Source organism: Schistosoma mansoni, chromosome 7, assembly GCF_000237925.1.
Source record: "Schistosoma mansoni strain Puerto Rico chromosome 7, complete genome".
NCBI classification, from domain to species: domain Eukaryota; kingdom Metazoa; phylum Platyhelminthes; class Trematoda; order Strigeidida; family Schistosomatidae; genus Schistosoma; species Schistosoma mansoni.
In genome coordinates, this window is record NC_031501.1 from 4,600,359 (window position 1) to 4,672,447 (window position 72,089).

At 31.5% G+C, this 72,089-nt stretch overlaps 1 protein-coding gene and 1 non-coding gene across 2 annotated transcripts; one reads left to right on the plus strand and one right to left on the minus strand.

The window, feature by feature from the left end:
* Positions 1 to 13,108: 13,108 nt before the first annotated feature.
* On the minus strand, positions 13,109 to 54,917 carry Smp_057530 (subfamily S9B unassigned peptidase (S09 family); the record flags this gene model as incomplete). The annotated part of the gene is made up of 23 exons (XM_018798667.1): positions 13,109 to 13,410; positions 13,865 to 13,938; positions 15,757 to 15,826; positions 17,373 to 17,431; positions 19,517 to 19,619; positions 20,646 to 20,703; positions 21,404 to 21,598; positions 24,081 to 24,291; positions 25,200 to 25,372; positions 26,694 to 26,839; positions 28,413 to 28,526; positions 29,258 to 29,296; positions 29,914 to 30,037; positions 30,692 to 30,795; positions 34,724 to 34,884; positions 36,751 to 36,883; positions 40,222 to 40,333; positions 41,462 to 41,511; positions 42,972 to 43,046; positions 45,683 to 45,798; positions 47,063 to 47,158; positions 49,585 to 49,699; positions 54,678 to 54,917. 23 exons carry the CDS (start codon positions 54,915 to 54,917, stop codon positions 13,270 to 13,272), a joined length of 2,709 nt encoding a protein of 902 aa, XP_018653586.1. The 3' UTR covers positions 13,109 to 13,269.
* A 1,236-nt stretch (positions 54,918 to 56,153) lies between these two features.
* Positions 56,154 to 56,220, plus strand: Smp_tRNA_02412_Pseudo_TTG.1.1. The gene has a single exon. It is a non-coding gene (tRNA).
* Positions 56,221 to 72,089: the final 15,869 nt, after the last annotated feature.

The following is a 72,089-nucleotide window of genomic DNA, read 5'->3' on the forward strand; positions in this document are numbered from 1 at the left end:
GGAAGAAAAGAGCGTTCAGTGCTTCCAGGTTTTCCATGGTGGTCTAGCTTCAATTGACTCATGATTTCAACTATAAAACATTTTAGTTATATTATAGATAGAAAATAAAATCTTATCATATTTTCTTCTTTTCCTAATGTTTCTTTATGACACTATGATAAAGGATTTGTGCCACAACGTTTTGGTAAAAGATTATACGGTAAGCATAACACTGAAACATTTGAAATTTATCATTATATATATATATATATATATATATATATATATATATATATATATATAGCAATAACATTAAATTTATGTTTATTGAAATGTTTAAAGTTAAAAACTTGTGTTTTGAAGCTTTTTTAGGTATCATTTTGTAGATTTTAATCAGATCATTTACCTAAAAAGTCAAACAAGGAAATTGACCTTTATAAGCTCTTGTGTTACTTAAACGTCACAATTGAACGTAGTTTATTTTCTTTGATGTTTAAAATTTCCATAAAGCCATAATATAATATAAAACCAATTTGAATACAGCATTTTAAACTAATTATGAGGTTGTAGTTAGTTTGGTATTGATACCAGCAATTTATACATACCGCTTTCCTAATAAATAATAATATCATCATTTAATGAAATTATCGACAAACTATTTGGATACGAAAGAAAATATTATGAAAATTTATGCTTGAGTAAGATGGCCAGTGCTGAATTTGAATTAGATTACTTCGTAGCTCAAAGAAAACATGGTTGAAGGCCGCTGTATGGTTTCAGATACCGATGGACGTGACGATGAGTTTATTCATCAGAATATGAATAAATCATAATCATATTCAACTCTTAATTGGTTAGACGAAATGCTATTATCAGTCTAAAGTGGACTTGAAAAATAAGCCACCGTTGATCCATATAGTTTTATTGATACAATTAAAAAAATATTGAGAATGTTGATGATATTTTATGTGATACCCAAACAAATTACTGAATGTCTACTGATTTTAAAGACAGTTTATGTCCATTTACACAGACATTTATTCAGTTTACAGAATACTTATCAATTTTTTTCAACGTGATTAAATATTAAAGGGGGTTTACACTATTTGATCTTTCTGACTACATTTACGAACAATGGAGCTACTGAGTTGGGTGACAAAGTATAGAATCAGTTAGTTCATGTTAACATCAACGTGGTGTAAGAAGCTAACATTTAAGTTCAATGCAGGTTATATCCAACTAATCAGAATACTTACCATTGATCGACTTGAATTATTCTAAAAACCCACACAGATTTCTTTTAGTACTACAGGTATTCATCAGCTGAAATTTCGTCTTTACATTGCTAATAAAAAGAACTATTATTGAACCTAAAAGGTCATCTATATCGAAGTGATTCAATTTGCAACATGATGTGAATACTGTTTATAGCTGTCGGTAGTATCTATGTGGTTGACTTTCATTGATTGAACACTCTTAAAGCATTCTGCTCGCCACATAAACTGAAGTTAATAAACTTGATTTCTGTTGAAGGGATAGGTGTACTATGATACAAACTTTAAAACTAGCAAATAGTTCTCCATAATTTACAAGGACCTTTCAGTCCATTTTAGTTCATTATAAAAACTAACTTCCGAAATGAACTATACTCAGCCTAAAAAAAAATGAATATTTGAATATTACAAAAATTATCTATTGGAAAGCTTAGAAGTCACAAGTGATTGTGATAGACCATTTATACTGTAATAGGAAACTAGCTAATTATTAATTATAGTTTATGCATATAAAATTTCTAGAACACTCAATATTCATCTTTGTGTTAAAACAACATTAATCAATGAGATTTCATTTTAAATTGGAGATAACTAATTGTAATTTAAACATTTCATTCTCTTTAGTTCATTATATCAAAAAAGGAAACGATAGTTGAATGTCCTTAAACTTTTTAATTTAATCGAATTAAAATCAAACGGTCTATTGAATTGTTAGCTACCGTGGTGGGAATAAAAATACGTGACCTATATACATATATATTAAGTGATCATATATGAACAATTATGTTACCATATTCAGAAATGAAGTAGATTAGTCAGTGTCCGTTAATTATATTTGATGGAGACATTCATTATAAATCAGAAAATAACTAATAGAAATGATTGAAAATGACATATTAAAATGTGCAATTTATGCTTCTGTAGGTAAATCAGATAGAAATTTCATAAATTAGACAATCAGATCAAGGTTGATATTCACAGTTATGACCTCAGATTAACATGACTTGATAGTTGAAAGGACGATTAATTTTAAAGAAATTAGACATTACGATATCAAGTGTATCAATCAAATAATTTGCAAAATGGAAGGTTAATTCTTTGCAAACATTTCACCTATAATTAATTTTTTTTCGATTATATATATATATATAAGAGAACCACTATGTAGGCATAAAAATATTAATGCAAATTTTTATGTCAACTGAGGAATATTCCTGAACCGTGCAGAACTGAACAGCTGTTTGGTATAATTTTGAGACTATTTTGGCGCGCACCACACATCCAGACATGCAGTGTATGTGTATACCGATTGTGAATGCATTAAAGTTATCCTAAAATATGGCGACTGGAAAAAATCATCAATGTAGCGTATTGAAAAGAAATAACTTTAAATAGAGAGCATCACACCATAAAATAGAAAATAATATTTGTACAGATTCAAGCCAAATGTGGCTGTGAACATGGCAGACAGTAATCAATAAACTGAATATAATTTACGGACAGTGAATCGTGTAATAATAATAATCCATAGGTCAAAACGAAGCTTGAAATAAGATGAATATAGATATACACAATCTACTTACTTAGTTAAACAGTAAGAATATATATAGAATAATAGTCCATTAATAGATCCTGGAAGTTACCTGTACTTACGCCTTCACTAGGATTTAATAATATACAGTTAACATTCATCCTTTTCATGTATGCCTCCGATTCCAGACGTAGTGTGTTCTTCGGCATCCCACTTTTCCATTTCCCTTCAGAATTACAAGTTACCGCTTGCCTCGTAATGCAGTTTGGTGATTTCATCAAAGTATGTCCTATCCACTTCAAACGACTTTTCCTAATTTCCTCTTCAGTTCGAAGCTGATTTGCACCCTCCCACAGTAGGCTACTGCTGATGGTATCTGGCTCAAGGATATTGAGTATCTTATGTAGACAACTGTTTATAAATGCTCGTATATTCTTGATGGTGGTTGTAGTAGTTCGCCACGTTTCACATCTGTACAGTAGAACTGTCTTGATGCTCGTGTTGAAGATTGTTACTTCGATATTGGTGGAAAGTTATTTTGAGTTCCATATGTTCTTCAACTGTAAGAATGCTGTCCTTGCTTTGCCAATCCTCGCCTTTACGTCTGCATCAGATCCTCCATGTTCACTGATGATGCTACACAGACACGTGAAACATTCCACATCTCCCAGAGTTCCTCCATCAAGTGTGGTTGTGTTGATGTTGTCCGTGTTGTATTTGAAGATCTTGCATTTTCCCTTCTATGTGTGTTGAGACCTACTGATGCAGAGGCTTTTGCTACACTGGTTGTCTTGACCAGTATTTGTTGGTGTGTATGGGATAGAAAAGCTAGGCTATCTGCAACGTTCAGATCATCTAGTTGCATCCAAGCTATCCATTGTATTCCGTGTTTACCCTCAGATGAGGAGGTCTTCATAATTCGGTCAATCAGCAGAAGAAGGAGAAAGGGGTAGAGTAAAGAGTCTCGTCTGACTCCAGCCTTTATTTGGAATGTATCTGTCTGCCATCCTCCTTGCACGACATTGCATTGTGGTCCGTCGTATTAATTACGGATGTTGTTGACATATTTTTAAGTAGCTGAACATGAATTAGTAATAATTAAAAATACCATGAATTGAGATCATTCTGTCAAATATATAAACAAATAATAAGGTTATGACTTCAAAGTAAGTCATCCAATTAAATCAGAAAAGAGCGAAGGAAATTACAGAAAATCGGTGTGATAAAATGACTACAAAATCACCATGGTAAGGATAGAGTCGCAGCTGTGTCCTTTTGGATGAATAAGTCCGAATTTAGTGGTTTAACGGCCACGGATCCACTGGGTTTAGATAGAAGAACATTATTCAACTGTTGATTGATGTTGAATTACTTAAGTCTTTCAACTTGATGCCCTGTGACACAGAGATATTTTGCACAAGCACTGCTAAAATCCTTGAATATAAGTGACGCGAGACTTTTTTGAACATGTTGTTGCAATGGAACGTGGATCCTAATGAGTGTTCTACTAATGTAACAACTGCTAAAGCACTTTACATCAATGTTGATTTTAAATAATGTAGGTTGTAAGCAAATGATGAGAATCTAGCGAAGTAAAATGGATTCATGTTATTGTGTTAAATTCTTTGTTCTTGTTCTAGTGATCACAATAAAGGGAACTAAATGTGAGAAATAACTTTCCTCCATTATCTTCAGGCAGACATGCTGGGGATGTGAACTATTTTGATGTTGATTCAGCTATTTTACAGCTGGGTGCTTATTTCTAGTACTGATGGTCATTGATGTGAAATCGAATGAGCTAATGAGCTGACATTACTTTGGAGTTCCAACCTAAGATGAAATATACTTTCATCACTTTATGATTTTTAGTGGTTCTTAAAGTGACATCAACATGTGATATAAATTTTCGTCAAGACGAACAAATCTTAAAAAAACCTTCTAACCAAATAATACGAAAGTTCTATAACGTACTGAGAAGCTTCATAACATTTTAAATATTATTAACAAAGTATTGGAACAAGAATTTCAATATTGAACATTTAATATAGATGTGAATAATGCGGAACTCCTTTAAGTTTGTCCACTGTGTGTCTCTGAGGATTAGCCTGTTGCCCGTTTTCCGACGTCAGTTGACTCCAACTTACAATGTTTTTAGATGATGTATAAAACAGTTTAACGACCTAGAGTTCATTTTCATGAATTTAAACTGTAGCCACTGAATATCTGGTCTGTTTATTTCTATCAAGAAATTAGTAGTAGTAATACATTTTGCGATGATGGAAAAACGATACTGTTGAAGAATGGGATTTCGATGATATTTGATTTTATAGAAACAAACTTTTGGATAGATATAACATGTAAATGCCCACATAAGTTTTGGAAACTAAGCATTCAAATTATTCAAACAACCACTTCTGTTCGTGTGTATGTTAATACAGTCACTTTTTAATCCAATCAGTACGTTTTGTTGATGCAACTATACACATTAGAATTAAAAAGTGAACTTATGGAACAAAATGAATTTAAAGTGTGATATTCTAGAGTTAATTATTGAAAGAAGATTACACTTGTGATGCTTCACTTTACCGACTAAAAATATGCTACGAGCAACTACATTTTAAGTTCAATAGAGCAATGAGACGACAGAGTTGATCATTTCATTGCCCTATCGTAATTTATAAAAAGGACTAATTGCTGTAAACTACATTTTCATAATTCTCAACTGGATTGTATTGAAAACAAAATTTTTAATTGAAAGTTAGATGTAAAGTAAATTTTTACTTAATATTGACGTGTAATCCAGAATAGAATTCTTACAAATGAAGTAAAGAGTTTTGTAGAACTGTATGGTTTATAGTTAATTATCACTGATTATAGGTATCATCTGAAAAAATATTGGAAGCTGAAAATCCTTTAACAGTTGTTTTATGGGAGTCCTCAAAGTTAGAAAACTAAAAATGATTAAAAGTTCTAAAACAAATCTGTTTATATTCATTGATTCACACTAGTTGCCTGGGTTAATCAAGTCCCTAAATAATTTCCTATAATCCTTCTGTACAAACAAAATTACTTCGTAAGCTAGCTCATTACGTGAATTTATGTATAATCAGGTAGCTTGCAAACGCTTTTAGTGAAATGAAGGTTTCTTGAATCAGAAACATATGTTTCGGAAAAATTGAATAAGAAACTAAATCGGAATGTTATTACAAACTAGAGTACAGCTAGGTTTATTTACATTACATCAATTTTAAATCCGAACTGTTTTATTCATATGCAAATGATCATTACATTTTACCATTAATTATGTCGTAATATATTCCTTAGTGATTATGAAATAACTTATGTATTTGTACGAACTTGAAAAGTGGCTAAAATCAAGGATGCTGTGTTTGAAAATTGTTATTTTCTCGAGAATGTATACTCAAACCAAAAGTAGGTTTGCTATAACACTTGATAATTGATCTACTGACAAAATAGAACTAATGGATTTTAGTTTCTAAGCTTGAGAATATGTGTTACTGATATAAAATTAAGTAGCCAAAAGTTTTGAAAAAATGTTTTGAGTTCATGCTACTATTAGTTGAAGTTAAAATATGTCAGAAAAGTTAATGTTGATTGAACTTGTTTCATTACTTTCTTTTGTCTCCGTTTCCTTGTAGAAATGATGGATCGGTGAATTTTCTATACTGTGTTTAACGTGCGTTCAACTAACAGTTATTATAAACTGATAACAGACAATTGCATGTGATTCGGTTGAAATATATTTATATCTATGTATATCTTTAATTTTTATCATAATAAAAGGTTTCAGTTGAAAACCATAGAGAAATGCCTGCCAAAAATCCTTAAATTTACATCATTTTATTGGTTTCCTGACACTATCATAAATAATCATGACCATTATCATACATGTAATTTAAAGTAAAAGATTGCAGCTGATAATAATCAAAGTAAATCATTTATTTTATGGTATGATTGTTGTCTATATTCCTGATTCATTAAAAGTATCATAGTTGTGAGAACTTTGAACAATATTCGAGTATTAGTTTCTTCAGTATCATGAAGAGATAACCTAGGGTAGAAGTGTTACGAAATTTGTTATCGTTTTACAAAAATGCGTTTATTTGATACGAAAAAACTATTCTAAGAAATTTATAAAAGTAAAATAAACGGCTGAAGAAAAGAATTGATGTAGCTTCTCTAATTGAAATTTAACAAGGTGAGAAATGCGTTTGACTTAAAAGTTATAAATCCATAAATAAACTATCGCAAAAATAAAGCATAGCTTGAATGAGTAAATTATGTAATGCCATATGTTAAAATTGTGGACATTTACATTACTGAATTTAACTAATTTGCTGAATATTTTCATGTGCTATAAACCAACTTACTTCTTTACTAATTATTTTCATTTATATTAAACACTGACTTCATAGAGTCTCAATCTAACAATACTGTGTTCACAAGTTCTACTAAATTCATACAGTTTCATGCTAATTTTATCAAGTTAGAAGTTTACTAACTTTAGCACATAAGTAAAGATTACAATCAACATTACATAAAATAATCAGTTAGTCACTTATTTTCTTCCGTATTCATAAACACTATAGGACAACACTTATATCTAACAAGTGGTATGACAAGTTCAATAGGGATAAGCGCATCGATAAATACACATTTAAATAGTTAGATGAAAGAGCCCATCTTTTAGATTATCGTTCAACCCCAAACAGACTACAGAACGATACGGTTAGATATGATCTAAAGAGAGGTTTTTGACACTATTTGAAATCCTCCCATTTAAGTTGTTTGCAACTGTGTTAGGTTTGAGTTCGACCTTTAGGCAGTGAGTATTTTCGGCACAAACGTTATCGATTCTTTTAAAAATTGAAGTTTTATATTCGTATAGATGAATTTTGACGGAAAGCCATTTTAAAATGTTTTTCCTAGAACCGTTAATTCCTCATTTAAAACAGAATTCAAATCCGTGCGATTTATTTGACGAATAATACAACCGACTCCTTTCTGCTAACTGGAACACAGTTCTGGATGATTGAGTACTAACCAGATTACTCAACTCTTCTAGAAAATACGTATTAAAAATATATCCCTACTAAATTGTTTTTATTTAACTAATAAACAGAAGAGTATTATTATCATGTTGACTTGATTTTTTGACAACAAAGTACATTGTCTTATTTGTTAACTAATTGATTTCGTTTGTTGAACTTGTTATGCTCACTATTCTGATCCTAAATGTAGATAAGCGGTTGCATAAAAGTTCCGCATAACTCAAGTGAAATAAGTTATGCTGTTGGTAAGCTTAAGGTTTATTTCAATTTAGTTCTTTCGTCAATAGATCGAGGAAAACAAATGTAGCTTTTTAGTTAAGGCTCGTTTATTTGATGGATTCATTACATATTCTATACAAATCGAAGAATTTCTGTCGATTATTCCATAGAATAAAAAATCGCGTGATTCAAACACATTTACAGAAACGTAAGTAATGACATAAATGTAGTGTAATTGGAGGAGATAAATTTCAGTCAGTGCATAAACGTGTTCATAAAGTTGTTTGGCTCTCAATTAAGAAAATTAATTTGCTCAAAAGAAAGTTGATCAGTAAGAAGGAAGAGAGGGTTGGCAGAAACAAAAAATTCCCAACGTTTCACAATTCATATAACATATGAAGTCGTACTACGAAATTTCATCTTACACTATAAATAAGCTAGTTTCTTGACCAGATAAATCTTATCAACATCTACACAACTTGCTGGCAACATGACAACTAGGGATTTTACTGTGAGTTATGCATGAAGCTATATATTTCATCAAACTGCTCAGGTAAAAAATTTGATCAAGTTGAGTTACTTACAAATGTGTTATAGTAAGAGAAATTCACCTACTTACAAGTAGCTCAAACACATAATAAAATATATTAAGTAAAACTGTGAACCTTAGTCTGAAAAGTCTATGGTGTTTGCGTAAAATGTTAATTGTTTTATAAATATACAACTGAGCATTCCTGATTACAATAAAATAGGCTGATCCTAATTCATCCACAGTTATCAGAGTACGCAATGAATAACTCTAGAAATTAATACTTATCATATTACAATGTATACTACCAATCCTTCAAAATATTTTTCAAATACAGTGTAATTCTTGAATTTTTAAGGAAACACACTTTTTGATAAATACGTTCAGATAGAGTTTAGAGAGAGGCTGGCCAGTGTACGACTTCAGAGAAAATGATTTATGTATTATTACCAGATCAGTCAGGCGATAAGTTAGATGCTATATTTTTCTTTCTTACTTCATTGCTATGTAAAGGTTTATCAGTTTTGATTACTCGGTCAGTCATGAAAGTTCATGCTGTAAAGAGAGGGATTCACTTAATTTTTTTAAATCTAAGTTAACTAATGAGCGTAAAAATACTCAACATATTCCAATATCAGCTATTTGAAGAGTAATATTCAGTAGAGTTTTCGAGTAGTACATATAACAGTTAATTACCTCTTAGACGTTTCACAAAATAAAGGATGGTCAGGAACAGATAGCCAAAATGTAGAAAATATTGGATGCTAAATGCGTATGAAATGATGTTGCTGTAAGAATTTGATAATGAGCTGAATTTTTCCGGAGTTGTGGAACCCAGTGAATATAAACTGTAAAGAATATATTCAAATATTGTAGACAGAATATGTTGTATCTTATATGGTATTATTTATTTAGGTATTATGAAGTTGATGACAATAGGAGAATTCAAAAGAACGCACTTTATTTATAAGATATATCTGTTGCATTTAAATAAAGTAACTAAACAAAAGAAGGTATATGTTTGTTTACAGTGAAAAGAAAATCTCCCATACTCAACAGGACGTAGTTAAGTTCTCTTCATCTTCTATAGATAAAATTAGTTCTTTCACCAAACATTCATTTTGCATTATAGTTTTCAATATTATCAAAAATGTAAACCAAAACGATTGTAGACTTCACTTTGTAAAATCTGACTGTGTTCCAGGTTAAATAGGCATAAATAACTTATTCCGAAATAAGTATGGATTTTCTTGGTCGTGTAAATGGTAAAATAAGGCGATTTTTAACAAGTCAGATATTTAATACTTTGAATATCTGTTATCTGCCTAACTTTCACATGCCCATCCCTTAAATGAAATTCACAATCAAACCCTACTGCTAAACAATTACCGAAGTTGGAGTTGATAATTACAAATATACTGAACACTGGGTAGATTGTTAATAATCAAACGAATGATTTAATTGTAACATCCAAATGAGTTGAAAATCAAATTAAATGAACTATTTACTGAAAAAAGTACAACTGACTATTCGAAAACCTGGATGATCTAATAAGTTTTATAGTTCCAATCAAACCGCCAACTGTTATTTGCATTTTTATCGGAAGCGAACACCATTATTTGGATTCGTCGTTGACAAAGAAATACTAGACGATTTAAAAACAGAAATAGAACTCCAACAATAATATTAAGTCCTGACTATGTGAGAGTTATTGATAAACTCTAACACAAAAACCCAAGTACTCATGATATCACTCTTATTAGAGTAAGGACAATAGAAATTGTTCCGATTCTAGAATAATTAGTCGAACATCTATCGGAAAAAACAGTTATTTATATAAAGTTGAAAACATCCCATATTTCGACAAAACAAAAACTCCTTCAACATAGTACCTTTCAAGAAAAATTGAGATCTCTACATTCACTATAAAAAGACGTAAGAATTTGAATAGTCAGTGCTGACAAAAGTAATACAACAGCAGTCGTGAATAAAATGGGTTATGATGAAAAAGCTTCAGGACACCTATCCACGAGACTGCATAATAAGTTTGACGCCCGAAATATGTAGACGGTTTCAAACAAAATTAGCTGTAGGTAAACTATTTAAGGAATCAAGCTATTCATCGGTGTCTCCCTATGCTTATGTCAATCCCAAGTCAAGCACCACATAACCTTACCACAGTTTACCGGAAATTTATAAAACTTATATCCCACTAAGTTTTATAATGAGCTTCACAAACGCCCTTACTAATGCATTGTCCAAATAACTGGTCAGTATATTGTAGCCAAAACAACATAACTTACATAATATGATTATAACTTCTATGACTTTAAATCCGAAATATGGGAATCATCTAACGAAGAGAATGAAACAATGGTAAGTTGTGATGATGTAAATGTATACAATACTATTCCAGTTGACGGGGGTCTAAGGTTTATTTATTGGTCGCTAAAGAATGATCACAAGTTATAAAAATGTCTATTAGTGATCATTTAAATTACGAAATCCATAGAACTATGCTTGAACAAGCAATCATACTTGGGATGAGATTCTGCTTGTCTTCAATTAAAATCAACCTATTTCATATCATCGAGTCAAATATTTCCTCCAATGACACCAGACCACAAATTCTGTTGTGATAGTCGGGTGACACTTTTGTTATCATCAAAAAGACGTTCTTAAAAACTTTTTTCTAAATTTATTCTTAGTTCATACTAAATGTACTTTGTAAAGTGAAAATGAATAAGGTTAGTTGTCGTTTTTAGATTGTTGGGTTAAAAGTAATCCAAGGAGAACGCTAATTTTAACCAACTTTTGTGAATGGACACATACTAATCAATAATATTAACTTCAATTCATCACATTCATTCCGTGCAAAACTTTTCTGGGTTTAAATTTACCCAGAAAACCCACCGAGATTATTACGTCAAACGTGGATAAACAAGAGTAAAAGAAATACATAATAAATATATAACAATTTAGTTATTTTCCAGACTTGTTTTTGACTGAAGTAATTAATTTTGCATAGCTCGTTTGTGTTATTTGAAATTATGCTGATTTATTTCGTTTGTTTATTTGCTTTCTGAAGAAGTGGCGTACACCATGTAGAAAAACGCTAGGAATTTGATTTCCTAACCATTAGGATATTATAAATCTATTTTTACTTTCGTTATGAAATAAATGCAATACAGGTTTGAAAAATTGAAGGGAGTGAACAAGTGAATCACTAAAGCTAATAGTCAAACGTGAAACTTCCGTATGAAAATTTAAGATTTTTATTCAGAATGTTCATATGAATGGTTAACTATTATGTAGGATGATTGAATACAGAATCTTTATACATTTTAAATGAAATTTCCTCCAGTTTATGGTAATGTCAGCTGGACAAAACCAGAAAGTATTCAACAACTATTCGATCTAAATATATGACTCACTAGAAGTGTGCGTACTTGATCACATACAAACGTTACCTGAGATGTTCAGATACCAACCTGATTTATGATGAATGTTTATCGAACATTGGTTTATAGTGGAATTTGCTTGATAAATGGTTCTATCAGGCAATAAAACACGGTTAGAAATAAAAGCGTAACGTAATGCTACCAATTGTACTAGTGTTTTTCAAGTAACATTTTCACTGATGTACATTGGTTTCTATGTAGGTAAGTAATTGTTATAATATTATCAACAAATTCTTGTCTCAAAGTTTTTGCAGTAATAATAAATACAGTTGTTTTAAACGATATCAATAATCATATTCTGAATGATATGAAAATTAATTTAATCTATTTAATATTATCCATGCCTTTTTTATGAGACCAAATGACATCATTGTTGCAGCTAACAATAGCTTTATCAATGTTAATGAATGTGTGGCATTCATTTAAGATTTAAGTTGACAGATGCGTTTATTTATTCATTTTATCTGCGCATGTTTATTTATTACAAATATACTATAATTACGTACACAATACCTTTGAAAGTCATGCCGCACCGATCATTTTCAAACGAAAAATTACCGATTAGAACAAGATTATTTTTGAGAGAATGATAATCTTTTGAAAGAATGAGCGAAAGTAAACATGAAAATGTTACTTTATCTCAGTATTCTAAAAAGATATTAATTGTAATTGGCTTAAACAAAAGTATTGAAGAAAATCAGAGACAATAATTAAATGTTGAAAGAGTAGAAAATTAAAATACAAAAACAGGGATAAACTATTATATACGGGTTACATGAAATAATAGAGTCAATTTATTAGTAATTATTAGTAATCCTTCTAGATGAACTTTATCACAAAACATTTCTGGACAAATGAAAAGCACTTGAATTTAACTAGTTGATTTGAAGTAATAGGGAAAAAAAGGGCAAACATTTTGAAGAACATTCAAAAAATAGGAATTATACAACTTTCATTGAATTAATATTTTATTTACATATTTCATATTCGACTTTCAAGGATTATCACTGTAAAATGATTATTGCTATTACTAAGACTCAAGATTTTCTATGTTAACATGTGATTTATTTGGTAATGCAATAAAAAATAACAATAAGCGATCTTATATTTAAAAAAAAGATTTAGTTATGTTGTTTTGATGAGTGCATATCTATCCAACCGTTTGTTCCTTCGCATTAAATTCATTTGTTTTCTCTTTCTATTCTCAAAGATCTTTAACTGATAAATCCATTGAATACTTTACTGATGTTTTATTATAACAATCAAGCAGAAATATGGTCATTTTACGATACAAACTTTCTAGATTTCTACCTTTCGATAGAAAATGATCATCATCTGGATAAATCTAAGTAAAAATAAACAAAACCATTATTGAATAAAATTAGTATTATAGAAAATTTGCTAGACAGAAACTATAAAAAGGATATTCAAATTAACATTGTATCATATAGATAAAGAATCTACAAGAATTAAGATATTAGTCAGCATATCCCATAACCCGAAAATACTATTGAAGTAAAAAATACTGTTTGATGCTTCATCACATCACATATAATTCATGAGTAAAAAAACACTTACATTATCTAGTGAGAGGATAAAACCCATGCTTTCAAACACCTTATACACACTAGTGTCAAAACCAATAAGCCTTTTCTTCCATCTACATTTTTCCGTCCTCATTAGCTTTATTTTGTTAGCTTTATTCGTTTTTATTCAACCTATCAGTTACATTTAAGTGATATACTATACAGAAGAATGAAAGTGGAAACGAATATGTTCAATTATATAGGATTGCTTACCATTAAATCAAGATCTACACCCGCAGCTACCAACTCTTTGATCAGCTTCGCAGTATTGACAAGATGGACATTGTCTATTGTAAACATACAAAATAACGAAGAGAATATATATATATAATGTTCGGAAAATATAAGTAAAAGCTACACTATACGTAACTCAAGTTTATTAGAAAATTTTAGTTAAAGTGAGGCGTTTCAAATTTCCAAATTGTAGTTACTTCAGAAATATGTTTAAAAATTTTCAAACTAAATATATACATTGATTATTCAATAGTAATTATTGCAGTTATATAGTTTACATAAGAGATTGACTTTATTTAGACAACGATTGAAGAACAGTAAATATTGGATAGCTGTTTCGCAACAGTATGGGATTCCTTCTTTGGGAACATCTATGACCGCGGATCATAGCAAAGATATTCAGGTCTCTCAGCGAACCCCTAATCTTCAGATCATTTAGTCGGCATCCGATAATTCACATATTTAGCTTCAGCCAATTCGTAATATTATGCAACAATCTTTCGTTGTCAACTTTGAGTAACTGTCTTGCATCAAACACAGTTAAAGTACGCTGGTCGTGAATCAGAAACCATGAAATTTAATGACTTCCAAAAATCATTACCATTTAATTTATATAGTATTTGAGTACTTCTTTGTACTAAACGAATCCTATCAATCAAGTTACTATATTGTCATTAGTTTAGGCAAATCAACCTTAAATGCAATTTAACCTGACTTCCAATGGTTAGACGTATGGCGTTTAAACTGAGGTAATTTGATACATGTCAGAGAGGCATATCTAAAACCATGAGCAAATGGATGTTTTTCGTGAGATTTGAACCCTAATCACTTACTGACACATTCATAGGAGCTATCTATAGCTAATGATTGACTACTTATGTTGAAGGAATTTAGAAAATTTTTTTAAATGGTTCATATGGGAAAGGTAAATTTTCAAACATGAAAGTGTATTTACTGGTAAGGGTTTGTATTATCACATTGTTTTTATTCAGGACGGCATTTTTGCATTTTCTATTAGCATATGATCTTCCCGAGTGCATGGCTCCATATTACCTTCAGGTGTAGTCGCTTTATTCTCCCTGACTTTAGTGATAAGCTATTCATGATCAGCAGAGTGAACAGTGCTGAAAATGAGTTTCATGGTTTACACTCACATACCATCAAATTTCAGGGTAGTTTTTTAAATAGAAATCTAGGCCTGGATCTATCACTTGGGTCTCTATAATAATGATCATTGATAGTCTTAAATATCAAAAATTGTGATGTCATGAAACCACACAACAACATTCGCATGGTCTGAAATGTTGTTGACTGTTTGAACTCAGCAGCTAAGTGAATATTACGTAGATGCTTGAAAAGACTAGTAATGAATTTAATATTCAGAAAGGTTAAGTAGGTCAGTTTGAAATAATAAATGTTTAAAATCAGAGTCGATTAAGATGTAGAAAATGTTGACAAGTGGTGTGGAGTAACGTTGACTGTGCAAAACTTTAGTAATAAAAGGTGTATCAACGCTTCTACTGAACTTCAATGGCATAATGGAAAATTGAAATGACAGCTAGATTACAAACTCTATTTAAATATCCATAGTCACAGATAGATAAATACATTCGTATTAAAGTTTACAGAATTTACCTTTGTAAATACTTTTTACATTTTTAAATCTAAGTATACATATAACTGTAGAAAATCAGTTTTTGTTTGCCATGACACCAAGCTTCTAATCACATTCATAAGAATTAACACCTACTACCAATCTTGTTGTTATGTGCTCCTTGTAACAAATGTACTACCACACAGACGTGTACATTAAATAAGCAAATACATTAAATAACAAATCCAGAATAGAATATACATCTAGAAATGCTTACCATCGGCAGTTCCGTGAACTAATAAAAATCCTTTGGAAGCCATGTTCTTAGGATTTCTAATAGCCGTGCGCTGAAAGAGTGAAAATTGAAAAAGCTACGCTTTTATGAAGAAATATACAGAAAGAAATAACCAAGGAAACATATGAAGTATATCAAATTAAATCTTATCTAGTTTGATATCCGATTTAGTTTATCAGTTTATTTGTGATTAGAATACATTCGTACCCAAACTTTGTTTAATTATTGGGAAATAATCAAACAATTTTTATGACGTCAATAAAATCCTTGGCAAAAACTCTTTGTTCCTATGAAGTACCTGATTAGAAAAAGTAATTCCTGGAGCCAGAAGGGCTATGTAAATTATAGGTGTTTATTGACCGATATTTTTGATGAATGTTGGATGCGGTTGAATAAATAAGTTAATAATTTGGATATACGATGTAAGTGTTGGTGTTTGTTATTGTAAATGTAACTACGTGATCGCGTAGTTTCGAAGCAGTTACTATTCAAACTAATATCGTCTACATTTGATACGTAAAGTAATTTTCGGAGCTTTCACCGTAATTGAAATACCTATGGTCTACTAAAACATGGTAGACTTGTCAACTTTCCGTATTTTGAAATACAGGAGAGCTTCCGATATAAACAGACCTGGAAAGCCGGTGATCACAATTTCGCTACTTTAGCAAAACAACGTGAACTTCTGAACAACGAGTTTATAGGGTCTGTTAATGTTTCATTTAAGTTAACTATACTCCGAACACAAGATGATGGAAAATACCAACTAGTTAATTGACTTAAAGATGAAGACCATAAATTGGTCAATTTCTATCATTTAACCTGTATGCTGAATATTTAACTAGAAATCAGTACCAATTTTCCGGTCAAATACCACCAGTACTGACTAAATTCTGCTGATATATCAAATCTAAGTAGGGAATCATTTACCATTTACTTATTGCCTAAAGAAATGGTTAGTCAAAACTGAATTATATCAAGATCAATGTGTCTGACAAAGATATGGACAGTAAAATACAAACAGAACTACGGCTGAAAAAATAGCAGAAATTACAGAGACTATCATATTAAATATTTAGACCGCATTTTCAGTTACCTCTGTATACAAAATCAGCCATAATAATACCTAAACTGTTATTACCTTCATTTAAATTACAAGTGTATTGTTATTGTAGCCCAAGGAAACATGAGTTTCATCGAAATAACAAATAAGCCTTTCTGATAACTTATAGTAAACAAAGTACCCAGTCAGCTTAGTCCATAACAATTTTGAGATTAGCCGATAGATTAGATTTATTATTATTATTATCACTATGCTGTCGTCATAGACCTTCCTCACCTGAAAACCTGATATTCATCCAAGAACTGTGGATAACTGACTATGGTGACGGGAATGAAATATTCAGTACTGCGCTCAAATGCATGTCATCAGCAATACTATACTGTAAGAGTTTCTGGTCATTTTGGGAAATCCTGATATGACGTATCTTTCTTATTCATACTAACGAGTAACTAAGACAATAGAAAATAAATAAATACACATAATTCAATTTAAATAGGCAATGTGCATAATAAAACTAAAAAGTCAAGTGACTTACAGAATATGCATCTGGGTCATCTATAAATCTTCCTAAATATCGTTCAGAATATGCGGTAGCTAAACGAATAAACAATACAAGTATAAATGAGTATAAAGAAATCTTGTGAAACCGACGAATATAAATTGACATATGTTACGATAATTGTCATTAACAATAAGCATTGATAGGTTTACTTTCACAAAGAACTCGTTTGCATTTTAAAATGCCCTTTAACGAAATTATAGCCCACATGATCGCTTACATTTTAAAAACACTTTTATGAATACCGTAAATATACATTCTAATATTTATTATTAATCTTGAGAAACGTTAATGTGTTTCTTGGTTTATTAAAACTTGAAATTATTCAGTCAGCCGCAACGTAGAACCTAATGCGTATGTACATCGGTTTCAGTTATCATACCATATTAGCATAGAGATATGAAATCGCTAGGGCAAATCCCAGAATATTAGAGGTAGTGACAGTATGAGTAGTGATGAAAAGAACTGGCATTGAAGATACGGTTCAGGAAAATATAAATTAGTGAAATATCAAAAAATATGGAGAATTCAGGAGCTCATTATTTGAGGAAGACAATGAATGCATGTGCCTGGGCTATTGCAAACATTTTTGAGCTATGTCATTCAAATTCGCTAACGATGGGTAATATAATCACGCGGACCCCAACCAGATGATAGTTAACACCTGATAACATGTTTCAGTCCAATTGTTGACGACTTCAAGGACTGATTCCATATTTTGGTTTGGTCGCTTCTAGCTTTCTTTCAGTCTACTCCTAAATCAGACAACATCTCTCATCGAGGTAGTTGGTGGTTAGGCATGCGTAACACATATCCTAACAACCTCAGTTGATGAAGATTTACTGCTATATCGACCGATTTCCCATCTTCATCTGGTACTCTGTTCCCAACCCAGTCATTGCTTACTCGGTGGTTCGGAAATACACGAGCAGTGCCTCGAATACTAGAAACTTTCGAATATCTTCTTTCCCCCAATAACCATGTTTTACTCCAGTAAAGTGTAAATGAGCAAACTGCAGCACAACAAACGTCATTTGGTTGGTAAACGGATATCTCATCGGTGCTACAGGCAATGGAAGCTGGTAATAGTCAATCAAGGTATCTGAATCGTTGATAAGCTTTTATCACACACCAGATAATTGGGACTGATAATACTCCTTAAATAAGCCAAATAGTCTATACTTTCAACTACTATACTCTCTATCATTAATTCAGATGAAGAAACAATTCCCGTTTGAAGGGAGAGAATCGCATGTCAAATATACGTACTTGTCACTGAAGGCGGTCGGAAAACTGCATTTTTCGGAACTATATTATAAGTCAGAAGATGAATCAAACCCCGAAAAGTTGGAGACAGAGCCATTAACTCTTAAAGGGTTTCTATGACAAAGTCAAACGAAAATGGGAAAAACAAAATAACACTGACTAACACCACTTAAAGTAGTCGATTCCAACGACAGTTAGTCATAAGCTCTGAATAGACCATCAGTATTCTAGTAGAGAACCTATACAAGGTTAATGCACATCTTTGATGTCTTTCAATGACACTGTTCGAAACTAAACAGCCGAATAATAGTTTGCTGTTTTATTTCCATTTTTATTTATTTGCCGCAGCGACAGTCACTATATGATCGTCTTACCACTGTTCTTACATTTGCAATTAGTTATGATTTGTCGAATAGATTTTTAATATTTTACGTCTGCTAAATTTTCGAAGCAGTCTTAGAGTACACGTAAAATAAACTCTTGGTCAGAATATAACGTAGTCAATATCTCATCCGCTTTCGAAATAACTTTCGGTTACATTTGCTTAGTCAATCGATAAACGATTATTGTTCAAATTACTATAAGAAATTTTTCACAGTTCTGAGGGAAATGAGAAGAGTTCATAAAAGAATGCCTCATGACTTTGGGCAACAAAAATAAATACATATTCAATAAAATCAAATATCTAATCCAGAATTATCACGAATATCTAGATATGTTCTAGCAGACAACTATTCCAACTTTTTACAAAGTTTGTTCACTTGTCTAGTTTGGTCATCAGTACAACTGGTTAAGTTTGATTTGTTAATAAATAAACTCTGAATGAATTACCTAATATTATTTTTCATACTTACTGTAATATCTAAAATCACTGACTGGAGCGACAGAAATTCCACACCGAATCCATTGATTTTCAGGTCTGGTAAGTAAATGGCTAACTGTGAATCCACCGTAAGACTTTAATTGTAACAGAAAGAAATATAATTAATTAAAAAAACAAATATATACAGTGGAAATCTTTATTATGATTGAACAAGAAATACGAATGCTTCATATTGTGCACAGATCGTTTACTAAGTTATACTTAATTGACGATAAACGTCTATGTAAGACGCACTGTTTTAGCAACTTGATACATACCTTATGTACCTTCACCTTTTGAATGTTGTATATTAATCGCGGTTAACAATTTACTAAGTGAAATTTTAATAGTATCTATCTACATAAATATTTTGAAGGAAAATTTCCCCAAGTGACTGATATATTTTCCAAAACTCTAAACTGTTTGTATAGTGCAATAAGAAGATGATCTACAAATTATGGTGTTTGAACATGTACCGAAATGGTTACAAAAACAGAGAAAATAAAAAGGCCCAATAAGATTAGGTGATATATATATATATATGTTCTTAACAAATATGTGTGATCGGTATTGGGCTAATACATCGCAGTTTTGAAAATTTTCGTCTTCATATTATGCTATCCAAATTAATGAAAGCTATTAAGTGCCATATTTCGCATTTTCATTTCGTGAATGTTAGGAATATTATCGCATATTTTTAATTTATCAGTGACTTCATGAAGATATAAGAAAACGAAGTTCATTATTATGAATATCTATATATGCTAAAATCAATATTATACGTTGTTGAACATCTTACATTTTCAATTTGTTTTCTTATCACGTTATCTAAACATTCAGCTCGTCTAAATAATACCAATATCTGAACATGACTGACGAATTGGGATTCTGCTACAGTATATATCAGTGCGCTGTATGTCTATCGGTTACAAGTATAAACATATTAATACTGTAATGGATACATTATGACGAGTTCTGTCACTAGGATAACAACTGATAACCGAATCCATTGAATTGCTTACCATATTAAAACTATACAGCTCATTCCATAAACAAACCTTAAAACATAAAAATCAATTTTTTAATGATTTATTTAAATTAATGCTCATCAAATCACTTACCCAACCATAAGCACCAACTTGACTTTCGTTTATATAGTGGTAACGTCGAATTAAAGCTCTGAACCATAACGAGGATGCATAAAATATTGAGATATGAGCACACTTTTAGTAGTTTTAAAAATAAATATTCATTTAAATCCAAGCTAGAATACAAGGGAAGTGTGTGGAGTTTATAAATCCCTAGAGATGAGTGAAACAAGCTGCAACAGATGTTTTTACTTTATAGCTACTATTAACCACATCAGAAATCAGTCAATTTATTAGGAGTTTTTCCTCGATCATTTAACTCCATCTCCAAATATCCTCACTTGTATCTATTAAGTTGGATGTTAAGATATGCAAATAATATATTCAGCTTGATGCCATGAATTATGGTGTACAAGTTTTAAATAAACGTTCTGTAATTATTTTAAAGTTCACAAATTTCTTGACTATTTTCTTTAATGGGACAAAATCCTATACATTAATTTTTAATGTCTGGTAAATCTTGGTGATTAAAATGAAATGCTGAAATACCTAAAGGGACTTGTCGGTATACTTTGTTTATTTTGATATTGTGAGACAGTATGATGATCAGTCGCTTCATAGGTAAAGGTGAATGTCCCGTTTTAGCGCTTACTATGTCAAACTATCAAGAGAATACTCATTGTGATATATAAGAAAACTCCAGTTTGATGATATACATTTTTAAATTGTACTCATGTCAATATTTATTAAGAACAATAGTCATGCATTTCATCATATTACATCAATCTTACTTGACACTGTCCAGCTGATCCTCAATTTCAATCACACCTAGATTTTTATAGATTGACTGTTCATATAATCTTCCACGACCACCTGTACCTCGGCCGTCAACTTGAGCAACAATAACTTTTGCAGTTGCTGATATGTATGTTAACCAGTCAATTGTGAAAGCTGAGGTTACGACTTGAAATGTTGGTCCACCATAACTATTTATTATTTAAAAGGCAATTTATTTGATTAAGATTTTCTGAATATGAAAATATGTTTTTACATGCGTTTAAAAGTATAGAAGTCAGGGAATTATTTAAGGCTAAGAAATAAACCCATCTTCTGCCTGCTGCATGATTTGTCAATCACATATAAATAGAAGGTATTTCGCGTACACACATATATGTGGGGATTATTCGCTAACCAAGGCCAAAAGTTTCAGACTTTCGGCAATGTATGTGTATAGCATTTAAACGGAGTTTGGAAGAAATTTACTTTTTTGACCTACTCTATGCTGGAAAAGATAGATGACATTCCAGTAAATTAATTTTCTATATATAACAAGCTTTCTAATTTTTCAGATGGAAGTTTTGTGGAGATCTTAGTAATTTTATATAGTTGAGATCATGAGTCAATTGAAGCTAAACCACCATGGAAAACCTGGAAACGGCCGTCCAGTGCTTCCCGGTTTTCAATGGTGGCCTAGCTTCAAATGACTCATGATTTCAACTATATATAAAAATTACTAAAAAATTCTCCACAAACAACCCACTAGTGTCTGGCTCCATGAGGTATTTCCTGGAGTTCTAGTGAGAAGAAGTAACCGGTGGAGTTCAACCAGGTCTGTTTTAGGAGATATCAACTCACTGAAGACATTAGTGAAATGGTTGCTGGACTTCGTGGATTGGTTGAAGTTAGACATTAACACCGTTGGATGCCGGCTCAGTAGTCCAGATGTGATTTTAGAAGTTCCAGTGAAAAGCTATGTCTATTGGAACTCAACCATAATGAGCGACGGAAATCATCAATAAAGAATTAATTTCGGAAATTGTTTTTGTGGACATCGTTTTATGATGTCAGATGTATCATTAACATTTCCGAGGCACGCACATATTCTGGTAGAAATGTCAAATAAATAGTCAAATAACATGGAATATTTACGTTATCACAAGCGCTTTAGTTTGTTTACGTAATATTTCTTGTGAATATATGAACAAAGTTATTTTCAATTATAGCTGTGGAGATTTAATGGTTGAATGACATTATAGTTGATAGATCATGTCTATTCACCAGAAAACGATGGATAAAACCTAAACATGTCTAAATAGCTATACTCACATAGAATGATACATCATTATTATCATACATCATCATAATTGCTGTAATACATCTCTAATGATTAATTCCAATTTTCACATTCAAGTCATGACAGTTTTTTATAAAATTGTGTATTGAAGTGACTTTGATACACCCCAAAAGTAGTTCCATAGTCCATTAGTTGGGTGTTTATAAAATTTAGAGATGCGATTTTCTACTCATAGTGATTCTATAGATATATTACTAAATTTACAAATACGGTTACCAGAATTCAAAATGACTGTTTTCCTTAAAAATACTTTACCTAAAAAAAATAATAATAACAACCGTAATCAGAAATGTTAAACTAGTTTTGTGGTTACGTACAACAGTGTGATAAAAAATTTATTGGATAAAGTTTATGTGTTTGCGTGATATATGTCGAACAATACGACAAGTCAAAACTTTCAACGTATTCGGCAGAAGCATACACTACCGATTAACAAGTCAAATTTAAGGCAGGACCCTACCCAGTTTTTGCTTAGTCGTGAAAAGTTATTTATTGATGCCACCCATATTCTGACTACCTAATGACCGTTCAATTTCTCAAGATCACTTTACAGTTGCTTAAGTTTGTGGGTTAATTATTCTGTCACAAGGTATTTTGTAAAAATTAAAATTGTTGGGATGAGTTAAACTACTTAGTATAACATTCCTTTATTTTGAGGATGTTGTCTGCGATCAGTTCTTGTTTTGTTGGCCAACTGATAATCACGATAGTCGGCTACACAAAGTAATTATTCGTTCAAAATCACAGGGTCTTACAATTTCAAGCATCCAGAAGTTTTGCATAAACAACAGAAATAAAACTTAAATTAGTAAATTGAAAGTTATAAAAATAAATAAGAGTGATCGGATGATTTAGAATGATAAATTGATACATTACACATAAATTCCAAAATGGATTAAAAATTATCCTAACTGGCTTAAAGTAAAGTTTTTTAAGATATATATTAGCATAATGATATTGACTGGAGTTATGGTTAGTTACTATTAGCTTTTAGTCCGATAATTTCTCTACTAGTTCCCACTGTCATGATTATTTCTGTACAGGCAGGTTGTTGTTTTACAAATTCGAGTTTTGGTAATAAAAGTTCTTTCGTAAAAATTTGATTACAGTTCTTTTATTGAGATTTATGAGAGAATATTATGGTTGAAGAGATGTCTTCAATTAAACAAACAAATAGTGGCCGAGAATTCACAGGTGAAGCTTCATTCTAAGCTTGGTCTGCTTGTAGTGTACTTTCCAAACTGAAACTGAAGATACAACTTTACAGTTAAGCACATGATTCAAGTGAACAGTTGTATCATTTAAAGAAATTATGGAAATTAATAAAAACTTACGCATATAATAAAAGAGGATATTGTGTGATATGTGCTGGATCAAGTTCCGGTGGTAAATAAAGCTTAGCCTCAACGTCGATTTGATTTCTGGTGCCATTACGTAACCTCAGTTTTGTGTATTCAATGCGTGGTAGTGCATGAGAGTTTACAAAGGAGTCAAATGCGCTGTTTGTCACAAAATACTTGATTATTTCTGTGGTAACCGTGAAATCTTTGGCAAGAATTGGAAATAAAGTATCAAAAGAAGATATGTGAAATGTACAATAATCTGTCCAAAACGTTTCGTAAAAAATGGGCAGAAATTGATCTTAATCGGTTTCTAAAAAATGTTTATATCACTCAAAATCTGCAATGAAGAATATTTGAATCAGATCTAATGATTCTTCTTTACTGTATTTGTCAAGAAAATGTTGGTAACATCGTTTCACGATCATGATGAGGTATCATTCGAACATCTTAAAATAGATCTTATTCCAGTAGACAGTTCATAACTTCAATGAGCTTGTATAGAATATGATGAAAGCCAGCACTTAATTATATGCTATTACTGACATCTGAATTTCAAGCAATGGAACAAAAAAGATATTTCTGCTCAATGAAATAGAACGCAACAATTCAGGAATATGAATCTCTAACCAGTTCATCTGTAATACCAAAATCTCACAAAATACGCGTTGCAGGAATATTACATATTTTTATTCAGTCAGTAAACTTAGTAAAATATAAGTATATCAGTATATCCTTAACTTATTTTCTAACAACATCAAACGACCGAGAGAGAATAACTTAGCTGAATATTTATCTTTTTATCATACTATCCCTTCATACGTACAATCTGATATTTATTGATGAAATAGCTACAACGCGAGATTTCGCCTAAGAGAGTAGTTTGTGAGTTTTAGATGTTTTTGTTTGCTTCCATATCAATAATTGATTTACAGGCGATGGATAAAGAAGAGAATGAGTTGATGGAAGTTAACAGGATTATGTAGGAAGTAGAGGTATACATATGAAAATAATTTTACGCCCATTATTTTGTAAAACATGAGTTCGGTTACTAAGGCAACGTAAAGAAAGAATACAAAACTAGAGATCAAACAATCATATAACATAACTTACTATTCGTTTCTGTAAAATTCCTAATAATTCTTTTTAGAAAAGTTTTGGGAGTACCCGAGCCTCGAACATCTTGAACTAAATACTTTCCGTTTGCCAGAACTTCTGCCCAATTATATGTATTATTCACATTTTCACAAGTAAGACAAGTCATATTACCTCTGGATTGTGAAGTCCTTCAAAAGTGCATAAAAGTGGGAAAAAAGTGTCATGTAATAAATAAAGTGCTGTAAATACACTCAAGCAGATAATAAAACTGTTTATTGTCTCAATAATAGATACATGACTATTATCAGAAGGGATTTTGTGGAGAATTCAGTATTTTCATAGTTGAAATCATGAATCAATTTAAGCTAGACCACCATGGAAAACTTGGAATCACTGGACGGCCGTTTCGTCCTCTGTGGGACCCTACATCAGTGCGCATCCACGATCCCACCTCGCGAGATTCAAATCCACGACCTACCAGTCTCGCGCCAGAGCGCCTAATCAATAGACAACTGAACCGGCATTCAATGCGCACTTCTGAGGAGTCCCAAAATAGGACGAAACGGCCATCCAGTGCCTCCAGGTTTTCCATAGTGGTCTGGCTTCAATTGACTCATGATTTCAACTATGAAGATATATGACTATTAAGCATCTTGTCTACGAAATATGGTAACAAAAACCGTTGTAACTACTAACGTATGAGGCGCGGGATTCAGAATCATCTTTTAGCCTAATGTTTTCTTTAAATGGTATTGTAGCCTATGAACTCAGTTTACTCAATCCAGGGGCTTAGAAATTTGGAGAAATACCTTCCATGGGGGAAAGGGGATTTTGCTACAAGAATTCACGTTTGCTTGAGAATGGTTAAGTATTCAGTGTTTTATCTGGGCATTCACGTTAAATGCGTGTAAGGCGATTCCCTGTGTGGATTTTATATAGGTCGTTTTCATGATGACACAGAACCACTGAAGAACGAAAATCATTCGTTCTACCTTCACTGTCACAAAGTATGTATATACACGATTTTGAATGAACTAAGATGTAGAAAGTTACATTCATACTGATTGTGAGAAACTAATGATTCTTTATATCGGAGATTTTGGTTTGAATATCCCAAGCTTTGTAAGCTCGTGAAACAACTCGTACAACATGTAATACCAGCATGAGCGATTGACTTGCCCACAACTTGCTTAACTAATTGACATCATGAGAAATCTATCTACAAGTCGAGTATGATATGTTAAGCGAGTAATGACATTTGACGTTAAATAGCTGACTTTATACATTTAGACCACTTAATTAGAACTCAAATAAATAAAAACGTGAGATCGAAATATTTTATTTGCTTTAACATAGTTTCCAGTTAAATATTGATTGTTAGTTTGTATGAAAACTTAGTTTTTCATCATTCCATCCTATGACCGGTACATTTTAATAACGACAACAGAGGCACTTAGTTGTCTTTACATTTACTTGGCCTGCATCCCATAATTAAATATTCCCACTTACCAATAAACATGAGAGTTTTTGGAGTCAGGTCCTGTTCCAATAAAAATGACTTCATCATTACCATCATAATGTAGTATTTCCTTCACATCAAAATTCGGCGTAATAATCCAATTGGGTAATTGAAGAGTTTCTGACGGTAATATTGGCTGGAAATAAAAAGATGATTTTACTTTGCTTTATAAAAATGTTGACAAAAGCTAGTATATATCATGAAGAAAAGGTGTAGAACTGCTGATTGATTTTGTAGCAACTTGATAAAATACTGGTGTGACTACTTCACATATCTTGAGGGTACAACTACCTTCTTGACCCTGTATAACTACACAATGTTTAATATGGCTTGATGTAAAAAAGACAAGACTTTAGAAGAACATTTATCTGTGCAGCAGTGGCTTCACCACTGATCCAAAAGCTGTTTCAAAATTACTCTTCATTAAAGATGACTCACTTATCATATCAGTAGGAGAATTAGAATGCATTAAACTAGTCATTATTTGATATAAATTATTCAGTTAATAAATATGTGTACAGTATTTTCAACCTGAGTGGATTTAACTATAACATAACTGAGTTACTAAGTTTGATATTCGACATCTTCATACAAAGATTTAGTTGCACATCAGTTAAGAACTCTCTCAAGAAGTGGTTACCCTTTTTGAAATTCGTTATTGAGCTTAAATTCGTTGTATACCTGTAAAGTCTCGAAAGACTGACTGTATACTGTGTAGAATTTGATGTTGCATCATATTGAAATCGTAACAAGTAACGAAGTTAGAAAATGTTTAAATGAAATATCACCGTATAAATTTTTATACATTAAAATTTAAATAGTGAAATAACATTTGATGTAACTGTCACTGGCACACGGTACTTGAAGCTGATTTACAGAAATCGCTTTGAAATTTTCAGTTATATGCACTGCCTATAAAATCACATTGATTTATTCTTAAAGTGTAATTTATCTGCTGACATGAATTTTTTTCAAGAAATCCAGAATATGTTGTTATCCATTTGTAACTGAAGAGGTAAGAACAAAACGTAGGGTACCGTTTATACAAATCCTTATTCATCAACTGATTTTTTCAAATATGAATATCACAGTCAATAAAATTGGATTGACTCTATTAGTAGAGGATTTGCCGCAGTTTGATGAAATTTCTGAGGGCCTCGTTTTGTTTTAACTTTAATGCCACATTGATATTCTTTAAAATTCGTCATTTTTGAATAATGTTTCCGAATTAAAGTAATTGAGAAAATTAACATACATTTTGAACTATGGATGAGAACAGGTCTTTTGAGGAAACAGATACTGAGTAAATAACGTTTATAATTACCAATCTATTTGATAAAACATTTGATAGGATCTCTGAAGTTCATTCCTATCTGTTAGCCATGTCGTGTTTATCTACCTTGACGGTCTTAGTAACTAAATATCAATAAGCCTTACCTAGTTTTTACGTATATCTTTATAAGGTACAGACTATCCATCACAGAATTTTGATTTTTGCAAAAAATCGAAGAGCTGCTATCTACTTTTTTATTGGCTTGTTGGCACAGTTTATTTATCAAGCTTCCTTTTTAGAGACGCCATAATATTACATGTGGCTTTGTTTGTTCAAGCAATTACTTAATATAAACTAACTATAAACAGTAATAGTTTCAGATGTATGTTGTACAAATGATTGAATAGTTAAAGTATTAAATACCATGACGACTTACAATTTTTAGTTTTGCTATACCCCTATACCCTTTTTCTGAATAATCTCTTGGAAGTATAATTAACATTTCTTGATTTTCTTTGTTAATTATAGGCTCCACATTAGTCTGCTTTAACTGAAAAAGACAAAATTAAATAGGATTGTTCTTCAAATGTAAACAAAATCCAAAGAGTGCTAATGCCTTATCTGAAAAGATTAGGCATCAATGTTATTTTTTAGTGTAGACATCATTGCGGTTTATAACTTTTCAAAAAAACATGAAATGCGTCTCATTTAGATAGCAGCACTCTAAAAAACTTTAATGATGCTTGATGAAAAATATCCCTGGACGTCGACAGGAGTATGTCTACCAAGACGCCTTACTCCAACTATTAATGACATCATGGACTGATATCATGTTTTGATTCATCCTTCTTTCAGCTTACTTTCAAACTACGTAGTAACCACTTAGCATTGCTTGTCAAGATAGGTGGTGATTGAGCATACATAATACATGTCCTGACTACGCTAGCCGATAAAGTTTCATAACCCCATTAACCAGTTTTCCACATTTGCTTAGTTCCGCCAGCGTCTTGCCTCACGGCTACCTACTTTGTGTTCGCAATGTACGTGGGCAATTCGTTAGCGATACCTACCATCAGGCACTAGTAATCTAGAAATACCCTCTACTTTTATGGGCCAAGTTTCATGGATATCAAAGAGGACAAAGTGAACCACTGCACATTCAACTCGTCTCTTGTTTGTTAGGCGGATATCTCACTTACTTCACAAGTAACGTAAACCTAGATAACATTCAGTAGATACTTAGTTCTAGAATACAATAAATAGTCAAGGTAATTCACTTACCAAATCCACCCATCCAGTTTCATAACCAATTTTAAAAAACTGAAAATAAGTAACATCAACACAATTGTGTAAGAGTCGCATAGAGACAGGGATAACAAATAAATATTTTTATACAATTAAAAAAGTAATAAGTTTAGCAAACAATATTTTAGCTACTCTAGTATCTATGTCTTTAGTGCTTAATAAACAAATCTTTTCGGCAATAAATATTATTCTGCATTATGTTAAGTGATGAAAGTGTCCTGTTGAATAATTTAAATTGCTAATATGAATATTATTTCTGCTTATTTTCACACGTAACAGACTTTACGCCGTATAGCTGTATTTTTAAAACAGAGACTGGTGAAGGGTTTTTTAATACACTTATCTAATGTTCTCTGGTTTTCGACAATACCCCAGCTGAGGTTATTCCATGATTACACAATTGTGTAGAAAGAATACAAACAAATGTTTAATAGTTATCTCCTAGTTCTTTGAACTAAATATTCAAATATTACATGAATGTCAAATGTATTGTTAACACATAATGCAGATAATCTATAGCCTAGAGAGAAAAACTGGGCAAAACGTGCGATGACTGGAAGAAGTTTTAACGATGGAATGCAAATCGTGTTTAAAAAGGAACTCTTGGATAAAAAAAGTTTTGATGAACTTACAACCCAACTTTGATTCAGAGATTGACTGAAGACGGTTATCCAACCACGATTCTGAATACGGTTAGTCCATGCATGTACAAAAATGTCATCATTCATCCAGAGCGCCATTGTCAGTAATCCATCACTATACACAATATAATAAACATAGCAACTCGTAAATCATTGATTTATTCCAGAATAATTCAACATGGTAGTTCAGGAGGATTTAGTTTCCTTGTTTTTTAATTCACATACAATAATATAATGTACACGCATATAGAGAATGAAGTGCTACATGATTAGTTTTCTGATGAAACTTGATAGATTTCGGAATATGAAACACACTGAGGATTTCAAAACTCTTTTCATACGTCATTGCAAAATTAGGCGATCTTGTAGCAGAAACCACAATGATTTAATTTCAGTGTGATATTTAAGCAAAAAATCATAATATCGTGTTTTATATTTATGCATATAAGTAGCAGGGCAATAATTATAAACAACAAATAATCTGACACATGTGGATTGGTTTGAGTCGGTACACCATGTCAGCACAGAAAGATGAGATGATCAAAAAATGTCAACGTTGCAGAAGTAGTAAAAGTGTGAGTGGTATTAGGAAACGTAATGCTCTAATTGTTAGTTTGCAGATGTAGTTGTATAATTTAATGAGACTGCATTGAAAGTTATTTTTATTTAATCACTTGTATATTTGATTAATCAATGCTGAGATTCTTGGTGTACATAGAATACAGTTAGTAATAGATATAAAGTTATATAGATATTGAAATACGCTCACCTAGGAATTTGTTTAGGTCGCGGAATTACTTGAAAGTTCATAGTTTTCATATCGTACAGATATAAGGTAACCACAGGACTATTATACAAGGACGTCTCGCCTGCCTAAAAAGTGTATAAAATAAGAAAATTATACCTTAATTTTCAGTCATTTGAAAAATTGAACAAAATTTTCAATCTTTGTAGTAAATGGACATAATTGTTCCATTATCATAAAATTATATCATTTAAAAGTCTTCTATAGATATAATGTGGTTTAGTGGGTAAACCACTTATAGCACTCAACGATCATCCTCGAAGTTGAATAAAAGCCAGAGTAGCACTACAATTAAGACTAAAGGTGATTCAATTATAACTTGGGTTCAGCGTATTATGATCTTGTCAATGGCAGGGTCTCTTAACTCAATCAATAAATAAAGAACTTTGAGGAGAGAATGATCGCTTGAACACTGCCATCATTAAAGTACTTAAGAAATATAAGACATTTTTCTAACTTCATGATAAAATTAAATTTTAAAAAAATATTTATGAAGCATAGAACAGATAATTTAGACCAATAATTTAAAGGCGTAATTTTGTATAACTCGTTAACATAAATCATATCAGATGGCATTTTGTTGACGGTTAGAAATTATAAAACAAATTAGTGTAAGATTCTGGTCTAATTAAATCACATAGACAACTAACTTTACTGAATTTGGAACAAAACAAAATCTCTGAGACTCTTTATGGAAGGTAATCTATTTCTTTCTACTGAGAAACGAAATACCGTTAACAAATGAAATATTTCACAGTAATATTTGTGTGATCTAGTACCTCATAAAGACACCTTTATAAAGAATGTGAATGATCTTACTGTATGTATTTCAGTTTCTTCTCATTCTAGTTCACTAAATGATGATAACATCTTAATGGTATTAAACATAGTGCTCATACATTTTCAACTGTTAGCTTTAGTCTAATACAAGAAAACACTCCGTTCAAATAACATGAAGTTTGTACTGTGGGAGATTCTGTGATAAAAATGACAACAATCTTGATGAAAATTTTTCTTTCCATCTCCCTCACTATTGACATTTTTTATGACTACCGATAAAAGTTTTTCATTTGAATTATTATATAAAGAATCCATGTGTTTCTGGTACTACTGAAGATTAACTTTCATTCTTTTTCAGTTTTGTATATTACCTCTTATCATTTACCATTCCTCCGAAATTTAAGAGCCGATCCAACCAGAAACGTCTACTATAGGACCTATTTCTTATTCATTTGTGTGTAGGTTATTATCTTATCATGAAGAATTAATTTAATGCAATTTTACGTACTAATTTCAAGCAATTACGTAAACAAACATTTTATGACTTATAAGATGATGTAGAGGAACCTATTTAAATAATAAGTGCCAAAAATATCATATTGTACTAAACTTGCAATATCGAATAATGTCATTGTTTTTATCATTATTTAAATGACTATAAGTTTAATTGGGTTGTTTTGGTTATCAATGACTACCAGATGAATACCTGTCAAAAACATAAACAGCTTTTCTATCCCAATTCGGAACTCTCTAACAGTAATCTCCTACGACGCGAGACATGATCTGGATCTCAACATTCAGTTCTGATTGAAAACTTGATACTTTTGGACCACCAATCTGGAATAAAATACTCCACATATTTTAATCTTGTTGAATTTGAAATATTGTGTTATATTCATTAAATATCGTTAGTGACTAGTTGTCTCATTCCTGACTTAACTGGCTTGACAGATTACGGCTTCTGAATGGAATTTCGGGAAAGCAAAGACGTTGTTATATCGAGTGCGTGTGTGCCCTGTTTTATATATGAGGTGATGATTCCGGCCAGTCAGTGAGGAGTGAATTATCGATCAGAGCAATGATACACAAAAGCCGTATGAGCAGTCTTGAGTACTTATCAGTCCTGCTTTCTACCTAGCTAGACAGTTAAGTCCAGAATACCAATAACAGCCTCTGCAATGTGAATCATTATTCTCAAACATACTGGGTTTATATACCAAACAAACTGACCACATCGTACCATAAAATAGAAAATAACATTTGTACAAGATTTAGCCAAATGTGACTGTGAATAGGGTGAACAGTAATTAATGGACTAAGGATAACTCAAGAATGGTAAATCGTATAACAATAGTCTATAGGTCAAAATAAAGCTTATCATAAGAAGGACACGAACATGAATAGTTTAGTTACTTAACAATTATACAATAGGAAATTTACATATCATATTGGTCCATAAATAGTTCTCAGAGTTACCATTCATCAATCTCTTCGGGATATAATAGACGTATTTATCAGTTTAGATGAGTCTACAGTTCTTGTTTTTCCAGTTGTTAAATACTGCATTTATTTGTTGATACAATCAATTTAAACGATCGTCACATTCAAACTTTATCGGGGGAAGTCGACCATCATTATGGAGTTGTCTAACAAAACATAGCCAATAATCAGTCAGTTCGACAGGTAGTCATTTGATGTCCGGAGAGCTCAATAGTATCGTCTCATATCATGAAACTGAGTATTCTTGGTCTGACTCAATAGAAGAGCATCAATCTCCTCGCTATTTCAGGTACCTCTTGATGGTAAGTGAGAACTAGAACATAACCTAGTTCCCGAGTCTCTTGAGAATTATCCCAAACCATCTGATATCATCAACTATTATTTAACGAATAGCTTTAGGTTTTAACGAATAGATATTCTATTTTTTCTCAAGGCCTTAGACTTTTAAAATTTCCCATCTGACTTTAGTATATAGAGTAACTCTCTTTACAATGAATTAATACCGTACCATTTAACTAAACGATAATAATGAACTATTTAATTGATGAGTTTTAAATGAACGGCAAATATTCTAATAAGATGTTGTGACTAGTTATATTCAACTAACTCTTGAATAGTACTTGTACTACCGTTAGTATCGGGTGGTTAACGTACGATTCAGTCCACGTTGCTGAACTATCGGACTCTGATTCATTGGTCAAGAGATAATGTGGCTACATTGAGACATAAGTGAAACTGACGCATTCCATTTCACTTCTTAAGTGTATAGTACTGAAGAGTCTTTTTTCGAATGCCATGAGACTCTGATGATGGTTTTTAGTGTGAAGACTCCTCAATAACTCAACTAAAAATAGAATAATTTTTTAAAAATAAACTAGTTTCCCTAATCCACACCTAACACTAACAAATCTACAAGTCTATAATTCGACCTAGTCAATATTGATCAAGTAGGCTACCTTAAATATCTTCGAATTTACGCGCCTGATAATCAGAACGGAATTTGAAAACTTGATGTAAACCTCGAAACAAGAAGCCTCGACAAACTACGGAAGCTATTTTGGGGGACGTTATTTCATTTAATTCAAAGCTTGTAAAACTGTAACATTTACTTTTTCCCCTAGTCCATTCTACAGATCATGAGCTTTCGTTTGATGTATGATTCACTGCCATAGCATTTTCTGTTCCGAAGCTATTGTGATTTAGACGCAACCTTTTGTACTCTATTTTCTACTCTAATCCCCCAGTTTTGGACATAATTGTATTTTCCTAATTATTGTACGTTGTGGTCAGGTTATTCATCTATTTATACAGGTATCTTTTCCCACTAATCTGAATTCGGAATTCGAGTGCTAGATCGGGATTGGAATAAGGTGATTAGTGTTCCAGTTGTCCTTGTCTTCTCTCTCTCGCGTGCTTGCCAGCCAATCAGGGATAGAATAGTTTTCGTCTCTCTACCCCCACTTCGAACTCACGCATACTAACCTCAAAGTTAGGCCGGCCAGCCTATTGTGTCAAGGTCTTAATCTACATTAGACAAGTTATACTCGGCACTAAAGTGGGTAGACAGATTCAAGGACGTAACAAAACTCATTACTTATAAGTTGCTGAATAAATAACAATGCATTTATTCATTGTTGAACACATGATATTTACTATATTTCACAGTAAAATAAAAAGAAATCATTCACATCACTCCAACCAGATATTTTCACTTACCATTGAATATTTGATCTTCTTTTTTCCATTTTTGAACTCACGAACATCGTCAAATTTAAGTATTTCATATGTACTCACATTCGTTTCATCAAACGCAGCAACAGCTAGGTAATTTCCACTGTCGCTCCACCATAATGCTTCATTGGTGTGTAAAATTTCCTCTATACATCAGAAATTTCATAAGAAACAAAAGAAGTATAGATTTCTATTTAGCGTTTTTCAATTATTGCCATTATTATCACCTATTATAGCAACAATAATTTTCTACACAATTAACATATGACAACAGTACTTCAAAAAATTTTACTTTCATGGATTTCATAGAAAGAATGAAAACGTTTCAGGGAAAAAACGTTTCTTTCCGATGATATCATTTTCTGAAGCTGTACAATCGTATTTATGCGTAACGTTTTACATGTAGTAGTCAATAGTAAGACGGAGGGGTTCTAAAAAGTTACCAAAGATAGCCAAACTTATTCTAGTGGAGATCAATCAAAATGAATTTTTGTTGGATAATATGGTCGATATCATAAAAGTTCCCCAAGTGTTTGAGAACTGAACTGCTTTTTATGTCCAACGTAACCTGCCTAACAAAGGCTAGTAAACTGATAGATGCATATTGAAGTGCCCTAAAGTGACAGTTTATCCTTGATACTTCTCCGAATGAGTTTCCTACTGAATAAAAAGTCTTTTTCAAGAATCTGGATAGTGTATTCTTGAATATATCAGATGTCGTATCTCTCCTAAATTTGATATCAAAGGATAAAACTTTCTTCGAAACTGTAGGAGTACTTTAATTTGGCGATTTGGTTCTAGATTACTGTCACTGAACTCGGGTGGGAGGTCATTCTCCATAAGTGTTCATCAGATTATATACAGCTCGTCTTCGATTGTGTCTTCAGTCCACATTCGTTTAGCTCTTGGATTTAATGATTAAAAGATTCACTTCGAAAGTATCGTAAAATTCATCACATCTGATATGTGTTAGAAATTAGTGTGAAGACCAGTAATTATTTACAAAATGGGACACACTACTATTTGCTTCAATGTTATTCACACTGATGAAAGTTGTACCATACATTCACGTACGTTAAGTGAATTCGGAATTACTCACCAACCTTAAAACAAGTTAACTTGAATTAGCAATCAACTGAGAACAAGATAAAGTCTCAATTATATGTGTCAACCAGGCAGAACTATCATGTTTCATCATAAGTTAACTAAAATGATTTTCCTTCCTTTCTCAATCTATATAAATAAACATAAACTTGTACGAGTTTCATTCCTGCAATGTGAGGTAAGATAATTACTAGACCTGTGAAAAGCGAACGGGTTAAACCTTGTGACAAAAGTTTGTGTACATATTTCATTACACAAAATAGTACGTCTTTAATGAGCTTTGATCGTGATCTTTCCGATTATTGGTGTAGTTCTAGGTCAAATCAACTATGAGAGTCTTTTTTATCCCTACTTCACTTATCGCAAAAGTTCGTGATCATATTGTGGGTTGAAATGGTGAAGTTACTAGCATCCAATTACATAGGTTATGCAGCAGAGTTTAGAGTAATACTACAGAATAATCAGTATTTAAAGTATTCATATTCATCGTGCTTCGCTTACTAAAAATAAAACGCTTCAAATTGCTGAATTCGATTCCAGATTAGTATCTTAGCTGAAGCTCTTACTAAGCGATGTTTTAGGAGGTTGGTGATTTTTTATCAACTATAGATTAAATCCCGTCTTTTTTATCATGACAGCCGTAAAGGTAACCAACATAACAAAAGAATAATTTCCTCACTCCAACAGGAATCTTTTGATATCGGAAGTCAAATTGACTGACAAACTTATTCAAACTATAAATATACCGATAAATTGATTCGCATTTAATTTTTTTGTGATTTTAATTTCTTCGATACAGTAAATCATAGTATTCTTGCTCTACTGAATAAGTCAATTACCCGAAAAATGGCTTTTGTACAGTATCTTAGTTCATCTTCCAATATAATATTAAACTATATATTACATACCTTCATATAACCAAGTTGATACACCATAAGACATATGACTTTGGGGCATCGATTGTGTAAGATTTACAATTTTCCTAATATTTAAATCAAGTGGATTGAACAACAAGTGGATATTCTTCTGAGCTACAAAAGCCTAAAGTCATACAATGAATGTATTAGGAATTTTAAAAAATATAAGAGTACCAAACACTAATATCAAGAAAAACAATAAATCATTCAATCGTATAATTCAGTGGACGAGCATGACTTAAGGATAGTACGTAAGTTTATACATAATAAATCAGTCATAATCGTCGTTAAAGTGGCTACTAATATGAGTTACCAGTAAGGGAATTTTCGGAGATTGCAGTATTTTTTTAACAGTTGGAACCACAAATCGATTTAAACTAGACCACGATTGAAAACCCTGAAGCACTGAAGTTCCATACTAGGACGAAACGGCTGTGCAGTGCTTCCAGGTTTTCGGTGGTGGTCTAGCTTGGATCAACTTGTGAATTCAACTAATGATATGAGTTTGCCAATTTTCAAAACCACATAAATATAATCCAATGATAATGAACAGATGAATGACAGACATATAGAATTATGATGTGGCAATTATTATGAGAACGAATGATTCGAGAAGTATGCATAAAGGTCGCGTGATCTTTAGTTATCTTGAGCAATTTACAATTTCAGGATAAATTATTATAACAGATTCACTTGGTAATGTTTATTTGAATCTTCCCATTGATGTTTAGGACTGCAGATCATCAGTCTCATATTGGCATATGTGCACACTATGCGTATTGCCTCGATAATACCTTAATTCACAAGCATGGTAAGCAAAGATGGATAGTGGCTAGCAGTGGAACCCGGTACAGACTGATACGAACTGTTGTAAAACATTCTTCCACCTTTGCACGTTTAGCCGTAAGTTTGGTAATTATTTTGTATGTATGCATGTCTAGGTGCATTCCTAGTGTATTTTCATATACATGTTCAAGTTGATTATTCACTATTAATTTTTATATATAGTTGAAATCATGAGTCAATTGATGCTAGACCAGGTCTGTTGGGAGATGTCAACTCACTGATGACATTGGTGAATGGTTGCTCGATTTCGTGGATCGGTTGAAGTTAGACATTAACACAGTTGGATGCCGGCTCAGCGGTCTATTGGTTAAGTGCTCGCGCGCGAGACTGATAGGTCCTGGGTTTAAATCTCGCTCGCGAGGCGGGATCGTGGATGCACACTGCTGAGGAGTCCAACAATAGGACGAAACGGCCCTCCAGTGCTTCCAGGTTTTCCATGGTGGTCTAGCTTCAATTGACACATGATTTCAAGTATATATAAAAATTACTAACAAAATCTCCACAAACAACCCCCTATTCACTATTAACTTTGGAAATATTTTGATCTCCCAGAAGTGCATCTGACATCTATATTCTAATTGGTTGCCTGTAATTCATACATTATTAGGCTTATTTTAAAACTAAATCTTCCATTATTTTGTAAGCTACTGTCTGTAAAGCTACTCTTTTCTGCGTTAATTCGATCTCTTTTTTCACTTGTTCAGTTTACATGTCCACATGAATGTCTTCATGTACAACTAGTATTCAACTCTTTGTTTCTACGTAGTTAACACAAATTGTCAACAGCATATATACAAAGATAAATAGTTTATTTATTTCACTAACATCATCGTCATTTAGTCTTATTGGAATCAAATAATGAGACTTTAAAAGGAGTGCTGTAAGTCAGGATCTAGGGTAAGACAAAGAGTAAATGCATCTGTGTAATTATGATCCAAAGGCGCTAATATCTAACTTAACCCTAATTCACCATATTGCGAAATCCCCATCCATTGAGCGGGGCAGATAGATAATTCGTACCCAGCATGGTTAAACTCCATCAGTGCAGGACAATTACCCAACACATGCAATGGGAGAGGGTGGTGGTCCATAGGTAAATTGTCTGTGTCCAGTACCGAAGACCCTGAGTCCGATGACCGGTTGCAGATTCTTCGCTGTCCACCACTGAGAAGTTTCTTACCAGCACCGAATAGCCGTCCAATTCTTACTGTCTTCCAGCTGTGGTCTATGTGAAGCTTGTTATTTTGTTGGGGAGATCCAGAAAACTCCTCGAAAAACAACCAAAAAAGGCTCTGAAAACACTGAGAAGCATCTTAATCCATCAGCATTCACTAGAGGTTTTGTCAGAAACATCTAGAAAGTGGGAAGTCACATATTGTGTTGCTGAATGGCGATTACTTATACTATGTGGAGTAGCATTCCAGAATTTTCCGGAAACTCAAGGCCATACTATTAAAAACCCTAGATTTTCCGTACAGGAATGAAACTGTGGAGTAAAGTAACTCCTTCCACATTTCGCGCCTTTCTCTCGTATTCAAGTTGCTGTTTAGATTGAGCATGGGAGTTACTAGAAGAGCTTGTGAACCAAATCTAATGCTCAGCTAGAAGACTCATCAGATTTAAACTGAAAATCATACATTTTCAACAATCTCCCCATACTACTAAGTTACAAATCATCTATACTTTTAGTCGGTAACCATGAAAAATGCTAAAACATAGAAACGCTGACAACTGGTATGCATATGCGATTATCAGACATTTTTGCGTTGAAGAAAAGCATGTAGCAATAATATCGTTGCTTTAGTGATTGAAATACCATTTATATAGTTACACTCCTATGGTTAATGCTATATGGCTTTGCTTCGAATGTGCCAAATACCAAAGATATTTGTATATTACGTTATATTTTACCAATATTTATTTATTATTTGAGTATTTCGAATTTCTAGCAGAAAATACTTTCTCACAAGAGTGAATGATCAATCATTTATATTTAATAATATTTGCGTTTATGCATCGTGCACAATGGCATATTGAGAAGAATGCTTACATTTTGTAGACGTTCATAAATGAATGCCAAATAAGTATATAATTTTAAAAACACAGGCGACAACAGGACCCATGAATTTTGTTACGTCCACAAATTTGATAAGCATAAAAATCAAGTTATAGAGTGTTCAACGGAGTGTACTGTGACAATGTAGAATAACAGATAAAGGTTCATCATCATTAATCTGAAATGTGCATTTTACCCTACGATGTATATTTTACGTTCAATAACCATATTACAGATAAATACTTGTTAAATATAAGAAGGATATCATGCTTACATCATCTAAATTCTTTTCTGATTTCAAGTTCAGTGATATTCATGCAGAATCTACGAGTGAATTATATACAAATTTCAGTCAAAGATAGACGAGCAGTACTATAACAGCACTTTCACATACAATCTAGTAATTATGAGACAGTGGCTGGGCTGAAATGGTATGCAAACTAACATTTTTCAATTAATCGATTCAGTATGTCACTTGATGGATTATAAATCCCAACCTCAGGGAGATTTACTCGTTTTTCGAACTGAAACAAATCAATTGAATAAATCACATAACTTACTATACAATTACTTTTTGGCGACCATTTGATAAGGTCTAGAAATGGCTGTTCTGTCGTTTGGTCGTCTACTCCGATTTCGATTCTTCTTTCAGGCCCAGTTCTCTTTGTTACTCTATAGAGAAACATAATGAGTTGAAAGAAACTAGTCAATTGCTTTCCAAAACTAATTGTTTGTTAATATTTCACAATTGTAATTTCAAGGTTGTTATTGTGAAAACAAGGAACTATTTATCATTAATAACTATTAGATTGATTAAAATATTCAAACTTAAGTGATTCGTGGACCATGAGAATATCTTTTCGTAATTAAATCTAGTAAGTTTATGGTATAAGATCAATAACATTACATCATAGAACTGATATAATGAATGGATGAACCTTGAAAGCTAGATGTTGATAAGCAAAACCTGCATATCAACTAACATCATATAAATGTACATGCCGAAATAAAATAGTAATGTTAGTTAACTTATTACAGCCTTACATTGTGATGCCAACGCGAAGGAATAAGTCAAGTAAGTTTTAAAGTCTGGGACAAACAAACCGTGCGAGAAAATTATGCCTAAAAATTACTTAAAATATTTCAAAGTAAAAATCATTATATTCAACAAAGTTACAGATCGGACTCACAATTCCATCCCTTCATAGGATTGAAAGTAAATGTATGGATAAATATAACTAGGTGACATCGTCTAGATCTAAACTTCGTTGCCCAAAGTATACATGATCTGTGAGCACATTTTAACATAAACTAGCAGATGTATTTCACTATAAGGTTTGAGTGAACCCCCTTCAAGCTTGTTCATTGGTTGTACAGCCGCGGACAACATATTTATTTAACCACTGTTATCAATTTGGATTTATCATACTGTCTTTTTAATACAGTAATAGAAAGCGTTTAAAGTTATTTGTATAAAATAATGAGTTGTCAGCGTCTCTATACCATACATACCAAGTACTTAGTTTCAATAATCGTATCCTTTTAGTCAAGCAAACGAATCTTGAATAAGTTCATGTATGGGATTTAGGCAATCTAGGCTTCTCAATAAAAATAATTCCTTGTAAACTGAACGGTAACGAAAAAGCTAATCTATTTTCTTATTACACAATGTATCACCCTATTTTTTACTCAGTTAACTAGATGACATAAACTACATCTCAAACCATCAACTTAACAAGTCTATCGTAAGAACAGTAAATTTGTTTGGAAATACTTATAAAAAAATCATCCATCACTCACGCATTAAGGCGCACTACATCATACTTTGACTTTCCACAACGTCTAGTAGGCTGAAAGTTGAAAAACAATTTCGGATCAATTAAACTTTCACATAATCAGTATGAAAATGAAACTTTATTAGCAACTGTGTGTAGCTCTGATGTTTCTTTACAAAAAAATATGTGTCGAAAATCGTTGAAATCTACTATTTTAGGTTTACAAAAATCTTATTCATGCCTAATCAACTGACTTCTTTTTAGTGTATTTAGTTAAATGATTCCTTGATTTTTAAAACTGATTTCTGGTAACTACTTTTTCCAAGTTTGATGATTGTACCGGTTCCAATACTTTTCATTTTTAAAACGGAGACCTATATTATTGATACTATTTCAACTAACTCACTAAAATATTTCAAACCCTAGATATTCAAGGTGCAGAGATTATACAAATTATGATCACAGAAACTGTTAAATAAGTTCAGAATACAGTATCATAGATACATAATCCATCTTTTTATGTACTGATATTTTTGTTCACATGGCACCCTTATTGCTACTAAAGCTTTTGTTTATCAGAATTCATTCTGTAGAGAATGTATTAACTGGAAGAAAATTATTCTTTTCAATGAAATTCTTATCAGGTTCTTTAATAAATAATCCAAATTAATATTCCAGAAGACAAGTCAGGTTTTAGGCAAATGTATGGGATTGTTATTGGTGTTATTCTAGAAAGAAATCCCAAGAATGATCAAAGCAGGATAATTACGTACCAGTGATGCGACCTAAGAATTAGTATATATTTAAGTTTTGTGACGGACATTTTAAGGCAAAAAAATCATTGACACAGTTCATATTATCTACGCTTCCATTATTGATATCGAGATCCAAAGATTCTGGACTAGCAAAATCTATTTGTATCCATCATTTCAAATGCTTTTGTGGTGCAAGTCACATTGAAACCATATAGCATCTATATTTATTCGAAATATTATTCTTACAATTACGATTATAGTATGAACTCAGTCAATTTAACATTGTATATTAAACGTTCTGATACTAAAAATTTCTCTTTATTTTATAAAGAATTACGAATTCATGTTTTAATTTTCAAAATATTTATGTATAAAGCCTTGGATAACATAACTTTTCCTGTAGCTCTTCTAGAGTTACTGCCAGTCCCAAGCCCGGGTTAAGGAGGAGGGTTGTGCATGGGGTTAGCGACCCCATCCCGTAGAAAGCTAACTCGCTAAAAAAACGCTAAGCAGAATAATAGTTGGATAACATAAAGAAACATTAATTTGGATTAGTTTAGTTCTTTTAACTTACTCCTTGAACGTCTTCACTTTTACATTTGCTACCCACGCTACTTCAAACCATGTATGAATTATTAATTATATGACAAAATTATGTACATACATATAATTTTAGAGAAGGATATCTATTTTACTATTTATTTTTTAACGCACACTAAAACAGAAAACAACAAGGACAAGAAATTAGAGGTGTCACGTGATTAATTATTCCTCACTCACATCTTTCAAATCATATGCTAATATCACTGCCGATAGATCTGGTGCAACGAAATATTTTTCCATGAATGCGGCTTTCTGGATAAGAGTTTTTTTGAAACAAGAGAACGAAAATAAGCAATGGTATATATATATATATATATATATATATATATATATATATAGAAGTATTCTATGACAAAGCAGACCTGACATGTCTAATAAATTGTATTAGTATTAACAATTAAGTAGACTTTCTTTAGAAGTTATGTATGTTGAAAATATTTCTGATTATCTGATACCTGTTGGTGTCTAATATCAAAAATTGACAGAGCTTCCTTGGTAGATGAAAGTATAATATAAAATATTGGCGAGACTAAACTATACTGACGAGCCAGTCAGAAGCTTTCGCGGGTTTTCAAGGTCACGGCGCTAAGTTCGGTACCTGATGCTTACGTACGGTCGGTTTACAACGAATTTTAGAGAAGACGTGATAATTCAGCGTCTAAAAGAGAAGTGATCATAAGATTTTGGCGCGAAATTAAATTATCCATTTGTATAAATAGAGTTTTGGCATTATAGCTGATGTCAGTTCGTGATGAAAACTCTAAGTATAATTCCTAACCTTAACCATGAACTGTAAATCATAATTTGAATTCTTCACACAGATTTATAACCCTCATTTAGTCTTAGTTATTATGTTGACACTCTCAGAGTCACTCTAGCGTCGCTCAAAGGTCGTCCATAATTTATAGTCTCATCCCTAACCCTAAACCATAACCCTAAACCTTAACTCTAACCCTAAACCCTAAACCATACCAACATACCAACAACACTGAAGCTATGTGGTCGAGGCTAAAAGAATTTTTGAGACCTTATCATGGCTCTAGAGGCCGACTACCATGGAGCCATATGGAAGAGTTACTGTACCGTATGCACTATTATTTTAGAACTTCTGAACCTATATCTAACCTTGATAAGTTTTAGAGTCATGTAAAGGAACAGTATCCCTTTTAATTTTTGACTTTAGTATAATAAATTTTTACTGTATACTAACTGTCTTCTGATTGGCTAATATTTCTCAAGGTCATTTAAGATTCGTTCAAAGGTTGTCAGTATAGTTTAGTCTCACCAATTAGAATAAATCAGTTTTTTTTAATTTTCTGCATTACCAAGGGATTCATTTGTAATTTTGATGCACATTCATAAAATTCTCGTTTCATTCTCCAATAGAATCTGACACATTTTACAACTGAATTATATCTATGATCGAATCCTTTTAATTGTCAAAATAAAAGTCAATAAAATCGATAAGTTTTATATGTAGATGGTGTTTCATAAAACACTTGAACAACACCATGTGTTTTAAAAGTGACGTTTTTATTTAGATATCGTTTTTGATTGATTAACACTTTCATTTTATAAACTTTCATTATAAACTGATTGGCATAAAATATCTGTACTAAATACTGGCTTTCAATAAGTGAAAATAGGTTTATGGGAAATATATATGTTTTTTTATTGATCATGCTCTCTCTAGATATAAACCAAACATTTACTAGTTTATTTACGTGTTAACCTATCGTTGAATGGCTTCCATCAGTAAGTGTACCAATGCTGCGACCTAAGAATTAGTATACATTTAAGTTTTGTGACGTACACTTTTAGGCAAAAAATCATTGACACAGTTTATATTATGATTAAAACCCCTCAACAAACTTAGTTCGTGGCTACAGTTGATGTGGTTACAACTGACAGACAGTCCGGTATAGGAGGAATCTGATCAGGTATTCTATTTTACTCTCATAATATTTCGAAAGTACTGTTCATTTGTATCAACGTATAGTTATTAAGTTAATTGTTGTTAGGTAGTGTTTGGTTTCTGGTCTATAATGTTAAGTCACACAAGTCAAGTAGTTTATTTTTCTTCAATTATTGAAAATATAGAGATTTAAGACAAAAAATAATCTGAATGTAATCATCCAGATGATCACAACCGTTCAACAACAAATTTGAAATCGTTTACAGGATGATCAAGCTTTTAACTAATCATATTTGATGCAGTCATCTGGAAAATTTACCATAAAATCCATGGGATATTTAGCAATTTTAAACAACCAATTTATGACTAATTTTGTGTGAATGAATGAACTTACTGTTGAGTTAGTATGCAATGCTCATATAAAAATCATGCTAATTTTAGCGAAATACGAATATTTGCTATCTTTAAAATTCTATTGCTCAATAATGTATTCTAACATATATTCATTCTCAATGGACAAGAGTTAGGTCATTAAAACGTGTGATGCATATATTTGTATTTAAAAACATTTCACTTTGGGTAAATCTGTTGAAATATTTTGTCTTCTGTAAAACACTGTTTTATGGTTTGTTTAAAAGAACTTTATTGAAAATTCTAAGTTTTAGATGTAAATGTCTTTTAAAAAATCAAACATTTCCAAAAATACGATTTATCACTGATGGCTAGACAAAGAACGTTTAGGTATGTTGATTTAGAATTAAAAGAAGCCTAAACACAATTATTGAAAAAGTAGGTAACAACTTTCGTTAAACATTTAAATCAATTCAGTCAGATCAGTGAAATAGCTTGTCATATAATAATCATAAAACCTTAATTTATGGAATGTGTTTTTAGTGATATAAGAAGACCACACAAAAGGCATTTATAAAGGTTGCTAAATCGAAACACTGATTGAGGTAAGATAAAAGCTCACGATAGGTTCAATGATTACCTCTTGTATAACAAGATGCGACAGAAGAAGTGTTTCTTTGAGCGTATTGGTATCCATCACGAGTAAATCTTGTTCTTTTGTTAAATAAACAAAACTATCTAAAATGAGATTGAAATTTTATTTGATAATGACAGCAAGAAAATTTACAGCTTCGTATCAACATCTCATTTTTAATGGCAACATTTATTGACATGAAAAATAATAGTTACTCTAATAAATAGGTGTGTCTTCATTATTTCAGGGTACAATTCATAATGATTAGTAGTTTCCCTTTCACTATAGTGATTAATGATTGACAACAGGTTTGAAGAAGTTTTAGTTACTACATGAACATACAGTTATGGTGTAACTAATCTACGATGAATGCCGGAAGCCATATTTACTGAACAAGCTTATATTTGAGGCAATTTAAGCTCAATCTAGTAGTAACCACTGAATTCACAAAGGAATCTTTTATGTACTTTAGGCAAATCTCTAATTTGGCTTGAAATTATTAAGCGAGAAATCATTTTGAAAATAATTCCAAGAATTTTATTTGAAGTGGTCATAAATGGTAATAAGAATTAATTTATCCAGTGAAGTGTTCATAAATTATCTTAATGGCTAGTTGAATTTCAAAAGGCAAATAAATTTTTTTTATTTTTAGTGTACTATTTCTGGTAACTTGGGATATCTGACTCAATTCAAATGTTCATGTTGAAGAAACTGAATCAACCTGTTCGTAACAAATGATTGGAAACGTCTGGTGACATGACTTAGAATCACTAGCAATGTTGCAGATGCATCCATCCTTTGTCTTCTGCGAATTCATTCTTTCTTCTGAAATCGTACTGTCCAACCCTGATCCGTTTTATGACCTATTATCCGTTTATGACATCAACTACTCTTGCATTTGTCTTGAGATTTTCTATTCAATGTGTTGTTGTGATGTGATTACTTGTACCGATGTCAATATACTATGAGTGAATAATTTGTTAGTAAGCTAACCTTATCTTAAAGATTGACATAGAAATGGCTCTTCTAATAACATAAACATTTTACTTAAATAACAAATGTAGTTTAAATTCTGTGTTAAATAGTCTAAATTCAGTCAGTGGGTTACAGTCAAAATTATCAACACTGTATTAAGGGTAAATTAAAGCTGTAAGATAAAACAGCACCTGTTAACTACTTTGTATTTAAACAATTTAAAAAACTAGCATTGGCAATCTTAATATAGTAAACTATACAAAATGGACAGACATCAGCTAAACAGACGTTGATATCCTTTTAACTGGTCGTTTCAAAGTTAACGAGAGCCTAAAGTATTATGAAAAATGTTGTTTATGTAGACACTCATAATAAGTAAGAACGACATCATACCATTAACAGATTGACTATTGAATGGTTCCAAAAGTTTATTTACGTGCATAAGATCAGAAAAAGTGAACGGTAATCCATAGTCGATCTTCTTCTCTTCTAAAATTCAATGCCAAAAGAAATTAATCAAGAAACGATGATTACGCACTAAATAAAAATAACTAAACACCAGCATTTGTAAGAAGGCAGTTTGTTATAACAAGCAAGCAGAAAAACAGTTGTTAAACACAGTGTGCCAAAAAATCTATTCAGACCAAACTGCCCAAACAATATTTACACTCATGACTTTCTAAGTCAAGTCACAATAATGACAGTTCAGCAAAGAAAAGATTCCTTCCGAATCTGTTATGTACTACATGGGTACAATTGTACTTATGGCTGTTTGACACATAATAGTCTATGATAAAACAAGAAGTCAACGGAGTTACCAAAAACCCAAATTATTTTCAAATTATGAGTGCAAATTACTATACCATGATGATAATCTACAAATAACTTTTACGATAGAAATATGAAAGATAATCTCACACTTAACAAATTAAGCGAAGATAAAGAAGAAATGAACAGGTGTTAAGAACTGTTTATAGGATAGAAAAATTAAGTTAGTAAGTTAGTACTATGGCAAAATAAGCAACTGAGCATATCTATTCTGAACAGAGAGATCAGGTTTGAATTAAAAATAGATCGATGGTACCACTACATCCATCGGAAGCTGGATATATAATTAACTTCAGTGGTACAAAATTGCTAAATAAGGTTTCGTTACTCGCAAAAAATGACAACAGAAGGCCTGCATATATGGTCAAACCTAGACAATGCAAGTAGATAGAACGGAGAACATTTAGTTGTTTAACGGTAGCTAATGAGGAAAAAGTGAATAAATATTTATTTAACTATCCCTTTTTCCTATGTTATGTAGACAACAACGTAATACTTTCATTGTTTCCGAACAAGTTATTGCGGTTCGATATGTCATGAATATTCTGTTTAACATAATCAACACAATCATATATTTATCATTTTATTGCCATATTATTCGTGCTCTGACAATTTTTGCTTGTAATTACCTTACAGATTGACCCATCTCCTTCACAATCATAATAATTCATGATAATACTTTACTGGATTACAAATCCTTAACTCATAGACCATCAAAATTATATTTTTGAAAAAAAACCAAACAGAGGAAATGTCTTTTTTCAATTAGTTGTCGATCATAGAACTACACTAATATATATGTTTATCAATGATAAAGTCAGTAGCAATCACTTAGATTATTAGACAATAATATTAGAAGTTCCAAGTCTATATGACAATAATTATGAATCAGAAGGGTTTTCGTGGAGATTTTAGTAATTTTATAGTTGAAATCATGGGTCAATTGATTCTAGACCACCATGGAAAACCTGGAAGCACTGGAAGGCCGTTTCGTCCTATTGTGGGACTCCTCAGCAATGCGCATCCACGATCCCGCACTCGCGAGCGAGATTTAAACCCAGGACCTATCAGTCTCGCGCGCGAGCACTTAACCAATAGACCGCTGAGCCGGCATCCATCATCCATCTTTGCTTTCAATAAGTCATGTTACTCTGAAGGTCGAATTTTAAGTCAAAAGTTTTAAAGAACACTGAAAGCACGATAGACAATTGAGCCTTATAAAGGGAATTCGAATCACCTTATGAACACTGCTAAGATCAACCCGTCATACCAACCATCGTATTTAAAACGTGTCCATAAACCTCTTTCAGTAATTAATCGTGCGCTCTCTAGTGTCCGACATAGAGAGGTAATTCCAGAGTCTAGATGAGAAGCCGCGACCATTGGATTTCAAACATGTTAGGTGTAAGGCAGTGTATTATAGGATGGTTGATTGAAGTTGAAAATGTAAACCACTGGATGTCTTCTCGTTAGTCTACAGTGCAAGAGCTCACCGCGAGAGTCAAAGATTGTGTTTGATGACCGGTGGAGTCTTGTATGCTCACTAATTAAAAGTCTTATAATAGAAATAAACAGCAATCTAGTGCATCCTAATTTTCAATGATTGCTTGACTAAGATTTGTCCTTATTTTTAACTTCGAAATTCAAAAATATCAATGAAAACCAATTAAAGTAATAATAAATGCATTAGTTTGTTTTATATTTTTAAGGAGAAATAATGTGACATCGGTCCTGAAGAAATTCACTTGTTATACACTGACATATAAAATAATACAATACAAATACCGAACAAAATCTATATCTTTAGATGTAATCCTATGTTTATGAATCTAACCGAAACACAAACATAATTTGATTTTAATCAGCGAAATTTCACCAACGAATGCTCAGTCTCATAAGAGACTGATAGTATATTGTTCATAAGCTGGAATATTTTAATATTGTTTTCATTTTGTCAAAACTAGGAATAGTTTGTACTGTACTACGAAATACACGCATCAAAGGATCTGGTTTATAACATATACAAATATACATAAATTAACGGTCAAAATCACTTTATCTTTCAAATACTTGAAATCTCAACTTACTTGGTGTTGTCAACACACTTGCAGTTAGAATCAAGGAAGAAATAAACATAATCACAAGCAATGCAAGTAGAATTCCTTTCCAATTTCGTTTCTGTGGAGTATTCGTCATTATTTCCTGCACAACCAATAGAATAACAATAAATGAAAAGCAATAATACGAAACACAATCAATTTTTATAATACTGAATTCATTAAAACTGAAGTTGTAACTGATATTCAATTAAAATCAGCGTTATCTTAAAAAATATACGGCTATCTATAATCCATCATGGTTAGAAGAAAGAATTTCAACACTTAAAAATAACAGAAGGTTAGGTCTTTTCAAGTTTCAAGAATCTCAAAATTTTCATATTCTGTGAGAAAAAATCAATATGGACAGAAAAACAAAGATATTTCAACCCTATTTTGAAAGCATTTCCACGTTAGGGGGTTGAACGTAGTGGACAGTAAAGTCTTTACCTAGGTCTTGTGTTAGTTAGCAATCATCAGGAAGGCGTACATGCAATATTGAGGTAATTACAATTTTGTAAGGGATTTGAACCCACGTTATACAGACTCCCAGTGAAACATGCAATTATGCTACGTGCTACTGATGTTGACAGATATAGGTAGTATGTATCATTATCAAAAGTGAAACGCCTGGCGGCAGAAGGTTAAGAAGATCAAACAAAAGAGAACGAGGACATAGAATGAATGGTGTGGAAACGAATCAACAGTAAAGTCTGAGACGATTGATCGACATTTTGCAAGTGAAGTATTTACTGTATGGCACTCAGATTTTACCAGGATATTCTGTATTTTTATATTCAAGTATATTCGATTGTTCCCACGTGTATGTTCTCTTTCATTACACTGTCAATAAGGTGTTCAGCCACCAACTGATCACCTATAGTACCGAGAGGTTTACAATTAACTGTTCACTTAGTAGTGATTGATGTTAAGTCTTTCTAGTTCTTCAAGCGCTGATAAGATTCTGTTGGCCAGGTTTCAATGTCTGCACTAGTATAAGTGACTCGAATATTCGTACACTCTGTTGGGATGAGGTAGTCAGTAAGAGGCTCCATCTTTGTCCTACACAAAATCCTGTTTTCTGTCACCCTATATTTTGAACTTTAGATACTTATGGTCATTTCCTGTTGGCTTTTTTGAGGTTTATCCTTCAATTTGGCTCCAGAATATGATGATCTGTTAACCACTTATTTCTTAGCAGGCTAATCTTCTTAGTATCTCTATGAATCTATTTGAGGATGTTCGGAAGCTGGGACACAAGTCGTTGAATGAGGCGTCTATTGTTTGTAAGTAATTAAGTCCCCAAGTGCGTGTTGAGCATCCACCTCGGAAAGTCAGTCACATGGTGTTCATCATGGTAACCCACGAAATCGGTTGTGCATTAAAATACTAGTTTGTTCATCTTTGGAATAGCGTATATTATTTTTTCTACGTATCAACAAAATGCGAGCACCATTGTGATTTCTCTGCAATTCAGAATGCAGAAATGTTTTTTTCTCAATATGATGTCGGGATAATAGGTAAGATATCCGAGAATTTTATATTAATAGGTTTTTAATCAATTACAATAAATTGCCTTTTTTGAGAACTATAGTATTCCTAGGGACCCTGATAACTAGTTTAACAGCTTGATGGACAATAAACATATTCATCTAAAAAGATTTCAAGAGCATACTTGTGGGGAAAACTAAGACTTAAGACAGTTTTTCTAGCAATCAATCGTTAGCTGTAGATCAATGTGAAGAATAATAGATTTTCTTCTGTTAATCTTATGCAAATCGACTTTATCATCCGGAACACCAAAATATATGGGAATTACTCTGTATGTTCATAAAAAACATAAACCATGTATAATAGTTTACAAAATTACAATTTGTTGCGTTTAGAGTGTATTTTATGGAGCTCAACTACATAGATTTAACAATTATAAAGTAACAATATACAAAACCTGTAATTTAAATGCATTACAACAGTAAACCTTGATTCCAGATAAGTAAAAACGAAATAGTTATTCCTTAGTACAATATGTTTTAACCAGTTTTACCGTCGTTCATCTTACAGTCAATCCCATATATTTTGTCTCCAAAAATTAAAAAAATGTATAGCCAGTTGTATTTGTCATCTTATTCAAAGCAAGTTATTTGACAGTCAAGATTTTAAATGCTTATTTTCTGCCGGTTAAACAGTAAAATTATTTTCAGATAGAACAGTCTATTTGTACGCGAAGCAGAAACGCAGGAAAGTATGAAATGGCATGGACGAACTGAAGACATTTTTCTGTTAAATAATGGTCCACATACTATGCAAAGGAGAAGATAACTCAGTATCATCAAAGATGCTATACATATTTTAGTATTAAATTTTTATAAACTTGAAAAAATTTGTAACAAATGACCGGTATGAAAAGGAAACCTTTGTCCCTGTTTGTTTATTAGTAAATTGATAAGCAACTAAACTTATAATAAAGCTTTTCATTCATGTTTACATCCATCAGCACCTGTTACATATTTCGTATAGCACGCAATCGGTTAAAACTGTGATGGAATAATACCTCCGTTTTGGTTAAAAAACCAAAATTATCGCTAAAAGCATACAAATTTACATATTCTGATCATTGTTTACTGTACGTTGTCATAGTATCTTAGTGTAAAATAGTAATTAAATCATGGTGATTTAATTACATCATATGGGGACGAATTTTCTAAATATGTACTGATGATTTTTTCTAACAATTCCGGTTACTTGTTTTGTCAATAATTGTTCCGTACTTTAGCTTCAACTTAATAAACCGCATACACATACATATTACTTATTATATATTGTTGTGGTTAGAAGAAAATATGAGCTAAAATAAAATGAAATTGACACAGTAAACCAATTATAAGGTCGATACTACATTGAAAAGGCGTGCCTTAAGCTTTATTATGTTTTCCAATCTAATAAAATCCCTTATTTGTGAAATAGTTGTTGATACCACGTAGCAAATCCAAGTTTTACAGCTGCAAGCCAGTTGCAGGCAAAAATGATCCGGCGCTGATAACATACGATTTTAAAACGCAATACTTCTGTATTAACTTGCTGATTACACATTTGATAATGTTCAGGACTTTTTTTGTGTTTACACTAAATTTAAGCTCTTTACAACAATTATCGAGTTTTGTGAGCTTTCTAGACTTGAGCTGTGACCAATAAAGTCAATCAAGTTGGTTAATGAGACAGTTGTTTAACAATGTCAAACCAGAAAAGATCACACTATTTTACAAGTGAGAACTTATAAATACATAAATTTCATTTTATAACTATGAATTTTCTGAATATGACTGGATAGATATTATACATACTACATACTGCATCAAACCAAGAAAACGGAGTCATTTTCGGATACTGTACACATTGTATTGGTTGTGTCATTTCAGTTGCTACAAATTATATGTTCCATATATTCATACAAATTCATCTAAAGTACAGATGTGACAAGTTCCAAGATAAGATTATTTAGTGAAAATACCCGATTATAATTTCAATTTTGATAAGGAAGGCTTGAGATAGATAAATTTCTGGCAAACTCGTGCACTTTAAATGATATGGAGCATTTCAGTAATATCTAAAGATACTATAATAATGAGAATAAATATGATAAGATGGTTGGAAATAAATTGTGAAAATAAACCTTATGTTTATGTAAAACTCAGCTTCTCATAATACTTTCAAAATATGTATGAGGTCCTAAATAATTGGAATTATCAACCTAAAATGTCAGCGGATTTCATTTTTCAGTTGCAAATATTGGACGATTTTATTTTAGTATTTAGTTCCAGTTACAAATATATTTGACTTATATAAACTAAAAATAACTTAATATGATAATTAAAAAACATGGTTAGTTAATGAGTTTCGAAATCAAATACCAAAATAAATGCAAGATAAGATGAAGTAAATAATATTGATTACTTTCTTAGCAAAGTCAGCTGAACTTTTCGTTATCTGAATCTACATATTCAAATAAAGCAGTTGATAATCACCAGTTTGTCAGACAAATGAGATATTTACTATTCTACGTTTTGAATAACTGTCGTAATCTTAAATGCTTACTACTAATTTTATTTCATTTATGATCTAAAAAATAATTATTTTTATTCGTTTAACCGGATAAATCGATGACAAATACTACTTTGTGTAACAGAGAAGACATTTTTTAATTGATGACATGAAGTTATCTTATTATGAACAATAATAATTTAACAGCCCGTGAAACATATATTTATAGTAAAAATAGCACCACAATTTCCAGGATATTAATACAACATGTTCTTGGAGAGTGGATACTCCAAATAGTAAAACATGAAATTTAAACACGCTTAAGTGTAATGAAGTATTTTTAATCTGAAATGTGGAAATGATCGTTTAAATTGCTTCAAATCATACAGAAATTCTCTTATGTTAAGTTCAACAGTTGATTCAAACCTTAGCGCGAGAAAAATAAACTTGTTAGTTATGTAATTATACTCAACAATTATTGAACAATATGTTAAAATCCATATGATAACGATCAATGAGTTGTGCCTGATGTACATCTTCAAGGAGTCAGGTATTATTTATATATACAAGAATTTAAAGTTGCACATTAAAGAATAATTTTTATATTTACTATTATGATTTTTTTTCTGTTTAATATTTATAACTTTAAGTATCTACAACAAGAATAAGTTGTGATTTTCTTTTTTTTTTTGAAATCAAATTAAATGATTCTTTTAAAAGTCATTCGATAATCTGAAGGTTTTCAGCTCATCTTAAAATAACAATTTACAATATCAACATGGAAATGTCTGAATTCTGATGTAGTAAAAATAACAAATAGCTCTTTTTTGTTAAAACGTTAGTTAGAATAAGTTTGCTCATGAACTTTAGACTGAAAATGAGGAATGCAACACAGTTAATCATATAGATATTTTTAATTAAAGTAGCTTTGTGTACATAGATTCTATTAGTTGAGAACTTGTTCGTTTAGTCTTCAAGTAGCAGAAAAATATCTTCTATAAATACCGATGTTTCAAAAAGAACTAATACTTTTAATTAGAGCTTACCGTATCATCTGAATCCATTTGTTTGACTAGACCGACAGACATACTATACTTATCTCCTTCTTCAATTGACTTTATTACATCATTGAGTTTCTTTTCATCTGCGTTATCGTTATTAGAATTAGACAAATTATTGTTGTTACTATTATTGATACTACATCTTTTGCCAGTCAGAGGTTTCGACTCAGCTGTATAATCCTCATCATCTGACTTTCTATATGTATCCGAAAATGATGGATGCATGCTCATAAATTATATATATATATATATATATATATATATATATTTATATATATAAAGATTTATAGGCAGTTTCCACTCTTTTGGACGATTTTCATATCCAATTAAATAGTTTGATAAAAGTGCATTTACAAAATATAATTCAACATGTTTAAGCAATACGACAAAATTTCTTGTTATATTATGTTTTGAATCGTTAATTATTCTGAAATTTATAAATTTGCCTTTAGCTACTTAAGATTTTGTTAACCAACTAGATTTTTCCAGTGTTCCTTTTTATTTTTCTCATATAATTCCACTGAATTTAGTTTATTCATTTAAATATTATCTGGGTACACAAGTCCATATTATTATTATGGTCTTTCTTAAAACCATTTATTTTTCAATAATACATAAAGTCATATATTCTACAAAATTAATATATAAGGACGATATGCGCATAAGTAAACGAACAATAATAATATTTGGAAAGGAAAGTCTATTGATTAAATTGATGAATATAACAATTCCAAATCAATAAGTCGTATAAAAACAATCTGATTGGTTAATAAGTTTTCGGACTATTTGTCTGGTCAGAATTAGGACCTATCTTATGGAAGGATATTTATTTCGAAAAAAAAGAAATGAAAAAAAATAAAACAAAAATTTTTTTCTCTCAACTAGATTCATCAGTTAATTTTCAAACGGTTAACAAGTTTAATAGGTTATAACTTATTCCTATTTTACTTATATATGTATTGAACACTTTAAAACTATTTTAAAATATATTCACTTAGTATTGTTTGTTTGAATTATCCCATTTATGTTTAGAACTGCAACTGGTCAGTATGTTATTGCTATATGTGCAGGTACGTCCAGCTGACGAGTCCCAAATAGGAAGAAACACGCTTGCTGGATTCCACTGTTAGCCACTATCCATCTTTGCTTATTTTAAAATATAGAGACTTTTTTTGAGATAAATATCAAAAAATGCTTCAACTTAAATTTCGTGCTTGACAATAATTGTCAAAAAAGTTTATCTACAAAAGTGATACATCATTATAATGGTTCATCGTTTATATCATAAATTATTTGAGATAATAATGATATTATAAGCAAAAAAGGGTAGTGGCTAGCAGTGGAATCCAGGGCGCGGTTTTAGTCCTATTTGCAGTCCTAAACATCAATGGGAAGATCCAAACAAACAATACAAGTGAATTTAAACTTCGCTCTGTTGCATGAGCAAGTGGCTATCAGGACTCAAAAGCGAAGTGGATAACGTGATGGCGTTTGAGGCAAAAGGTACTGGGTTCGAGTCCCAGAGTGAACATCAAATCTGAGATGTAGGTACATCCAGCTGACGAGTCACAAATAGGATGAAACGCACGTCGTCGATTCCACTGCTAGTCGCTATCCATCTTTGCTTATAATGCTTGTGACTTCAGGAAATATAGAGGCGATACGCACAGTATGTACATATGCCAATTAGAGACTAATCAATCGCAGTCCTAAACATCAATGGGAAGATTCAAACAAACAATACCAAGTGGATTTAATAAGGATATTGTTGTTGAAGTTCTAAAATATTATCCTTATTGCCTAATTTCATAAGATCAAAAATGATTTGATTATTTATCTACAGTCATTATATTCTTACACATAAAATTCTGTTTTAGATTATTTATTGTGATGTTAGGACAATTATTTTATTAAATGAATTTTCAGCATTTACAGTTAGATATATTTCAATACATCTTGCCCGATTGCAGAGGTTTGCATATTTCACTGGAATAAATCATTTAAAACAGCATCCTAAGTGGTGAATTATTGATTAGTTAAATGAGGTTATTACACAGAAATAGTTCTAGCTAATAAATTCTGTTAAAATTTTATTAAATAATGTAATACTCATTCTAATGCGTCGTCCAATATTCTTTAAAAATTCAGGATATTAAATATTTTAAAAGGCTGAGCTTCACTGGTATGTTAATGCCATTTCGATACAGATATTACTTCTCTAAGATAATCTCCGGTTATTTAGTGTTATGAATTAACAACGGTTATTTCTTGCGTCGATAACTACGAGCCTAAATGTTCCATTTGTGGTATTTACCGATTACATTATTGCCATACTTAATTTGCTAAATGCCTGTATCTGATAGTCATGTCGGCTAGTGTCAATATAAAAGTGTTAAGCTTTGGTTTTCTTTTTGTCAAATGCTGACTTTCACACCACACTGCCACTTTCTTTTTGTGTTTCCTCGTTACAGTTTAGCGTTGAAGAGTTATTCGTTACAGTTTTTGTTTTGTTGAAATTGTAATAGGTTCTATTTATATACATATATTGAAGGATGAATCAACTTCATAATAATGCTAAAATCGAAGTTAACCAATAATTTTTATCTAAACATGGAAACATGAAATGTTTTCGATGGAATCCTTTTTCAACGAATTTGTTTTCATGCGGTACAATTTCATTCATATATTGAGATAGTGGAGAAGATTTGTAGCTCAGGTGGGTGATTTTGATGTGGGTTTGTTCTCTGAGCATTCATATATAAAATTTTATATGTGAACCCTGTGAACCAATATAAGATATGAATCAACGTGATGACGCAGCAAAATGATTTCAGCACTCAAACTGATCTACGACCGGATTCCCATCAAATCCATGAAAGTCTTTCAGACATGAAGAACTAGAAACGGATAAAGTAGTAGTATAATTTGTGAATTCAAAAAATATAATTTGCATAGTGTGTTATTTGAGTGGAATACAAGATACATATAACTTTATACTAGACCCGCTTCCATTAACTGGTCTACTTAGCCTGAGGACAAAGTTGGTGCAAATGGCAATATAACGTGGTATCAAGGTGTTATTTAGAAGTTTTCCAAATCAGTATTATTATAAATGAATTATTCAGCATGGTAATATATTTTATGTCTTCGTGTCATTACTAGAAATTAACTAAGAATTCATTTGTGAAAAAGACCAGCATCTAAATCATTTACTTATGGGTATCAATTACAAGGTTGAACTTTATAGTTTCATACAAATTGAGCACTGGATAGAAAGTTGATGATAAATCTATTTTTTGATATATAACTCAATGAGTAGAAAAATTGCATTTCTGACGTTTTGTGACCAAATATAAGCTACTTCTTTAGAGTAAATAAATATCTCTGTTATTTATTTACTCTAAAGAAGTGGTTTATATTAAGTAGCGAAACGTCAGAAATACAGTTTTCCCACGCATTGGGATATAACGAAAAAATGTATATTTATCATTTACCTATACTAACGATGAAATCTAAGACAATCACCTACTTTATCAACATATTTATAAATAAACACTTAATGAAATAACAGAGGATATTGAAAGATGTTGAAAACGCTTTCATTCTTTTGTAGGTATTGTCAGTAGTATATTGACAGGAATGATAAATAGAGTTCAGAGCTTAACCTGTGAATTCATCTACCAATCATCTTACTGTTGAACCATATTGTAGATGTTCACGAGTTATTTTTTTCAAACAATTCTCAATTCATGGATTATTAGTACAATTAATCAGTTTCATTTGTTGATAACTTACGCTTACCTTACTTTAGAGAAGCCTAGTAATATACATCATAATTTCGCGCTAACTGTATTTATTTCTTAAGCAAGCCGAAAACCCTCAATACCTTATCCTTCAATTGTGTCTTCTTCTCTGTGTTATTAGAAAGAAGCTTGTGGTATATTTCTCTTGTGTTGTATAACAATGACATGCAATCTTATTAGTCAGTTTCGAAGGGTGAGTTATTTTATAAAATTTGTAAAAAGATTTTTATTTCGGTTATGAATGGATGATCCAAGCATGTAAATCTTTAGTTCCACGAACGTTAACATTTTCTTGGCCATCACAATTTCTGAGTTTTATATAGTCACTTATAGTTATTCATAAAAACAAAGTAATCCCAATCTTTCTTCTGACATTCATTGGTTAGTCACGTGGTGATGAGATAGGACTATATAAGAGTTAAAAACTGAAATTTCAATGACAAAGTTATACTTTTATTTTTCTGTCTTTAATCAGCTATATTTCACACAGGGTTTTGCTTTTGTTCGTATAAAAACTAACCTTAGTAACACGTTTCAGAATGTGTGTCTACAACTACATGTCTATTTCATAAAAAGAAAAACGCGTGTATAACCTTGAGATAATCGATTCAATGCTTATTCTAGAAATTCTAAGCGTTGAAGTTATCATATGGCGATTTACAATTAAAAGTATTCATTCTATGAGAATATATAAATAATTAAATAAGTATGATCAAGTAATAATATTGTAGTATCATTAGAGAATCATTATTTTTAATTTCATAAATGTTCACAAATCAATTTATAATGTGAACTGATAAATGTTATGCGTTTGATGAAACCCACAGTGTACAAGAGAACTGTTGATCTTCAATAATACACATCAACAACTGTAAGGTATGACATTTACTCTTTTTAACGTTGAATACTAGTATCATTCTACTTCAATATCTTACAAATTTAGTTTTTAAATTGTTTTCAGTAATTGATTACATCTACAGATATAATAGGATTATTACTAACTTCTATTATTTTCAGATTTTCACTTTATTGAATACTTCATTGTAAGATGTCAGTTACCTGAAGCAGAATGCTTATCAATCAATTAATTATTCAAAAAGATCAATTATAAGGATAACTAGTTAGTAAATGAAATCTTTAAATTTCATAAAACTAGAAGCACACTGTAATCACTAGGAAGCAACACCACTGTAAGATGAAAGGAAATATTTCACGTTCTATGCCTTTTTGGTTATACCGTGAATAAGGTAAAAAAAAACTTATTTGTATCGCTTAACGATAGACGTAACATATCTATCTTTTGAGAAAAATCAACTTTGTTATGAAGTGGTAGTGGCGAAAGAAATGTACACTAGCTATTAGTTAACCGCAAGCTGTTAAAACTAGATAGAAGAAAACAATTGGATTTGCACTGAGAAGCTAGTCCCATACCAGTTATTTCAAAAGGAAAATGAACATAATGTTGGAAAATTCGAATTTTCCGACTAACAATCGATTGCACGCATACGTGTTTGTGTTTTTCAAAAACTTAGAAAATGCCAGTACATAGGTTTGTAGAGAATGTTGGATTTTATGGTTTACATAACAGACTGATCATACTTGAACAATCGTTGAAAACTGGTAAGCAACGGGTAGCTATTTCTTCTAAATATGGGTTCCTCGACATTGGGAATCCACAACCCCACCAAGAACCATACTCAAAACATTCAAGTCTTGCAGTGAAGTAACGATATTTAGGCCACTGACCATCCAACCAATCGTTATATGTCTAACTTTAGTCAGCTCATAATATTATCCAACCATCATCCAATATCACGGATTTGACTTGATGAGGAGCTTTATACCAAGATTAAACGACTATACAGTGTTTATTGGTTTAAAAGAATGTGTTGGTCAATGCTGAAAATTTTGACTTTTTATGGCTTATTGGCAGCACTTTTTCTGTTCATCTGCTAATTGAGTTATTAATAAAAATGGCAAACCACAAAACATAATGGGCCGTGTTACTCAAGGAAATTAGTAAACTCAATTGTCTGATAAACGACTGAAATATCTTGTAAATAAAACATAAAAGATAAGTAAAATTGAATGACACTTATCCTCCATCCAGTTACCATTTCACCATAAATCTAAATGATCGAAATGTAATAACATGGCGATCCTGTATATTTATTTGAGTATAATAAAATATAAATTACTGATCTGGTTACATGCCAGTGTTCTTATGCATACACTGTTTTGTTTATCAGGCGTCAAGGTACGCTTGACCCAACTCAATAATCGACTTTTATGACCTTATGGTTAAAATAAAGGAATTTAAAAATCAACTGAAAATAAATAAAATAATCAATTCATATATGGATCATGAGAAATTAAGAGCCGAAATATAAGTCTATACCAAGGACATAGAGAGATTTAAAGACATATATTTATCAAGCTTTTCTGTCCTATCAGATTTATTTTATTTCTGATATTAAACCCAAAATTCTTAAACAAAGATTCATTTTCTTAATAGTTATGTTAAATCACTCATCTTACGAATCATATAGAAGTTTATTTCTTTAGTGATTAGGTAACTGATCTATTTTCTTGATCAGGTGGATACTCACTGATTAATTTTGGACAAGCTATTTGAATTAATTAACATCTACGTTTCTATCCAAAGTAATTGGGAAACATTCTTGGAATGTGCAAGACCGTTTTGTTAAAATAGTTAGGATACCGTTTGTCTGGACTCTGGAAAATAAGTCGATAAATGACGTGCCTGACGTTTAATTGACTGTTGTGGAGTTACTTTGAAGGACGTTGGTTTATGCTTTTTAAAATAAGGATTCAAACCAAAACTTTGCCCTTCGGTTAGTAATAAGTCACATGCAGCTCTTATGTCATAAAAATGAACCAAATAGCTTCAAACCACTGGCTCAATAATATCATGCTCGTGGTAATATCTTAATTATAGTATAATTGAAATCTATAATACTAGCAATCATCTAAACTCATCTAGGTTATATCAACTAGTGATAATAACTATTCTAAAATTAAATGATTCGTTATGGATTACAATTTCAAATAATAACGAGGTTTACAAACCAGGATGAATATGGATTATGAAATCTGTGTTGTTACCAAATTATAACAAAATTTACAGAAATTTTCAAACAAGGGCCTACTGAGCATGAAACACAATGTTTATTGACTACGCACCTAATATTATACTAAATGTGTTTGAAGCATATGTTCATCCATATTTTGGCAAAGCAGCTAGTTTTCTCTATTTACCTAACGAATTCATAATTTCAATGAAAAATAGTTTTTTGAATATTTTTTAAACTACTTGATTCATTATGAGTAAGTAAACTGTTCAATCAAAAGTGAAAAAAATTTACCATCATATGAAAATATCAGAAACCGATTTAGTAAAGGACATAACATTATTCTTCGTAGGATACTGACTGGGTATGTTGAGTAAATAGCGACATGTTCTAACGAAATAACTTGACATCAAAGAGTTCATAAATAAAGGATCCAGTCGATTATTTCAATGTAGATCATACACAATCCAATAAGAGGTAAAAAGAAAAACACGTAATGTTCAAGGTTTGTCACTGGTTTTACTGTAAATCCAAAATTTAAGGATACTAATGCTACTAATATCCATGTCAAACTACCTTGGTATTTCATCGTATATAACTATGACGTCCATTAGGTAGTTTTCTGTAACACGAGTACATAAAATAATTTAGGTTACATGGTAACCATTTTATTCAGTTTTAAATAGAACGTTCATGTTGATGCTTAATTCCGACGTCACAATGTTATAATCATGAGTGGAATTGGTTGTTCTAAACTGGATGTGGTTGAAAACAAACATCATAATATATAACTGTAACTGAACAATTTAGCGTAACTGTATTCCTAGAAAGCTTAGCCTTACTCAGTTGATAGATAAATGAAAAACCCTAAATGACACTACCGATGAATACTTATTTTGAAGGTACAAACAGATTTATATGATTTATGAACTAATCAGGATGCATTGAGATCTTTGAGATCTTTATGTAATATATCATCGAGTTTTGTTTATTGTAAGTTCTTGATAGAAGGATCATTACGTTAAGCTAACAATAATAATAATAATAGCAAAAACAATACTAAGAGTCAAGGTAGCTGTAATAATAATAGCAATAAATATAGATGCCTGAAATAATTACAGAATACACATCAATTTGCAGACATGATAAGGCTGCTACGAAAGAGGGACAACATCGAACAAATATATAAGTGTAAATTATTATAAAAGATGTGAATCATAGATTCTTTTGCTAGAACATTGGTAACAAAGACGGTGATAATATGAAGAACATACAAACAAAACACGCAGTTAGAGATGAGAGCACTTAAGTCAATCGCAGTGTTATCAGGGTACACGCACTAAAAGTATCAGTCTTGTAAATAGATTGTTATTTTTAATGAGCAGTGAAAGTAAAACCTAATTACTCTAAAAATGCGCTTTGGAATAGTATATGTCAGCAGCTAGAAATCAGCTTTTCTTTAGTAAGAAGAGTAGAAAGTTAAACGTAGAATACGTCATTGTAAGACAAATAGACTACCAAATCTCATAGGTGTTCTTATTATGTTAGTTGAATCTATTCTAATATAAATGTTCAACTAACATAAACTTTTCACTTAACAAGAAACTGCTTTTAGAACCGTATAAAGTATTCCTTATGAAATTCAAGTTTTATTGAAATCTCCAAGTGTTCACTTACAAAGTTTTACCAACTACACAAGTAAACCAAATAGTTTAGTGAACATGTCATATGATAAATTCATTTTTCTGTTCGACATGAAGAATTTCTGCTAAATTAGAATAAAATTAACATTGTCAATAAATAAGGTTACTATAACGAGTTTTGAAAAATTGGAAGAGATTAAAAACGTACTAACAGTTCTCTTAGCCGTTAACTATGTCATACTAATTTAGTCTCTGTAGTTAATGCCGACGTGGCAATTCTTCAACTATGACAGGGCATGTGATACAATGTTGCAAAAAGATTCAGGTTAAAGCTTCTAGCTGATAGTTTCCAACTGTCTTGACTTTGAGTCTTCGTAGATTAGTGGTCACGAGGTTTAATTTGGTCCTCACTCAAAACGTGAAACCTACTTGTACTATCATGAGGTGATCGATTACTTTAGGCATCCAAGGTTTGTATATGAATCAGTAATCAGATAGGTTAATTTTAACGTCACTTACTAGGAAAATAATGACCTGGATTCAAATCCCATGATAGGATCAACTCTTTGAAGATTAAAGATACCCCATATTGAAAAATGACAACTAGGGTAAAAATTTGACTCAATCTTGCACTGATAATCTTCAAGCACCTAATAAGCTAGCAAAGTGCACATCTTTGCGAACAACAATTTTAAACAATAACCAATAAGGAAGATCATTATTGTGTAATTGAATATCAGATATCATTATTGTATATAAGTTTCAGTTATCGACATGTTTTACTGGTGGATCCTCCATTTTAAATTTAATGTATTTTCAAATGATAATTGAGTGTAAACACTACGCTGATTTTACATTTTTTTATGATAATTCTATTCACTACTGCTTAAAATAACCGATATTTGAAGTTGGAAACATTCATAACGGTGACTAGTTATTTATAAAAGAAATGGTATCTAGATATGAATTATCAACAATAACTGAAGATGTGATCACAAAATACTGAGCTATATTGAAATTTTCTTAAGCTTATAAATTACATAATGGACATCAGATTAAAAATAAGTTACTCACAGTGATATAATTCATTTTTATATCAGATTTTAATAACTTTACAAATATATTTATATTCATTAGAAAATCAATTAACTATTGACAATTTTGGTCGAATATTAACCGTAGCTATTTGAAAAGATCCAATAAATAAATCAGGTGAACACAAACTGTTATCGAATATGAAATAATATGAACATGTTTCTAATAATACAATTCTTAATGTTGATATTTCAATTTGTCACTGGATAGCTTGCTTTTTTTATGTAAAACAAAATTAGAGATATAAATTTGTTGCTTGATAGGATGTACATAAAAAAATAAACTATGCTAATCGTAATATATAAACCAGTTTTATTTAAAAATCTTGAATACTGTTAAGATCCAAAAATTCTTAAGGGTTATTCAATGTTAAGAACCATTGAAAAAAATCTCAGATATTCGGAAACATACGAAAACGTTTCACAAAACCACCGTGTTTAATAACTTTTATTTCTGTTGTAGTTTGAGCTTAGTAGAACAGTTTTACTGAATTCAATGTTGTACAAGATACAAATATTTCTAAAATCCAGTCCGTAGGCTAAAGGCATAGTGGTTACCCTTTACTAGTAATCGAATAACACAAACGTGAAGTAACCTTGCAAAAAATATTGTTCATTTAAAGTTTTCTTATGATGACCTAGTATTTTTGAAATGCTTGATTTTTTGAAAAGTGAATATTAAACCTGTAAAGTTAAACAAGATGATTAAAGACTGATGTACACTACTGAATTAGGGCTATCTTTGATGGGTCAATAACACTGTGATTTTGATGAACAAAAAAATATTTACATCTATTCAGTGTAAAATCATAAGTGAAGGCTGCCTAAATGTTCAGAATCGGAATTATTAGATGTGTTTACCTTGTGTTCCATTCAAAATAACATTTAGCAAATTAAGTATAATCCAAAAATAACAAAAAAATGACCTATTAATAAACACTTTAGAAATCTGTGCTTTTGATTACTTTATCAAGTTCATTGCTAACCCAGAATATTTAACCTTGTAAATAAATTGTAGCTTCTTGGAATTTGAGCGCGCATATAAAATTCGTCTTTAAGATTTATGTATACAGATAAAAACTATTTCCAACTCCTTCTTGCTTGTATAGTTGTTTTTGATTATTGGACTTATATTTGTAAAGTTAAATTACCATTACACTGTATGTGGACGATTGTGACTAATAGACTTTATTTTATTCCCAGTTAACATATTCAATATTCGTTTTTTAACTACTGTTACTTGACGTTTTACAAAAGACATATTATGGTAAACCGGAATGTTATTCAGTAAAATCGGTCACTATCCATTCCATTTAAGAAATCTATAATTTTGAAGGTTATGTATACCAAAACAAGTTTATTTGGATTCATGTTTAAATACACTACGGTAGTCTATACGTGTTTTTATTCCTAAACCAGTGGGGGATCATTTTCTCTACCGACTTATATGTGTTGAATAATTTCTGAACAAAAGTTTAGTATAAATGTAGAGCTATTTACCGACATACATAGTAACAAACTCAAGGTCATTGTGGTGACAAAAATAAAGTTGTGCTGTGTGTCTTAGGGAAGCTAGACCACCATGGAAAACCTGAGAGCACTGGACGGACGTTTCATCCCTTGTGGGACTCCTCAGCAATGCGCATCCACGATACAACCTCGCGAGATTCGAACCCAAGACCTATCAGTCTTGCGCGCGAACACTTAACCACTAGACCACTGATCTGGTATCCAACGGTGTTCTTGTTTAACTTCAACCAACCCACGAAATTGAGCAACCATCCACCATCGTCTTCAAACAAATGTTTGTCAGACATTTCTAAAGTTAACAGATGGGAAACACCACATAATTCATGATGGTGCAAATAATAGATCTCTACTTTCATTAACTCGTTGTTACAAAATCTCTTTAATTGAACTAGTATGAAAAAATGTTTTCTATCATTCCCAAACTGTCGACAATAAAACCGACGATTTTAAAATACAACAATTTATATCGATTATTAGCTACAGATTATTAACGTCAGAACCGTTTACCTTACAGTTTTTTGAGGGTTCATTGCACACTCTTAACTAATAATTCATAAGCAATATTTTCGTAGTGACAGGACAGATCTCAATATTATTTTCCTGCTCTATTGAAAATAATATTACGTACACAAAAACAATTTGTGTTCTATCCACAAAACAATATTGGTTTAGTTTCCAATCGAAATTCTTGATAAGTAAGTCAACGAATTATTTCAACAACCTCTTTGTCTTAATGAGCATGGTTTGACTGGTCCTATTTTTCTAGTCAATCAGATTGAAATAAAATATTTTTATGTGCATTTTTTATGACGCAAATTTGTTTTCACCTGGTCTTATGTTTCAAACGCTAGTAAATAACTAAGAGAATCTCTAAGATTGGTATCCTAGCTGAACATTATTAGAACAGTTTTGTGGGATTATACAGTATGCAATATTACAAAGTAACAAATAACAAAAAAAGTATCAGTGAATAATATAACAACGCTGCTTTATAATTGGCGCCCACTGTTAAAAGATAATTTCAAAAACTTTACCAAATAGTCGTTTAGTTAGAAATTTACTTTCTTGGAATAAAGTGCTCTTAGATGATGAGATAAAACTGTGTGTGAATGCTGTTATAACATAAAGTGCTCCTTGGGAAATATAGTCATTTAAAAGATATTATTTTGATCAAACAACTTTCAAAGCAAAAGTTATTTATTTTTTGATGAGAGACAACACCTTCAAAATTTACCCAAGGCTAATGTGTATACACAGATTTCAGTTGCTATGGTGTCTAACCAGTTACTTTAGCGACAATCAAATGTATCTTCTCAATATCAATATATAAAAGTACATTACTGACATAACGTCTTAATGATCAGAACAGGTGTCTATTTCCATCAAATGAGAAATGCATGTTTATAAGCTAAAGATTATTCATTGCTGTATATTGTGACCGAACATCTGTTTATTAGTTGAATACTAATAGAAAGCAATGAGTTTGCAATTTCAACTGAATATTTCTTTGCTTTTCTAGTTTTTATTAAACATATAAAATGAAGCTAATCTGTATACTTTCCAATTTCTCTATTTACCACAACTTAGTACATGTGTTCATTTGTTGAGTGTGTTAAAGCCAATATTTTCAAAGTGTTTTAATTGACGTGTCTCAGTTTTTTTCAAGATGTATTTTCCCTTCTGTTCTGTGTTAGACTTAATATTTAGGGTGGGCGATAAATTTCAGGAACACACACATTGTCATTGTATTTTATGATTATCACCATAGCATATTTAACTAGATTGGCTTTTTATTATTATGATTCATAATGACTGACATTCCTCCTTTTTCGGTAAATACTTCGGTGGAAACTTTACATTATTTTTGATGATGGGACAGTTATTGATCACCAGTTGCTAGAAATATCTTCGAATGCTATTTCTTATGAAACAACCAAAATTTTCGGCAACATGTTAGGTATTTATTTAGCGTATAGGCTTTGAGATGTAATGTGGTGTGGGTTGCTTATATCCACATAAGTAATATATAACGATGGTCAAGCAGAGAATGTATTTCAGTAGAAGATCGATAAGGAAAGAACAGGAACGAAGCGCAATTGGTATGAAAATGCATGAACAATAATAATTGGAGACAATGGACTGATATTTGTAGAAGGAATGGTCAAGATTGAGACAATTGACTGATAGATTGCAAATTAACTGTTTATTGTATGACGGTCAGATTTTAGTGAGATAGTCTGTAATTTTGTGCTCAGATACATTCGATTGTCCCCATTCGTGTTCTTGTTCACTACAGTAAGACTTCAAGCACTACATTGTGCTACTTCTCGTTTCACCTGATTTAATTAAAGTATAAGATAGTGTAGAAAATTCTGGTTGTATAAAATATACAATGAACAGTTAGTTTTGGTTGATATTCGAATATTTTCCGAACTCAAAGTTAAAAGCATTTATATGATATTTTATCTCAGAATATTTTACATAAAATGTCGTATTGCTGTTGTCATTTTTTTTGTGTGCCATCGTTTAGCTACATTTCATTTCATAGACTTCAAGTTTATGTTTTCACTCACCTGAGATTTCCACTAAACCAATTCTTAAACTGATGTTAACTCTTTGAAATCATTAACATTTATTACGTGATCCATTGTGTCAGATTTGAAACTTCGATAGTCACTACCTTGAGTTAATACATCACGCAGAGAAATTAAAATTATCGTACAAATAGCAGTATAATTTTATATCTCATTAGTCATTTATAACCAGTAAAAAGAAATCAATTCGCCGTAATTCTAATTAGTTCAGAATGTTATGAGTAACCACTTTCTTCAAGATTTCTTTGATGAAATGACAAAATCTTGTTTGTGATCAGCAGCTGCTTCTGAGAAACGAACAAAACGCACGAGGACATTTGCTGCAAATGTATCGAAACTGATGATAGAAGTTAAATAGCCCTGGAATTTTCTATCGTTTAAGCTTCTGTGACTATATGCTGATGACATCCTGTACTGTTCTTTCAGTGATTTGCGCACGTGAAGTCAGTTATAACGACAGCTGTAGCCCCAGAAACCAATGAAAAATGGAAGCTTGTTGTTTTTTCTGTAAAATGTAGTAGGCATGGACTAATCTTATGAATAGTCCGTCCACCATGCACACATGAACGATCCATCCACATCACTAGGTCAATAGCTTTCCCAATAAACTTTCTGTACGATGGAATTCTAATACTCATAGTCATCACTATCAAAAAGATCATGGTCTTTTCTATCAAAATAGACTGGAATATTGCGAATTGCAAATTGGTAATGAAAACAAAGATATTTATTGATCTAAAGCTGACTTTCTATTGGACATTCGGAAGTACATTCTTGGTTGGTCTACGGGTAAGAGGCAGAAAACATATTCAAAAAATCTTCCGCTATTAAAAACTTAATTTCCGTATGTTATACCTTATGCTCTAATTCCAACTTAAGGCCATATAGAGTTGATGGCAGACCCCAAAGTTTAATTAATTTACTTTATGACGTAGTTCTCATTGTTCCCGCTTTATTTCAGACTGTCAAATAATCAAGTTATGCAAAACTAAATAACTATTTCAGCGAGAAAATTGTTTATCTGAACACATAGAACATTTTTTTAACGTCTTAATCCAACTATAGCAGATTGATAACCAGCCCATTATTGACGTTAGTTCTGACGATGGATTACACAGTCCAAAAAATCATACAATATTTTCTCTGCTATCACATCATTATAAGTTTCTGTGTAAATTATGCAACACACCGGAAATTCAAACTTCCTGTTCTAATCCAAATAATTCCATATTGACGAAAATCAACTGCTTTCAATCTACTTTATATAGTGGTAGTAGCAAAAAAAAACAATAGTAATGGTAGACTATGTTTTAATGAAGTCAGGAAATCGATTAAAATGAATAGATTCCTATTTACATTGTATTTATGTTACTTAAAAATCTATATATAAGTAATAATATTATTATTCTTGCTTTAAAAACATAAATGATTGATAGTTTAAACATCCGGTTCATGATTTTAATTTAAAATGAAACATTTTTATGATATAAAAACTGGAGTAACGTGTCCCACTAAAAACAACTCATGAAAATATGTATTGACACAGATGATAATTAACAATTAGAGAGGGATTGTTTAGTATCACAACTATAAATTATAAAAACAGGGTTTCGAATGTAACTTTCAGTTATATACAAGCTAAATGGACATAATGTGTTTGCTTCTCCGCCCTAATTTTTAAAACTGATAGATATCTCATTTAAGGTAAAAGAATGGAAACTTTTCATCATATAAAATAACATCTCCATACCGAACATGGAAACTTGAGTAACGTAGGATGTTTCTTAATTTTATTATGCAGAACAAATTTCAATCACTAAACGTATACAATGAAGTTTAAAATGGATGAACTTGTGATATGAATAATTTTTCATGACTTATTCTTTTACTGTTGATACTAATCTAAGTAACTTACTTACTTACGCTTTTTAACCCTCGTGGAAGAGCATAGGCCTCCTACTGGCAGTCACCATCCAACTCAGTCCTGAGCAATCCTTCCCAATTATTTCCAGTTCTTATTCATTCCTTTTATGACTACTTCCAATTCCCAACGTGGTGTGTTCTTTGGTCTTTCTCTTTCCCGATCCCCTTCAGGGTTCGTAATGTAATGTGATGATTTCCTCAATTTATTTCTAATCCACTTCAAGTGTCTTTTCCTAATTTCATTTTTAGCTGGAAGCTGGTTTGTTCTCCCCCACAGTAGGCTATTGCTGATGGTATCCAGCCAACGGACATTGAGCATCTTGTGTAGACAACTATTTATAAATACTTGTACCTTCGTGGTGATGGTTGTAGTAATTCTGGAAGCTTCAGCTCCGTACAATAGAACTATTTTGACGCCGTTACTGAAGATAATGATTTTGATATTTTCTGGCAGTTGTTTTAAGTTGCATATATTCTTCAAATGCAGGAATTCTGAGCTTACTTTGCCACTCCTTGCCTTCACATCTACATCCGGTCCTCCTTGTTCATCGATGATGCTTCTCAGGTATGTGAATGTTTCCACATCTTTCAGAGTTTCGCCATCAAATGTGATTGGTTTGGTGTTCTTCATGTTGTATTTTAGGATCTTGGTTTTTCCCTTGTGTATGTTAAAGCCTACTAGTGCAACGACTTCTGCCACAGTGTTTGTCTTGACATGTATTTGTTGTTGTGTATGGATAGAAGGACTAGATCATTTGTAAAGTCCAAAACATGTAGTTGCATCCAAGCTGTCCTTATATATATACATATATAATATGATTGTAATTTTATTCAGTTACTGATTTGTTCATACATTACTACTAATAGTTCCCAATAATTCCATAGAACGTAACATTCAATAAATTATGTGAATTTTTGGCAGATTTGACTTTTCTAAGGAAAAAGCTTCTGAATAAACGAAACGAAAAATAAATCTACGTATTGAAAGGCTGTATTTAAACCTAATGAAGGCTAAGAAATGTGAATAACCAAGTAACTCATAGTGTCATTGAATAGTAATTAAGACAATTCAGCGAAGAAAATTTTTTTGCGATGGTATCATTTACTCAAACTGTACAATCGTATTTGTAGTTAATCAGGCTATTACATCATATATTGCCAAGGAAATCTGCTTATTAATCATGAGTTGAAAAGAGATAATAAAGTGGAGGCTAACTTGAGAAAGATAATTGTCCAACTGACGAGTGAGAACAGGGTGAAGAATAAATCAAAAACGTGAGGGGGATAATAACAACTAAGTAAAATCATGAAGACTGAAAACATGTCAATTTTTGAATTTTTATTTTCGAATAAATACCCAGTGTAGTAGCCTTGACAAATTAATGCCAAAAAACAACAACATTGATTCAAAATATGATGTTTCATCATTATCTTTGGTAAAGCTAAAGACCTTTTAATATAATGTGTTTTTTTATGGAAGAAAATGTTACAATACTTATAGCACTGAAAATATCTTTTTATTTGAGGAACTAATAAATAAGCAAGACAAATCTATTATCTGAAATCCACAGTCTCTCCAAGTAAGAAATCTTATAGAGTGTTGTTTTTATTATTTCATTTGTTACTACAAAATACAAATATTAAATAATTACCGGGCATATAAGGGACTTAGAACAATAAAAGCTAGGAAAATTGATTTGAATCGATTATTAGACTAT